This window comes from Macrosteles quadrilineatus, unplaced genomic scaffold, assembly GCF_028750875.1.
Source record: "Macrosteles quadrilineatus isolate MER2022 unplaced genomic scaffold, UCM_ALF_1.0 Scaffold_2__2_contigs__length_208266976, whole genome shotgun sequence".
NCBI classification, from domain to species: domain Eukaryota; kingdom Metazoa; phylum Arthropoda; class Insecta; order Hemiptera; family Cicadellidae; genus Macrosteles; species Macrosteles quadrilineatus.
Genome location: NW_026542595.1, coordinates 96,432,824 through 96,504,912, shown reverse-complemented (window position 1 = coordinate 96,504,912; position 72,089 = coordinate 96,432,824). Strand labels below are relative to the sequence as shown.

The 72,089-nt window shown below is 34.4% G+C and overlaps 1 protein-coding gene across 1 annotated transcript; it reads right to left on the bottom strand.

Moving 5' to 3' along the window:
- Positions 1-12,444: 12,444 nt before the first annotated feature.
- On the bottom strand, positions 12,445-38,083 carry LOC128984646 (uncharacterized protein K02A2.6-like). The gene is made up of 5 exons (XM_054403980.1): positions 38,056-38,083; positions 36,242-36,321; positions 33,239-33,949; positions 31,735-32,083; positions 12,445-12,614 (listed from the first exon to the last, which is right to left on the bottom strand). Exons 1-5 carry the CDS (start codon positions 38,081-38,083, stop codon positions 12,445-12,447), a joined length of 1,338 nt encoding a protein of 445 aa, XP_054259955.1.
- Between the last annotated feature and the right edge of the window lie 34,006 nt (positions 38,084-72,089).

The following is a 72,089-nucleotide window of genomic DNA, read 5'->3' as shown; positions in this document are numbered from 1 at the left end:
TCATTTAGAAATTGAACTAACCACTTGGATTTAATGACTGAACAATGTGCTGCCTGAGATGGATATGGCGAGGTGGTCCGAACGATGACACACTCCTGAGCTGGCCTCTAAGATCTTCAGACACTCCACCTGTGACTTTTTCTTGCAATACAAAGATAAGGTGTACACGCCACCATTACCAAATAGCATACCAGAGACCTGGCGACGGGTTAGCAATGCTATAGAAACAGTGGATCAACACTCTTATCAAAGTATGGCAATAGCATAACTACAGTATTGACATCTGTCGTATCGCAAGTGGTTCCCATATCGAAGATTTATAGTTCTGTGTACCTAGGGACGAAATCTTTTGATTTTTCACGAGCTATACCATTTTATTTCTTAGAAAAAAAAATTTTTATGTACGCCTAAAATTATAAACATAATTTGTAATGACCCTGTATTATAAAATTATTTAGCCTAGATTTAGCCGTAGTGATACAAAAGTTAACACTATTTAAAACAATTAATTATATCACCATGTATATAATTCATTACTAATTTTATTTATTATCTTATCAACATTATTCTCCAAATCCTTGGCTGATTAAAATTGCAATGTGTGTGTGTGGTCAAGTTGAAAAATAAACATTTTCCAAACTATAACAATGAAATCGTGAGGTTGCATATTCAAAGAAGAAAGGGTCAATAACGAAAGTGTTTCCATTAAATTATTTTAAAAAAGTGCTGCTGATATTTTACAATGAAAAATCGAAGCAAGGAAGGGTATTAAAAACTATTGAAGATTAGTGAGATCGTAATAAAATAAAATTAGACTGTAATTCGTCCATATAGCAATCAGCTATTAAAAATTAATACCTTTTGTATAGATATAATCAATTGATAGCTACAATTTGATTTTTATTTGTTCTTTCCAATTACGTTTTCAAGATCTCAACAACTTCTAAGTGAAAAGTACAGCGGAAATCGAGCTGCAAAAAGCTTTTATAGGAAATCCGTCCAACTGCCCAACTCCAATCAAAGACGACAGTCGAGCATTTATTTCTCGACTTGTCAATTAATAATTTTCTCCAATGAGAAAGAAAGTGTTCGAAACCTTAACAGTTGCTAGAGTTGATATTTGTTTGAACATAAAAAATGGCACATACAGTACTGGGAATTTAAATTAATAAACATTACAACTACCAAGTGGGGTTTAAGACATTATTTAACATTTACATAATAATCCTAACTGTAATAAACTCTTCTCAATTTTTCTTTGGATAAGGTAAAAGCCCCTGCTTTCATATTTTATTGCTTATTTTACTATTCCATAATAATATCAGTTACGTATGAAGGCATAAGGTACAGTCAAAAAAGCGCAAAGGAAGAAATGTGAAAAGCACGATTTAATGGAAGAGGTTTAAATCTGATAAAATAAAAATTATGTTTACCTTTCAGCTATGTGATTATATCTTGACACCCTTGGTTTTAACGCATACGTAATCCGATTTAACAAAAGTTATAGGTTTTACATGCGATTAGAAATGTCAGTCATTGGGAACTCAATCCACGAATTGTTATAGATTGTTGACACCATTAAACTATAAGAGTTTAATATAAAGTAGACATCAACAGGATGTAAACATATATTTTTCCTTAGCTCTGTCTTTGATCCATATATTCACATATGATTCGCCCTAAAACCAGAGGCGAAGTGGATGTGATTTTATTACTTAAATTTTTTATTGGTTTTTTTATTCTTATCTTACCACTCTTGACCGAAACAAGTTTCCAACCCAGCTTATCCTAGAAGGTACTTTCAATCTTAGAGTTAAGTAAATCCATCTCAATGTAGAGTTTCTAAGGTCCAACTTTTACATTACAGCAAGGCAAGAGTAGTGGCGCGCTACAAGGAACCTATTTATTGGAAATCTTTTCAACTGTCCGACAACACTTAAACTGGTCTGGCTATTTGAACTGTTTTCATTTTCACTTAACTGTAATCGATTAACTTTATCGAAAGGATTTTAATTTTTGTTCGATTATAAAGTTATTTATTGCGCTGGACAAATGTACGGAATACGTACGGATAGCTGTTTTCTATTTTAGAAACCATATTTATTGAGTAGGCAATGATCATTTTATAATTATTTCTTTTTTCATTAATGAAGATGTGAATTTCAGACGGTAGTATGTTAGAAGGTCTTGATTACATTTACGATTCTGGATTGATTTTTAATTCATAGAATACATTTTTATTCATACTTTGTAATTGGCTAATAATAACATATAAGACTTTGTACCCATGTTATCGTCAATAACCTTTTTGTAGCTGCAGTTGATAAAAAATCTAATACAGGTAATTTGTATAGCAATCTATGTATTTTTAATGGTGTTTGAAAGTGTTTTGTTTGTATCGTCTGAAATATTTTCAAACATATTAACGTACATAATAAATATATTGAATTTAGCTAAATAACTTATCTAATAAATTTAATGTTTAATTCAATCCGAGAAAAGCTCGTTCTACTCGTACAGTCAATTTCTACCTAAGTGTTTAAGGTTTCAAAATAAAGTTCAAGAAGCAGTATAGTGTCTAAACTCTTAATAATAGAAGGTATATGATAGATGTTTCCGTAGTGAAAGCAAAGCTAATATGAAGATATCATCAAGGCTATTTAATATCATTCAAGCTAAACTAGGTATAAATACAGTATAAATTACGGATAATTGATTTCGTTAACTATCATTTTGTTGGTGAAAGTTGTATAATGTCCATATTTGCTATGGAAATTTAGCCGCAACTAACTCGTTTAGAATATGACCAATCGGAGAGGGATTAGCTGAAGCTTATATTCTACTAGATAATACAGTCGGTTTGTCCATTCGAAAATAAATTCCTAGGTTTGCAGAGAGTATCTATATCAAACTATATCAGAAAGACACCATTGGTGTCAGACAATCTCATTTCTCCAGACACAGAAAATTTCACTTTATTCAACTTACGGCTGGCTGTACCATATGAGGTAAAGCAAAATTGGAAGCACATTTGCAGAAATAACGCCTTTCATATAGATCGGAAATTATGATGAAAAACTAGTTCAATACTTCAAAATAAAGCATGTGTGGGACTGAATACGTTAAATAAATTTTTGGATGGACAAATTAAAGAAATGTTGCTTATGACATTATCCCTACTAAATTAAATATAGTAATTATAAATAGTGTATCATAATTCATCAAACATTGTTTCTTGATAATATAACTAGGCCAAATTTAAAACTCTCTTTGAAAATGTAAAACTGTTTAGGATAATCGTAAAAATATATACCTAATTAAAAATATCAACAAATGCCATGTTTTCTATTTTAAACTGTATAGTTTTGAACAAGAGAGTTACAATGATCTGACAAATCTATTTACTTGTCTTGAACTTCAACAAAAAAATTGTATTGGATTTATTATTTACAATGATTTAATTTCAACATCACGAAATGAAATAACAGAAACAATCGCTATTCACGGTTTGGAAATTGGTGCAACAACGAAGGGAAGAATATATCACAAATCCGTCAGCAATATAATGGGAATGTGGGCAATATAGAACGTGCTTGGGCTGAGACCTCCCTACCTCCACTATGTGAGTGTTGGTGTGTTTGTTTCTGTGAGGCGATTTTGTAACTCAACTAGTTGCTTTACCCGTGCTTGTCAACGAGAAGATGTCGCAAAAGTTGATCAAAATGGTCCATTTGACAACAGTTACACATCCAATATAAATGGGTTGCTCATAGATGCTCAAGTACTAATACCTTTTTAATATTTTAAATAGTATATTTCATGACAAGAGTAAAAAGTTAGTAATTACATATTTCAGACTATGTTTGAAGTGTGAGATTCATAGAGCACTTTAAATGGTCGAGAATATGTATATACCCACTTTCACTCGTGTTTGTAACGTTACTTTTCGCTAAACCACAAAGACTAATTATTTTATTGATTAAAACTTAAAACAGACATAGGTTTTCCCTTTATTACAGTTAGGAACATCACAAAACTCATAGCATTTCTTAATATTTACTTTAGTTGTACAAATTTGGTTGTTTAAAGTTAAAACTGTTGACAAACATACATCTTTGTTTATGTCGGCAAAAGACAAAAAAGATAGTAAACATTGCCTTCGCATAGTAAACATTCTTTTTGCGTAGTAAACAATGTAGTGATGAATTTACGCAGATGATGATTGTGTAACGAATACAGGTCATTTCACAGTAGTGTAGGGCACGAATACTAGAAAAGACCTGGTATGGATCATAAACATAAACAAATTACTTTTTTACCCGAAAGTAAACAAAACCATATGTTAGTTTATGCTATGTGTATAGAGGTTTTGTTTACTTTCAGGCTATAAACGTCATTTGGTTATGTGGTGTAGAGAAAATGTTATTATGTTGTCCTAATTTATTGGATTTTTAGAGAATGACGGCTGAAGGACAGCTGATCTAAGTAAAAAATCCAAATAGATAATCTATTCCACGTTTTCACAAAGTCTTTTTCAATATACAGATTTGTCTAAAACGTAAGTGAGAAGAAATCTATTGATTTATATTTTCTTAAACCTTAAGTCGATAGGCAGACCATTCAACTTTCAGTAATGTAGCTATAAAAAAAAAATTCATACATGAACATGATAATATGTATCGTAAAAAAATTATGATTAACTAGTGTCATAGTTGTAATTTATAGTTAATTACATGACAATTTCTTACCTAATACATACATTTCTTAGATTTTGTTTATTAGTAACATTATTCAAGACTTCAGTAGTTTATTAAAATTCGTTCATTATTGAAATTACACAGTATTTAAAAGAGAATCTCAACATATTACTTAATAAGGACAACATTTTATAATTATAAACTATGAAATTACCGAAAAATAATTGTAAACGGACGGTTTATAACTTAACGACAATAATTATAGTCTGTGCATCAAAATTTGACATAAATGAAAAGAGAAATGCAAAATTATGAGTCAGTGTTAAATTTTTTGCACACAAATAATACTTGCCCTTAGAATGAATATACATTTTTTAATTTATTACTCTACCCAAATAAAGCCTCAGTTATAAAAATTAATTCAGTTTCTAACAATTCAACCAAGACTTAATTAAGTAACTCCAACCTTAAAGAAAAACTGATTAAAAATCACAATGATAAAACCAGTAAACACAAACAACTGAAAACTATATCCGAACGAAGATTAAATTATAAACATAAAAAAGCTTGAGGGTTGGGTAAGATGTAAATTAAATCAGGGTATGTCAGTGATGGCCTTAGTTAATTAGGTGGAAATGAAACTCGTAGAATGTTTCGGTCTTAAACTGTGTTTAATTGGCCAGATTATAATATTTAATTAACAACTTACTCGATACGTAATGTTCAGAATTTTATACTAGAATAATAACACGTTTTTAATGATTACCCCTATCTCTAGTTTTAGTGATTAACCCACTAGAGTCAACTTAGTGGTCGAATTATGTCAATGGGAAGTTTTATTCGTCGTATATTTAGTATTGACAAAATCCCTCCGGTCAGTAACCAGATTGTTTATCCATACCAAATCTACTGACAACATTAACTTTCTTTGAGTTTTAAATGAGTTACAGTGGAGTTGAATTCATACACTGTTATCTTCCCGACTAATAGGTATAAGAAGAATATTTAAAAAAAAAAATAATGTCATAGTTATAAATTTAGTTATATTTTATGTTTGTTTTTAGCATCTTAATTGTTTTTTATATCTCTCTAAAGCGAAATATTTAGTGAAATGAATTTCATTTGTAATATATTATTACTTATTTTACTATTTTACGTCTTGAATTATATTTTTAAGATTTGTTCCATAACGAAATATATGGCTAGGAAGGAAAACAACAAATTTGGTTTCCACGAGGACTATCCCAGAACCACGGTGATTCCTCGATATGCAGACGTATCCACTACAGGCCTAGATCATGAAAATGTTTTTACAGTGAGGCAAGACAGACGATCAAGGCAGACAAACAATCATAATATAACAATTCTTTTGTTAAAATGACAACTGTTATCCATACTTTACATTTAGCAAAGACTACTACATTTCGTAGTTTTTGTGTTCGCCGACGTGTTTGATTTAAATCGTAATCTGTAAAAAATTGGCGATAGAATCATAGAATATAAGGTCGTCTCGAAAACTACTTCATCCAAGTGTAAATAATCAGGCGCTCAGTGAAGAATCAATCCATTGGGAAAGCAGGATATCAAAAAGAGTAGTAAGGGAAGGATATAAAGGAGGAATCAGATAAATCAGAGAAGGACAGTCCAATTTGGTGGAGAATACCCCCCCCCCCAGAGTGACCCCTTCCCCTCAAAGATCGGACCTGGCGAGCCTAATGGTAAGCCCACCTTACGCGGGAATATACTGTAACTCGTGGTTTGATATTTCGATCATTATTAAAAATCAAAGAGGTATTGGTAGGCCTATTTTCTAAGGGCTAATGACATTGCGTCCCCATAGTATACAACATTTCCTTTCACATACTTTCTTACGTTGATTACATTAGGTTTAAAATCATCCGTAAACTAAAAAGAACCATTGTAAAAGTTGATTCATTGTTATATATTTTACATTTTTTAAGGAAATTATGATATCTGTTAAGTTTTGAGAGCTTTATGTAAAATTTATATTAATACATAGTTGATATTAACATATGTGTTCTACCCAAATATTTCATTATTAGATACTAGCTGTTACCCACGGGTTTCACTCCGTTTGACTTCATAAGTATTAATAAAACTATTGATTGGTTAAGTTAAGCTGAATAAAAACCAAACAGAATACAATAATACAAACAAATAATCACCCCTGATTTCAATACGGTAATAAATGGAAAGAATATCAAACAAATAAGTACACCTGAGGTATTTTTAACATTAGGTATACGGAAAGTTCCCTTTAGAAAGGAATAACGACCTTAAAGGACAATTTATGAAATAATGGATAGCAAGGTTTCTCGTCATGACGAACATTTTAACTATATTTTTTATGATGGTGTGACTTGTAGTTTTCTCAAAAGTTCATGGGTACTTTGAGGTTTCGTTTCTTGATAAAAATTAATTGAGAAATTCAAAGTACTTTAATTTGTTTGTTGAAACCCTCTTATGATGAACCATTCTAATTAAGAAAACTAGGACTGTATTTAGACCAACCTATCACTGCACAATAAATTGTTTTTCATTTCTTGCAAACACGTTATTGTTTTCGTTCAGCAAATGCTGCAAAAGCAATGCAATCTTCAAAACATTTCACACAGCCCGGATTCCATGTAATTATGATGATACAGTGAAAAGAAGGAAAACTTTTGAAAGTTTAATGGAGAAAGTTTGTTATTAGCAAAGGAGTTTAAGAGGTTTCAACATAATTGGTTTTTGCACCATTTGTAATTCCGGAGGAGTTTATAAACAAGTGTAAGTGATCTAGAAAGTTGTAATTGGAAACACACAGGAGTTGAATCCACTACGTCGTGCGCTATATACTGCATAAATGCTACAGCACAGCTTGGTAAACGTTTAAAGTGATTGGGTGTATACAAGTGTTCAAGTTGAATAAATTGACGTGTTTTAGTTGTTTGCTCAAATGTGTTTTTCTAATCATCTCGTTATCTAGACGTTCTTTTAAAAACTTCCTCATGATAAATAATATATTCGCTGCGCAAAAACTTCTAATCAACTTGTTATAAGATGCACTGCAGATGTGTATTAAGATAGTAATCTTTATGTTATTCAATATTTTCAAGCTAACATAGTTTGTAAACATATTTCTAAACAATATGTAACACTCATACCGCAGGAATTTGTCTAGACAGTTTTTATTTGTACAACACAAAATCATTAGGTTATAAATGTTTTTACATACGTTACTGAATGTTGTACATTGTAAAAAAGTCAGGCTATAAAATTAAAATTGTATCCTTAACTATAAGGCAGTGTGACACTTCTCACCACATGCTTTCTATAATTAAAAGTTTACCACCTTAGATTATTCAATAAATTCATTTAATGGTAAACAGTATCTACAAATTAATTATACTAACGATGTTTAACCGTATTTAACCACCGTATATAGCATTTTCGGCAAAACTCACATAGCTTTCTTAAAAAGTAAATCCCTCTACCCAGACTTGGGGTTGTTTGGTTATTAAAATTTAAATTTTAACGAATTAACGCACTGGTAAATCCTATAGTTTCGTATTTCAGTTACTATTAACAATACAAATAAAAGATGATCTAACCTTATTGTGTCTGCAGCTAATCACGATCACTGGTACTGAACACCCCGAGATAAGAGATCGCAGTGATAACACTGTTAGCAGACGACAGACTGGCGGCAACGCGCGCGGAACTCACTTGATAACAACTGTTGGTTGGCGGGAAACGAGCGACTTAGGCGCGAACGTAGTCACCACCCGGTACTAACGCCACCCCTCGTTACTCGCCATTATTACCACCTGATTTATAGGGTTAAATTGCACTCATTATTTCAACAGTGAAGAATTGTTTGGTTTATTACTAGGTTCTTAATTTGCCCTGCAAAGACCACTTTGTCATTTTGTTTTCTAATTTGCTGTGTTGGCAATTCTGAAGTGGAAGATTAATTGGACGTGGTTCGCAGTTTTATCGTAAGGCTGGATGTGTTGAAAGTCCTGTAGTACTAAACTTTCGTTAATTTTATAGAGAAATCGTTTGTTTTTACATCAAAGTGGTCGTCACAAGCTAAATTTATTTCGAATGACTAACTTTTATAGACAACATTTGCTTTATCTTAATTTAAAATTCGTCTTGCCTCGATTGTTAACTTTTATGGAATCCGGCCAAGATATGATTTTAATTATTAAAGAAATTATACTTATCTGAAATTTAAAAATGTTCCGATGGATGCTCTTAAATAAGATTCTTGCTTGTTATATGTTTTATAATAAATTATGTAACCTATTTTTTATGAAGTATTATAAACATCTGAACATAAAACCAGTTGTAATAACTCAACTTTATTTACAGATTTTATGTACAATAGGTATCTACTAGGTTTTTTTTTACTTTATGCACTAGTTGAACCTGCTGATCGTCAGTGTTAAACGTAGCCAGCCAAATGCAGGTTTAAACTCTGTTTTTAAAATCGTCGACCACCCGATGAATTTCTGCACCTTCAAGCAATCGAATACCATCTCTTATTCTTTGGACTATGTTTTCTCTTGTATTTGGGCGTTCCTGGTAAACCATATCTTTCAATATTCCCCATAATAATAGTAATTGAGGACCGTCAAAACCGGCGATCGTGGTGGAAAGTTGACAGGCCCAACTTTATTTATTTTAACTTATTTTAACTTTATTTTATTTATGTTACATCCCTATCCACCTGTTGTAGAGCACTCGGTGCAGTGTTTCTCGACTTATAACAGCTGTGTGGACTGAAACCACATATTGAGGCACAGATCAAGAGAGACATCTTCTAATAAAATCGGAAAGTCTATCTCCAAGAGTTCTACATACCGATTTCCCCAACAAATGTGGCCTATGATTTGTCGTGGACAATGCCATACCATAGGTTTATTTTCTAAATCTATATGTGATCTATAGGTCTCAACCAGTGTGGGGTTTGCTGTGACCAGAAGCGACGGATCCATGAGTTTACTGATCCATCACTCTTAAATGTGCATTCGTCCGACCACAGTACTCTTTTGTGGAACAGATCTGGCTGACGTCGGAACCAGTTGCAGGACGCAAGACTTTGCACGGCGTCATTGTTGTCTATTTATTCGACGAAAATCATTATGTAGGGATGGAACCTATTTTGATGATGTTAACTTGTTTTTAATAATGTTACATATCGTTGCACTACTTACCCCAGATTTTTGTTCACACCGTCTTACGGATAACGGGGCTGAATAAGTACGGTGCTATAATATCTGCAGCCTTCTCATCTCTATCTCGTCGATGAATTTTCTTACCCTTGTGGTGAGGTTGAACAGTTCCTTCTCTCTGGATTCTTCTTGAGAGTTTGCAAATAAATGTCGAATATGGAGGAACCGATCAGGAAAACGTTGTCGCCACGGTACCTTTAAATGACCCAGCTCTAAACAGAGCACCACAACCCTAACCACCATAATACCAGCACCATAACAGCACCATAACAGAGGCCTTTTCATAACCCTTCTCATTAGTGTAACCGAAAACAAGACTGTCATACAAAACTATAAAAATTAACTGAAAAAGAATTACCACAAGAAATTAGATTAACGAAAAAATAAATAATAGCGCCAAGGGAATAGAATTTTTGTCTATGATAGAACACAATGTTTTCAAAAATCAAAACATAAAAAAATAATTCAATAATTCATAGAACGTCTGAACATTGCTACTATTTTACATTGTAACAGCTGTTACTCAATTACTAGTGTTAACAAAAGCAGCATATTCTATTTATCATATTTCTTTATGTAATCTTTGTTTTTTTTTCTTCTCTCTATTATGGTTTCAACTAACTTTGGCAGTTGAATGACCTATAATTGACTTTAATAATTGACTTTGATAAGAGGTAGAAAACAAGTTTTTTTTATGTTTAAGACAAAAGCTATGTATTTTTTAAGTAGAATCCGATTTTGTGATCAAAATTGGTAGTTTACATTTAAAAAAGTCAATTTTCGGTCTGAAAAAGCCACTTCCGGTGTAATTTAGGTTTTGAAATTATCACAGTTTGGTAGACCGTGCCCAATTTATCTAGTTCTGTATTTTTTTTTTTTTTTTTTTTTAAGAAAAGGTTTCCTTAGTTTTTAAAGGGGTGTACAGGTGGGTTTGGGCACACTGTAAAGTTCAAAATGTTCGTAATGCGAAATGTTGTAACATCCAAAATTACAAACGTACTCGTATTATTGAATACGCATATCCTAATTTCTACTATCAATCACTCGATTATACTTTATAATGAATACTTTATGATTAAATATTTCGATATTTGATAAAGCCTGGTGAAAATTGATAGTTTTCAATATTTCTTTCGTCTGTATGTCTTTCGTCGTCTGATAGTTTTTGGACTATAAATCACTTGCATACTAAGATCTATGAACTGAATTGTTGTTGTCAACATTGCTTAAATATTTATAATTTAATCATTATCTTTCTTTTAATTTTAAAACTTAATACTGTATTACATATTTATTCAAGTTATCGAGGTTCAAAAAATATAATACATTTGTTTTCATCCCGCCCGTTCCCAAGATTTAGTTTTTAAATCCTCTAAAATATATGAGACAGTCGATTCTTTGCTCGGGGTCCCATTATGAACATGTTCTAACACATTGTAACAAGATTACGCCAAACTTTCTCGTGATTGGATCCAAAGCCGGTCTCGGAAATGGAATTTGATTGCAATCTGTGAAGTCGTCGACAGCTGATATAGCTGGATTTATTAAACCCTTGAGCTGTGGTTATTGTTTCTGACTAGACTAACTTTCAGTTTACGTTACATTGTGCTGGAAACATGTTTATCGATTTCGTATGTATTTGCGGGAGGGCGTAATAGATATGTCTGGTAAAAATACTGTTCCAATATCTGAATCAGATTTTTTTTAAGGGGAGCGATATTAGTGCAAAATCAATCTGCGGTTGGCTTTTCAAGATTGAAGAAAGATTATCTTTAAAAAAATCTTAGGTCGGTTATATCTGACAGCCAAAAGTACTTTTGGTATAAGTTACCAGTTGTGTAGAACTGTTACCACAAAAAATATTTTAATTTTGATCAGTTTTAAATTTGATGAAAATGCTTTCAAACATCAGTAACTAATTTGATCCCATAAAATTAGATTTAATCAGATTTAAATCATATTATTTAATTTTTACCTAACTGTACGTTTTATCACTTATTGGTGTTTGAATAATGTAATTGCTCATCAATTAGGTTAATTTTTGTGGTTTCATCTTAGATAAAAGTAAAGGTTTTGAATTTGATAAGGGATGTAAGCATTCTAAGAAAACCCTCAAATGAAAGAACTGAACTGATAGGCCTATTGATTTTGTTACAGATTCCAATTAATTTTTAAGTAATTAAGATTTTTTTATGTAGGCTATTTTGTTTGTCTACTAAGTAAAAAGCAATTATTTAATGTTTTTAACCACAAGTGTTCAATTTTGTAAACATGTTTAACATTTCCTCGATTCTCGAGGAAGTTTTTCCAGACATGATAATATTCATTTGCAGCTTCCACAGAAAGCAAGCCTGGAACAGATGGCTTTTAAGAACAAGCAATGCCTCAGTACCAAGAAAGGAAGCACTGGCTATGCTCCGAAAAATAGCTTATGCCCCTAACAAAGAAGAAACTCTGGCAGCTGGGGAAGAATTAAAAACTAAGCAGAAGACGGTGCGACAGATTCACCCTGGTACGTGAGGAACTCCGTCATCAGGGACTCTGCGGCCGTACCAACTCTCCGAGACTTCATCGACGGCCTTCGAGCAAGACTTGAAGAGACGGCGGATGTTTCTCCGTGGGAGCACATCAGGGACCTGGTTGCTGAGGATGTTCCCCAGTTCCGCCCCCAGATCTACAAGTGAACACTACGTTGACGTCTACAGGTAGCTGAGCTACCAGGGCTTGGACCCACAGCTGGCAAGAAGTATATGCTCCTAGTGAGCAGGAGCTTCAGGAGATGTGGCACTAGACGCCACAGTCAAACAGACTTGGACTTGGACTCAATTTGAAATAAAAGAGGCCATCTCTGAAGGCCTAGGTAAAATAAAAGATTGGAATCCTGATATAATACCAAAGTATGCCAGTTCAAAGACGACGCTCTAGAACCAATAAAACTAAAGAAACGCCTCAGTTGAAAAGGACCACAAAATACTTTGTTCGGGACAGAGAAGGAGGAAAGATATAAAACCTGTTCTGCTAATTTAGCATTTGGAGGCGGTAAAAAAGCAAACGATTAAAGTTACAATTGTACTTAATATTTTAAAGTTCCAAACTCATCATCTAAGGCCAAACTGAAACTAGGCCCGCCCTTTGGGCTAGGGAGGGCAACTTACGATTCGTGTGGGAAGATCAACCGATGAACACCAAAAGCCTTAAGCCAAAAACAGATGCATAAACATGAACGAGAACCAAAGAGCACTCGACATACACCTCTAACCATGGGTTGAACATGACATAAAATAATGGCTTTTTAGTGTTCGCATCATTCTAGTTCAAATGAACCCCGTTCCACCCACAGCTAAAAGAGATAGTTCCCAAAGTGCCTTAAACGAGTCAGGATAGCACCTTTAGCGAATATATAAGGATGTAATCAACATAGAGACTAAACCTTTCGACAGTTTTTGACCGTAAAATAATGTGTGCAGTTATAAGGGCAACAAGTATGTGTCTGTCCCAGAAAAAATATATGACTTATACTGTATATGTTACTTGTCCCGTACGAGATAAAAATGGCGGTCAGCAAAGGATTTTCAAGATTAAGTTGGGAATAAAAAATTGTTTAGTGTAAAAAATATTTGTTGAATTCTGTTTGTACTATAGTCTTTTTAATTCATATTGGTTTAATTAATAATAAAAAAAAATATCTGAATATACAAGGTTATTGCAAATTATGTTACTGGTTTTGATTATAAGTATTACTGGGCTAATTTGTTTTAAGACTATTTTAGTTGATACCATTGAAAAGAAAAACTTATTTATTTGTTTGAGTGCATATCAGCTCTTTGTCTAGTCAATTGCTGTAAGTGTTGTGTAATGGATGAATTTGAAAACAGGAAAGTTTTTTTGTGTTGGGTTACCATGTTAACAAATCTGTTATTGTGAAACGACACTTTAGAGCAAGGTTCAATGAACATTCACCAAGTTATGTGAACATACATTATGCCAGAACATGGGGCTCAGAGAACCCTCACGCATACAATGAGCACGTGCCTGAAAGTTACTGTGTGTTGTCGCGTACAACAAAGTGTACGGACCTTTTTTCTTCATTAAAAAAACGGCAAATGGGTTAATTTTTTTGGACATGGTGACAAAATGGCTTCTTCCTCAATTAGAACAAGGTTTTGCAAATTTCATTTAGAAATTGAACTAACCACTTGGATTTAATGACTGAACAATGTGCTGCCTGAGATGGATATGGCGAGGTGGTCCGAACGATGACACACTCCTGAGCTGGCCTCTAAGATCTTCAGACACTCCACCTGTGACTTTTTCTTGCAATACAAAGATAAGGTGTACACGCCACCATTACCAAATAGCATACCAGAGACCTGGCGACGGGTTAGCAATGCTATAGAAACAGTGGATCAACACTCTTATCAAAGTATGGCAATAGCATAACTACAGTATTGACATCTGTCGTATCGCAAGTGGTTCCCATATCGAAGATTTATAGTTCTGTGTACCTAGGGACGAAATCTTTTGATTTTTCACGAGCTATACCATTTTATTTCTTAGAAAAAAAAATTTTTATGTACGCCTAAAATTATAAACATAATTTGTAATGACCCTGTATTATAAAATTATTTAGCCTAGATTTAGCCGTAGTGATACAAAAGTTAACACTATTTAAAACAATTAATTATATCACCATGTATATAATTCATTACTAATTTTATTTATTATCTTATCAACATTATTCTCCAAATCCTTGGCTGATTAAAATTGCAATGTGTGTGTGTGGTCAAGTTGAAAAATAAACATTTTCCAAACTATAACAATGAAATCGTGAGGTTGCATATTCAAAGAAGAAAGGGTCAATAACGAAAGTGTTTCCATTAAATTATTTTAAAAAAGTGCTGCTGATATTTTACAATGAAAAATCGAAGCAAGGAAGGGTATTAAAAACTATTGAAGATTAGTGAGATCGTAATAAAATAAAATTAGACTGTAATTCGTCCATATAGCAATCAGCTATTAAAAATTAATACCTTTTGTATAGATATAATCAATTGATAGCTACAATGTTGTCAACGGGCGATGTGGCAACGTCGCACTAGCCTTGTCTTGTGATTGGCTGCCACCAACTGCAAACTTACGTGGTCCCGACTCTAGTTGAGTTTTTACTCTACCTGTAAATATGCCCTTAAACTTTTGTTGTTGTTGTGAATACAAATGTTAATTACCAACTGGTAGGAGTGTGATAACTCAATTTGAAATAAAAGAGGCCATCTCTGAAGGCCTAGGTAAAATAAAAGATTGGAATCCTGATATAATACCAAAGTATGCCAGTTCAAAGACGACGCTCTAGAACCAATAAAACTAAAGAAACGCCTCAGTTGAAAAGGACCACAAAATACTTTGTTCGGGACAGAGAAAGGCCTAGGTAAAATAAAAGATTGGAATCCTGATATAATACCAAAGTATGCCAGTTCAAAGACGACGCTCTAGAACCAATAAAACTAAAGAAACGCCTCAGTTGAAAAGGACCACAAAATACTTTGTTCGGGACAGAGAAGGAGGAAAGATGTAAGTATGTATGACTAGTTTTATGGGAATCCTGAATGTGTCCCGTTTTCGAATAATAGGCTAACCAAAAACTATCAAAGATAAGGAGAGATTAGGGAGAAACGTGGAGGATTTCGTATGTCTAAAAAGTATGATGACCAAAATAAGTGTGTAATGAAGTTCATTAACAAACAAAAACAAAGATTGGAATCTTGATATAATACATCTATACATTTATATCTTGATATAATATATAAAGTATGCCATGGTAGATTTTTCCACAGAGGAAGTTTTTTCCAGTATTCATTTGCAGCTTCCAAAGGGAGCAAGCCTGGAACAGATGGCTTTTAAGAACCACTCTTTTAAGAAATGCCTCAATGCCAAGAAAGGAAGCAGTGCCTGGCTATGCTCCGAAAATAGCTTATGCCCATAACAAAGAAGAAGCTCTGTTAGCTGCGGAAGAATTAAGAACTAAAGATTATGTTTACCAACACAACACTCAAAAGATATTTTGAGGGTGAATGGCTTAAAGAAATAAAAAGATGGGCCACTACCTTTCAACCCAATGACTTCCACATAAATATCAACAACGGCGTGGAGAGAATGAACAAAGATATCAAATATGGATATTTAGAAGGCTGTTCACTTCCTCAAGTTGTGAGGAATGTTGTGGAAGAATTCCTTACACATAGGTACAGTATTTCTTAAAAAGAAAATCTAAATGTTTCTTAAATACACCAACAATATGATGCCATAACCCCGCACGAGGGGCCGAAATGGTTAGTTAAGCTTGTGTTGACTAAAGCTGAATCTATTCCCAGCAATGTTGCCGATAACATTTGCCAAACAGGAACCTCTTTATTTTGTGTTTCTTCATAATCTGAAGGAATAGACTACAATGTTAATGTAAAATTTCTTGTGCACAGCAAAACTCTTTTATTTATCAACCGATTTTGATGATTGATGTGTCAAATTAAAGGGAATTATCTGCAGAAGTCATGGAATAATGTTTGTCACGCTCAGTTCAATGTGCTTCGCCCCACTGGACTTTAAAGTTTCCATGTATTTTTAAATATAAGTGAAAATTTAGTTAAGTTTATCAAACATATGATTCATTTCCTTTAAAAAACATCTGTCTTCAAAAAAATAACCTCTTTCCCTTATGTCATTTTAATATTTACTTTTTCTGTTTATATATCAATTTACTTTCAAATACAATTATGACTGATGAAATGGATAGATCACCTTTATGGGCAATGTTTAAAAAAATTCTCTTGCTAAAAACATGAGAGCTAATCCAAGCGAATCAACATTTGCTGAATATCTTTTACGAATAGGGAATGGCCATGAGAGCTATCATAATGATCTTGGTGATTCATTGATACGTCTTCCACCACAATGAATGAAAATATCATTGACAAAATCTTCAGTGAAGGATTCTCTGAAGATGATTTAAAAAGACAAAAATCATACAATACTATCACCAAAGAATGAACATTGTGACAAAATATATAATAAAATAGTTGAGCAACCAAATAATGACAGTCGAGTTTATTACTCAGTTGACACCTTGATTCAAGAAGAGGGAGACCAGTTACAATTACCTGATGAATTTCTTCACACTTTAGCACCAAGAGGTTTACCCTCACAAATTATGCCTTTAAAAAGGTGTAATTGTAATTTTACTAGGGAATTTAAATCCACAAAAATGACTGGTTAATGGAACCAGATTAATGGTAAAGAGATTAATAACATTGTTCTTGATTGTTAGAAAAAGCAATTTTTACCTTAAAAACTTTTTCATGAGATTTAAAAAATAACCTTTTTTCCTTATGTCATTTTAATATTTACTTTTTCTGTTTATTTATCAATTTACTTTCAAATACAATTATGACTGATGAAATGGATAGATCACCTTTATGGGCAATGTTTAAAAAATTTCCCTTGCTAAAAACATGAGAGCTAATCCAAGCGATCAACATTTGCTGAATATCTTTTACGAATAGGGAATGGTCATGAGAGCTATCATAATGATCTTGGTGATTCATTGATACGTCTTCCACCACAATGTATTGTGAATGAAAATATCATTGACAAAATCTTCAGTGAATGATTCTCTGAAGATGATTTAAAAAGACAAAAATCATACAATACTATCACCAAAGAATGAACATTGTGACAAAATATATAATAAAATAGTTGAGCAACCAAATAATGACAGTCGAGTTTATTACTCAGTTGACACTTTGATTCAAGAAGAGGGAGACCAGTTACAATTACCTGATGAATTTCTTCACACTTTAGCACCAAGAGGTTTACCCTCACAAATTATGCCTTTAAAAAGGTGTAATTGTAATTTTACTAGGGGATTTAAATCCACAAAAAGGACTGGTTAATGGAACCAGATTAAAGGTAAAGAGATTAATAACATTGTTCTTGATTGTTAGAAAAAGCAATTTTTACCTTAAAAACTTTTTCATGAGATTTAAGTCCTAAATCTTGAAATTATTACTGAATGTTCGGCTGGAAAACGAGTGTTACTGCCCCAATTAAGTTTAGAACCATCGGAAGGCAATTTTTCCCTAAAATTCAAACGTCGACAGTTCCCATGTCGAGTCACTTCTGCCATGACCATAACAAAAAGTCAAGGACTGACACTTGAATAAGTTGGTCTTTATATGCCAGAGCCCTGCTTTCAGCATGGGGCATTGTACGTAGCAATGTCAGATGCCGCACTTTTGATGATCTAAAAATAATGGTTAAAGAACAACGAAACCAAAGACATCTGGCTAAAGACGTTAGAGTGTTAACAAAAAATATAGGCTAGTATGGGAAGAGTTTCTCTTTTAAAATTTTAAAAGTAAGATGAAAATTTTAACTGGTCTGTCAGTCAGTATTCTGTAAGCCTACTCTGTTAGAACCTTTATTAAAACGGTATAGAGCTTAACATTTTTATTCATTGTAATTAAAATCTTAGCTCTTGAAAGTTTTTTTCCTTTTTTTTTCGTAGTGATAAGTTAAAAGGTTATTTAAATTTGTTTAATGATATTGAAATATAGTTAAGATTATTAACTGTAAACAACTAGTTTATTATTAATTACTTTACATAACACAACCAACATAAACTTTAAATGGTCGGTATACTTAGGTTTTTTACTGAGTTTAAATTAATCGACGCAATCTCTTATTCCATATTGGTTAGTTGAAGTACCATAAAAAATAATAGCATAACCTGATAAGCTATTAAAACACAAAAATAATTTCATGTGCATCAAGCATTGAAATAATGGAGCTTTGACTAAAACATTTGATTTAAACAGCTTATTGTATTGTTGCAACGTGGAATGGGAAACCAAAAAGGTACAAGTATAAACAAAGGGGTAGCAGATTTTTATCCCCCTGGGCAAAAGTGACGTCACAAACCAGGGGGTAAAATTCCGGGCGCGAACTTTTGAGCCAGACATCAGCTCGATGGATTAAACGTGGAATTAAACATATATTTTCACGATTGTGAATTTAATCAGAACACATCAAATTATAAAAACCTAGAGTGTACGGCCCGGATTTTTACCCCCGAAATTTTACCTCCGGATTTTTACCCCCGGATTTTTACCCACCGGATTTTTACCCCCGGAATTTTACCCCCTGGCCAGATATATAAATTAATGAGAATGATTAATTATCTTCATTCTGTTTAAATTTAACAGTAAACATTTTATTATTAAGTAGCTTATCTTAATTTATTTGTAACATCAACTAATCGAACAGGTATTTGATATTAATTTTGAGATTCGAGTATCAGGATTCGATCATTGAAACCAACTGTTGTATATGACGTATAAACAAACATCAGAATGATAATTGATTTATTTGTAACATCAACTAATCGAACAGGTATTTGATATTAATTTTGAGATTCGAGTATCAGGATTCGATCATTGAAACCAACTGTTGTATATGACGTATAAACAAACATCAGAATGATAATTGATTAGAAAGATTTCTCTAACGATTTATTATACAACCGTAGTAAAACAATGTTTTTCGTTTGTATTGTAACAATAACAAAATATGCCTTATTGTTTCTTTAGGAAGAAATGTTCACCCAATTATCATTTAAATGAGCTACTCAGTTTATTTTACATACTTATTAACCAACAGTTGGCCCCAAACAAATCCCGGACATCAAAATTAAACAGTTAATTATGTTGACTTAGTTGCGATTACAAAATAAATAAATAAAGATATGCTACTAAATAATGAAATGTTTACAATTAATTAAAAACAGAAATAAGAAAATCAATAATTCAATTTCTAAAATCGGCCAGGGGGTAAAATTCCGGAGGGTAAAATTCCGGGGGTAAAAATCTTTCGGAGCCCGTACATCTTTAGTTGTCTAAACGCTAGTTATATGGACAAAGGGTAAAATTCCGGTTTTTATCGCTAATCTAATTAAGTTTTAATCACGCTCTGACTATTTTCATTAGACTTCCAAATCCGCGGAGGTAAAATTGGCCGCGAACAAATTTTTGGCCAATCAGGTTACTAATAGTGACGTCAGCTGTGCCCAGGGGGATAAAATTCCGGCGACCCTAAACAAACAGTCCATTGCTTATTGCCTTGTGGTGTTGAATAGTGACTGAAGTCTTTCCAGTGTAAAGTTGCACAATTATTAACAGTTTAGGAGTCTTTTAATAGTTTAGTAATTTTGTTAAGTATATTAGTCTTTTAATCGATAATAGTTATTTATGGATTAAAAGTTGTTTTAAGTTTGATAGTATCTTAATAGTTCAAGAGTACCTACAATACTTAATTTAGTATATTTTAGTAGTTCATAAGTTTTATTTTTATTTTTATGAGTTATTGAATATTATACGGTATGATTTTGAAATACGGCACGATCCCTGGAAGATAAGGTAGACATATTTTTTTTGCATCTCGGGAAAATTTTCATGAAACAGAACGTTGTTTCAACGAACAACATCCGGGTAGTGTGCAGGAAAAATACTTGAGATAACTCATTCCAGATTTAGGACAACTGGTAATGTCGTTAAGATCAAAATCCCAGGAAGACCAAAAGTGGATAAGGACATAGAGCTCGAAATAGTATCCGAGTTTGTAGAATATCCACAGTTTTCTACTTGATCTGTAGCTAGGGCAGTTGGTGTTTCCAGAGGAAAGTTGTGACAACGTTAAAGTCAAATAAGTCTAATCCGTACAAAATATATCTACATCAAGAATTGAATGAAGACAACCCGGACAGAAGACCCCAGTTTTTTTAATCCATGGAAGCCTAAGTCCGAACGCACTAAACATACATTTGTTTTTCAGATTAAAGCTGTTTTCACGTGAATGGGTTTGTGAATATACACAACTGTAGGTATTGGCATGTAAACAACCCCCACATACTTTAGGAAACATATACTTATACCCCCAAACGTTAAATTTGGAAATCACATTGTTTGGCCTTGATTTTTAGGAACAGTTTATCTGATGGATTCTATCTACAGATATTAGAGAAAATATAATTCCATAAATTAGGGAAATTGCGGAAAACCATAAAGATGAACTCGAATGGAAGTATGGTAAGTTTTAAAGCCCATGTAAAATTTCATCTGTGTCCTGGCAGCCAATAGCCACTATTTTAGTCAGTATTAGTTATTGTTTTAGCTTAATGCATTATGTGATTATATGTCTTTGCATTATACGGGAAATAATGGCTCTGTTTCAATTTAATTTCAGGGTTTCATCAAGATTGAGCTTTGCCCCCATTTCCTGAAGCAAGTACGAGCGTGCGTTGAAAAGAACTTTCCGGGAATGTGGGTTGGGAGGCGAGGTACGATAGAGTGGCCTGCTAGAACAATTTACATATTGGCTAACATCATCCATTAAAATTTAAATAAAACTGGTCCAAGAATTTAACCCTGTGGGACTCCTTGTTTAATATCTACAACCCTTGAGCGTTTACCATTGCCCACCTCAAAAACCTTATCAATTGATTAAAAAGCTTGATTAAAAACTTGTGTAGAGTATATTGAATTAAGTATGTTTTCGTTATCGTTTTAGCATACTAAGCACCAGCCACTATGCAATACTTTGGTATTCTGTAACTGAAGTACCAAGTGAGAGTTTTCTTTTCCAGTATCCCATATTTTGGATATTCAGTATTGTGTCTAATAGTTAGTACTTTACTAGTCGGAATATGGGACAAGTGACATACGATATTTTGCGTCAAAATCTAAGCTAACCTTACAATATCAAAATACCCCCGCCGCAGCAAACCTGCCGACTAATCGAATTCCCACTTGTCTGAATTGGTTTTCAATCAAATCTATTTAAATAACAACTATTTAACTATTTAACGAGTACCTTGGTTTGCCGCTACAAGGAAACTAATAAAGTGCGTTTTTTTTTTTAATACCAATAACTTAGAATAAAAATAAAATAAATAAATCATCCAAGTTTCACCAAAATATATAAACTATTAAACTACAAAATTTTACAATATTCTCCATAAGAATAACATATTAATTTTAAATTAAATTTTTTTTTAATTTCAAGACATATTTTATTTAGTTAAAAGATTTTAAGTTTTTAATGGTAAACCTAAACGTTTGAGTTAGATTGTAGATGAATTCGTCATAGTATACATATTGTATTTTTATGTTGTTGCATATTAATTGAAGTTCACATTGTTTAATAGCATTCCCATCTGTCAAGCTCGGTCCCTATGTTGCTCGTTTAGCTCCTGTGTGACAAAGACAAGTCAATCCTAGCGAAGCATGTTTATTCTTATTGTGAAGCTCAGTTGTTTGACACTGCGAATAACAGATTGCGCCAGTGTTCCCTTCTATTCCATTTCCCGCTCAATTTGAATGGATTCAAGGTGTCACATAAATATCAGACTCTATTCTAAGGCGATGTGACTTCCATCCACCATCAATGTTCCAAGTCTGTTAAAACATGATCTGGTTCAATAAATACGGTTCACAAATCGTTTATAATCAGTAAAAGAGTTAACATTGTTCATAGACAGTCAACACATTTTTTGGGATTTAAAAAATTCAACGAAACATTTTTTTTTCTACGGAAAGTAAATAAAAGAAACGTCTCATAACACTTAAAACATTTATTTACGCTTATACTGTTACTCAAAAGACGGTAAATATACAAAAAATATGGTAAGTGGTGATCGATTTCGATTGGACACTCCAATCATCATCAGACCTAATAAACGAATTTTTTGTGTGTGTAAAGTAAAATGAGATAGGCCTAAAGATTTATACATATATGATATTTATTATTTGAGAGTATTTTTATTTGCCCATAAAAAGTGTGACAACATATTCTTAATATTTGTGATTTTGGATAATTATGTAATTTTGAATTTATTCTTTGTACAGTATTATTTAAAAGGATGTTTTATTGGATATTGGAGACTAATATATTTATTACAGACCGATTTCACCACACACTTAAGCAGCCGTTAAAACTTGCTCTAACTGCAGTTATCCCGTAACGGATGAAATCGTATTTCACCCCTCGCCGTTAGAGCTAGTTTAGACTAACTCTTCGTTAGAGCATTACCTGCCTGATAACGACCAATTAACTGTAAACTTTCATTAAGTAAATATTAGCTTATTATTTTTAGCCCTGCTGTAAAGAGCGTCTTTTCTTTTGCATTTGTGTTTTTAACAAATTTTTTGTCCACCAGCATTATTAAATTCCTTTTTCATTGTTCGTAAAAGTAAGCTCCCTTTTCCTTTTCACGGTTTTGGGTATTGGTTTTGGGGCACCCTACTCTCAAACAGTTTTTTTTGCGATTGGTCAGACATAAGGTAATAATAACAAAACCATACAATAATCGCTATAGTTATCTGTTGCTAAACGAAAATTACAAAACTGTTGACTATTACAATATTTTATACAAAACTACACTATATTCCAATCCGAGAATAACACTTCTACCTATTTCCTCATAAATACAAATTTATTTTCTAAGTTATGTATACTTGAACCCATATAGCGTGGTGTCATAACAGTTCACTGCCACCTCTATTTACTCTAAACTCTCATTTTAAAAACCAACAGTAATTTTGCCGTTTTTCGTTCGAAAAATAAGATTTCCTAGCTAATTGTGGTTTAAAATAACAGTTTGTTTTTATTGAAGATTATTTTACACCACCTTTAGCGTGAATTTGGTGAAATCGGTATTAAATAGTGTGAAATACGATAAATTAATGTTCTAGATATATTTGAAATTTAAATGTAGATAAAGTAAACCTTACTTTGAACACAAGTTGTATTGAATATTAAAAACTGTTACACAAATTAAGAATTACAAATAACATTGTGGTTAGTAACATGTATAGTCAACAATATTAGTGGAAAATTTTATATACAAACGAAAGGAAAAAATAGATATTTTAAACAAATAGTATATATATATATTTAAGGTTGCTCTATACTGTGTTGCCAAATTTATCTCACGTTTTCCACCAGCTTACCTAGATACCTTCAAATACTATACTAATGTTGCAAAATATGATCACTGGCATGATAAAATTCAACAACTTCTTTTCATTTACTTATCCTAGTGTCTTTTATAAAAAATGCAAATGCACGTACTTTTTACCAGGTGTCTTTGACAATTAATACAACAACTGTTTTGTATCCAATAGTCAATGCTGGTGTTTAAAATGTAATACAATCGTGCGCTGTAATAATTTACAGAGTTTACTTACTAATGGAAATTAGTAATAACATTAAACTTATTTCGATCAGATGGTCGGTCGTTAGTTCGACGACTGCAATACCGTTTCAGTGATTTCACGTGTTCTTGTCCAGCACCACCAATATTTATCAGTATAACTCATTTTATAACATTGCCAGCTCACATTTACGTGACACGTTCAACACACGTTTCCCAAGCCCACGAGGACAAACAAGGGTAAAAATAAGCCACAACACTCTTGAAAATAATTACAATTAAAGAATCACTGCAGTATTACCATGTTTTAACAGCATGTATGATGGTACTTTTTTCAGGTAAAAGAACGGATTTAAATTAATTGTTCGAAAATATTTTGATGGAAACAAAGAATCACATCGCTACATGGCTGTTAAAATAAATTTATCTTTAAATTAACGCTCTGTCAATTTATTTTAACGTTTTATTAAGAAAAGCCAACATACTTAATATAAACGATCTAACCATTCTATCCATTCTCTGTACCAGGTGTTTGCTCCCGCTCAGACTATTGCAAAAATTACTTTTCCTAGTCTATCATTTGCATTACCAGCTAGGCCCATTATATTCAACGTAAATTTGTATACACAACATACTAATGACAAGTTATCTTAGCGTATATTAGAGAATAAGACATGAAAAAGAGACTAAAGAAATCGTTTATTCCAAAAATAGGGTTGGACAACACCCTCCACGACCAGTCATATGTATCCAAAAGGTGTATCTTAGTTTTAAGGGGGAAGAAGGTTACAGATTCCATTAAAGACCTCTAGAAAAATACTAAGCCGATGAAAGATAAGACGCAGCTTTAGTATATCGCATGGACGGAAGAGGAGTTATGTATGAATATGGAAGGCGTTGCATTTTTCAAAAGGTCCATAAAGAACATTTCCAACAGCTGGAGTCGTAGTCAAATACAAAATGCACGCTTCCCAGTAGCCCGGTGCTTAGATCACAATTCTCCAGCAGTTATTGAGAGATAGAGCACGTCTGGGACCTGCAGAATGGATAAATCGCAGATGGCGTTACAAGATCTTTCGGTACTTTATGTGTTTCAGTAGTGGAGACTAAACTAGTAAATTTGTTACGAAAAAACCATTCCAATTCACATGTAGAAACGCTAACCAAGAGCTATGACACGGGTCCAGAACCTTAGGCCTATATAAAAAAAAATCTCAAACTGATGTATTTTCTTACAAAGTCCAATGTAAAAAATATATTATGAAGGTATTTTTTTTAAATATTTGTTGAAACTAGAATAACAGTAATTATTTATGACAGATCTATCTTAATTTAATTGAGGAGGAGAGCCCAACGAAACAAAAAAGTAAGTCGACAGCATGAGATTGTGCGTAGAATTTGCTGCATAAAAAGTAATAGAATGAAAATTACCTTAAAATTGCAAATATAGAGTGTCCTTTGTTTATTTATGTATTTACATCTTGTCGATATGTTATTTAATACTAAATTTTAAGGCTTTCGAAAACTACGTATTTATCTTCAGGCTGTATTGAAAACTAATACAACAACTAAAAATATACTTAACAATAAATAAATGTTAAATTAAATTAAACAGATCACTCAAATGATAATGGAAAAATATATTAAAAACGATATTATAAAAAAATTATCTTTTGGATTTTGGATATTTAAAATGATTAAATTATTTCAAGTAATTCAGAGTTAATAACTGGGCGTCTTCATTATTTAGGAAGTAATTTTTGTCTCTTTTGTCTATAAGATTTCCACAGGCTGAAGATAAAAACATAGTTTTGAAAAGCGCTAGTGAAAAAAAAAATACTATATGTATATGACCTTTTATACCCTAAAGTTTAGTATGAAATTACATTAATTTGCCAACATCTCCAATATAAGTTATCTTGTCGATGGTTAAAGTGAAAATTGTGAATTTTCTCATTTAATTTAGTGAAGAGGTATATTATTAATAGTTTTAACTTTTTGGAATCGGTCTTTAATTTTACTGACAGATATACGAATATTCGACCCTAAGACCCGCACAGGAAAACTGTTACTTTTTGCTCAAAATTAGCACTAAAAACACGTTAATAATGGATAACCACAAGTCAAGAATGCGAACGTGTTTTTAGTCATAATGATTACCACAAAATAAAGGTTTTATGGAACACAAAAAAAAAAAAAAAAACATTGAATAACAAATGTTGTATACATTAATCCCCATATTTTGGAAACGCACATAAAAAATACATCGTGGTCTCTTTTCACTTTGTTTTAAATACCTGAAAACAAATGAAAACTGGAAATACCCCAGCCGCAGCAAACCTGCAGACTAAGCGAATTTCCATTTGACTGATTGGATTTACACTAAAATGTCTACTTAAAAATATAACATTTATTCCCTATTTAAATAGAATTAGTTTAACAAGTACTTAGGTTTGCTGCATCAGGGAGGGTAAAACAGTTTTTTTTTGTAAAATGTTAATAGTTAGTAAGAAATCAAAACATTTTCCAAATTTGATCAAAATATGTTCATAAACAAGCAAACTACAACAGTTTACTTATTCTCCATAAGAATAACATGGGAATTTTAAATTTACAAGTTTTTGGAATTTTCTCCGTAACCATTAGGCGCATAATAACGCTTCAATATACTAAATTATTTGTTTTTTTTAAGCTCTACAAAATGGTTTGAAAAGAAATTGCTAAATTTGATGTTTTTTGGGTCAAAAATGGGAAAAACCTATTTTTTCCCCATAAAACCCCCCGTAAACCCTCGTTCCAATGGTCCGATCATGCTGGATCGCGAACTCGTCGTTCGAATAAACGTAGGTTTACACGTTTGTACCAAATTTCATCAAAATCGGATCATTTTTGCTCGAGTTATTGTGCTAACGGACACACACATATACAGGGTGAGTCTTCTAAGCTGTCCTAAACCGATTAAAGACGAACGGCTTGACATACAGAGATGAAACAAAACTTTTCCCCACTAATTCATACCCAAGAAACAACGTAAAAATATTTTTACCATTTTTAAAATACGGGGTGTTCAAGAAACTGAGAGTCATGGATTCGAATCTCAGAGTTTTCAAATGTAAACATATGTCATGTTATGTATCATTTTAAAGCTCTATACTAGACAAACAATTTAGTGAAAACAGAACTCATTTATCTTTGTCCGTTTCAAAATGGCGGCCGTTTTTATAGAAAGTGTTGATACTTACAGAATACCCTGTATCTTGACAACCACTAAACTTATTTTCGTTCTGTTTGAAAATTCTTAATCCTCGTAGGTTCAGATTTAATTTGATATACGACAAGTCAACATTTTAAAAACTAAATATTTTTTCTATGATTTTAATTTTTTTTTTAGTTGGTAGCCTTGTAAATGAAAATTGTTAAATGGCAACATATGTAAAATTGTGTATCATTTTTAAGGTCTTGTAAAAACAAACAACTTTTAAATTTAAACCTACCGCCTATCTTTACACCCTGTATTTTAAAAATGGTAAAAATATTTTTACGTTGTTACTTGGGTATGAATTAGTGGGGAAAAGTTTTTTTTCATAGCTGTATGTCAAGCCGTTCGTCTGTAATCTGTTTAGGACAGCTTAGAAGATTCACCCTGTATATATATATAAATATATAAACATATAAATATATACAGGGTGCCCATAAAACGTTTCAGGACTTTGGGAAATGAATCCCCAAACTAAAAGGAAGACAAAAGTTTGTAGGAAGGTATGTCCGAAAATGCATATTTAACCAGATATCCGCCATTTTGTTTTTTATACAAAAATATTTTTATCTGTGAAGTTTTTTATTCGATGATTATGAAATTGGGTAAACATGATAACATACACAATAACTTTAATAGAAAAAATAACAAAGTTGATCCGATCGTAAATTTCAAAATGGCGGCCATTTAATTTTTTTAAACTTAAATAACTCAAAAACGGCTAATTTTATGAAAAATGTCAAGAATAATTTTTTTAGCATTTTTAATTCCCTATCAAAAAATACCAAGATCAAAAAGATCGGACAAAAGATAACTGAGATACAACGTTTTTTGTGTAAAAATAAGGCAAAAATTAAGGGTTCCCCGCCTAACTTTGCCTTATTTTTAAATAAAAAACGTTATATTTCAGCTATCTTTTGTCCGATCTTCTTGATCTTGGTATTGTTTGATAGGGAATTAAAAATGCTAAAAAGAAGTATCCTTGACATTTTTTCATAAAATTAGCCGTTTTTGAGTTATTTAAGTTTAAAAAAAAGATATGGCCGCCATTTTGAAATTTACGATATGATCAACTTTGTTATTTTTTCTATTATAGGTATTGTGTATGTTAACATGTTTACCAAATTTCATAATCATCGAATAAAAAACTTCACAGATAAAAATATTTTTGTATAAAAAACAAAATGGCGGATATCTGGGTAAATATGCATTTTCGGACATACCTTCCCATAAACTTTTTTCTTCCTTTTAGTATGGGGATTCATTTCCCAAAGTCCTGAAACGTTTTTTATGGACACCCTGTATACAGGGTGATTGGTGTGCCAGCCGTTTTATTCGAAAACTATAAGAGATATCAAAAAAAGTTAAACGGTAAGTGCCTTGGATTTTTCATTTAAAAAATTGTAGTCAAGTCCAAAAAATTATTTTAGCTGCCATTTTTCCAATATGGCCGCCAACTTAGATTTTTCTTATGGAACACCCTGTATTTTATGATGTATTCTGGTAGAAAATGTAATTTTAAGACGATTTTATTCTTGTGATTTTTTTCATAAACCTAACCGTTTTAAAAGATAATAATGGTTAAAGTTTTGAAATTTCTGCATGAGAAAGAGTTTCGATAAAGGCCTAAGCAAGCATGCCAGCTGTTTTATTCGAAAACCATTCAAAATTTCACAACTTAAACTATTATTATCTTTGAAACGGTTAGGTTTATGAAAAAAATCACAAGAATAAAATCGTCTTAAAATTACATTTTCTATTAGAATACATCATAAAATACAGGGTGTTCCATAAGAAAAATCTAAGTTGGCGGCCATATTGGAAAAATGGCAGCTAAAATATTTTTTTTGACTTGACTACAATTTTTTAAATGAAAAATCCAAGGCACTTACCATTTAACTTTTTTTGATATCTCTTATAGTTTTCGAATAAAACGGCTGGCACACTTATATCAATCACCCTGTATATATATATGAATTTGAACGGATGGCGTTTTTGGCCTCTAGGGACCTCAAAACGAAAAAAAAACGGTTCCGCGTCCAGGTCTTACCATGAGTACTACGGTAATAGCTTATTCCCTATATGGGAAATTCGCTAAAAGGCATAATTTATCACACAGCAATTGGGAAAAAGAACTTATTAAATCAAAAGTTTTCACTTTCAAACATACGACAAACAAAAACCAGTTTATTGACAAACGGGTTTCAAATATTTATCAAAGTAAGAAAATTAATTAAATAATTGATATAGATTTGATTGGTTAAAAGGACTATTAACATCAAGGGGCATACTCATAAGCTCTTTATTTTATTCGTTTGACCCCATCAGTAAAACAGTGATGTTTATTTGATTGTTAACATTATTTTCTTTCACATCAAAGTCGTTTTGTAACCAAAAGTAACCTGAATAATATTAACTAGTGGCTTGAAGGGACATAAGTCCCTGAAAAGCTCAAATGTAAAACAAACTATTGTAATACAGTATAAACAAACTTAAATAAATCTAATACATATATCAGATATATATCCCAGTACAACATATCTTTTGTGTAAAAAATAGTTTGTTGTTTGTCTTTGTTTGCTTTTGTTGATGTTATTTTTAATAAATAATTTAAATTACTCCAAAGGTTTAACTCTGCTAAAGGCAGCAAACATGTTTGTGAATAAATATTAGTTTACTAAGGTAGCTTTGGTCTTTTGATAATAAAAAGGCTTTCCTGATTAAAATATTGGAAATTGTCTTCGTCATATATGAAAACGCAAATAAAGGTGTGTTGAGATAAGCTTAGTTCTTAGTTAAAACCGCTAAATTAGCACCCCGACCCAGTTATTATTTCTAAGTGCATGCTCCTTTTGTAAACACTACAATAAATCTCAAATTAAAAATGTTAGTAAGTTTACAAAAAAGTGTAGGATAAATCTTTAACAAATGTTTTGAAATCAAAACAAAACAGAACTTTTCAACAATCTTGAATAGATTATTATTTAGTCAATGTGGTTATTTCATGTTGAACATTCCCTCAACACAACAATAACCGTTAAGATAAAAGAAAAAAACTTCATAATTTTTTTCAGCCATTCTAAGTTTAATTCCTTTGATTTGAGCCATCTCCTATGATTCTACTACTTATCATACGCTTAACTAATTTACTTAAAAATACACAAGTTTGCCAATTGCACAGTAAAATAATTGATTTCGACATTCTAAGACGTAAATAAAAAGTATTTATTATTATAGGTAGGCCTAAGGTTATCCCTGGTTTTATATAGTATACAGTACATTGCAGAATTGACTGGCAAATGAGTAATCCAAATGTAATATTGCTTACTGGTTTGATTATTATGTGCTCGCTGGGATTGATGATCAATCACGATAAGCTGTATTGAAGTGAACAAAAATCAGCAGTAAATTGCTTTTAATGAATTTCTTATGCAGAACATTTTACGTTATATCCAATTTTGTGTTAAAATTTAGGGGATTTCACTATTTTTCCCGCCGTCACAGGATCGAGACCTTTAATTTGAGCCCTCTCTCGTCGTTCTACGACTTCCCAGTCGCCCACAATTTTGACTTGAGAATCGGCTTACGTAATTAATATATAGATAGATGTTAAAATTTCGTCATGGTGTATTATACACTTACACATCGTGAAATAAGCCTATCTATTAATTAAATATTATTGGTTATTATTAAAGACAAAAATCGAGGAAATGTGTTTTTTTGTTGTATAAGCTCTTTATTTTATTCGTTTGACCCCATCAGTAAAACAGTGATGTTTATTTGATTGTTAACATTATTTTCTTTCACATCAAAGTCGTTTTATAACTAAAAGTAACATGAATAATATTAATAAATACTTAAACACTTGTAACTTGCATAACTATTTATTCATAACTGAATAGTAAATATTATGAAATGAAATTGTAAATAATTAACACATGGATTAATATAAAAAGTACAGAAGCAAAATATATAACAGTGGTCTCCCCCTAACAATGGCCTCCCCTTAAATTTTCGTACGCAACATTTGATCAATGTGGCGTCTCCAAATTTGTCCATCGTCCATCTTGATAAAATAGTGAATGTGACCGTCTCTACTTTGGACACTTCCGTAACCCCATTTAAATTTCCCGGAATAGTTCCGTACTTGTACTCGTTCGCCTGGTTTGAAGTATCTCACTATTCCTTTGGGTTGTTTTGTTTCTTCCTTTGTCTTAGGTAAGAGTAAACTTAAGTATGTGCGGATCCTTCTATTGAACATCGAGAAGTATGAGCTGTTACCAGTTGAATTCGGAGCTTGACGTAGTTTCATCAGCAGTTGGTGAAGCTTTTCTTCCAGTGTACCAGGTTCGTCTGACATGCAGTTGATAAGTTTCTTTATCGTTTGTACGAAGCGTTCGACTTGGCCGTTCGAAGAAGGATGGTAAGGAGCTGTCATTTTGTGCAAAGTTCCACATTTCTTCAAAAAGTTACTAAATTCAGAAGAGGTGAACTGACGACCATTATCAGAGACTATAACACTGGGTAGTCCAAAGGTGGTGAATATTTTACGCAGCTCTCTGATTGTCCATGAAGATGTAATATTCTTCGTAGGTATGACTTCAACCCACTTGCTGAATGCGTCTACTACCTACAGAAAGTAATTTCCGTTGGTTGGCCCAGCAAAATCTATGTGGACCCACTCCCAAGGTTCACTTGCTGGCTCCCAGGGATGGTTAATTTCTTTCTTCCGTAAATTTTGTTCTTCCCTGCACTGTCTGCATTTTGAAATGTTATCTTCTATATCTTTGTCCAAACCTTTCCAGTAGCAAAAGCTTCGTACTAAGGCTTTGGTTTTACCATTCCTAGATGACCAAAATGTAGTTCTTCGAGGACATGTTTTTGTAAAGATCTGGGAATCATCACTCTCCAACCTTTCATGATACAACCATCATGTAGACACAGCTCACCGTTATGATAACCATGGTGCTCCAGCGATTTTCCAGTTTCCAAAGCTATTAGCAAGTGTTGCATGTTTTCATCCTTTTTCGTTTCTTGAGCAATTAGGTTATGGTTTAGGTTGATTGTTGCAATTTGGTTCATATAGAAAACATCAGTCTGGTCCATGCTGGTATTTGAATGTTTTTCAATAGGGAATCTTGAAAGGAAGTCCGCATTTCCATGATCATTTGTTCGTCTAAACTCTATTTTGTAGTCAAAACCTGATAAGAAGTGTGAATAGTTAAAAAGTCGTGTAGCTGACATAGAAGGTAGGTTTTTATCAGGATTGAATATTGTAACTATAGTTCGGCCGCTTAGAAAACGACCTGCGCGCTAATGCTAAACCAATGCTGGAGGAGGTCGCTTTCTAAGCGGCCGACCTATAACGGCTTGTGATCCGTTACAAGGATGAATTTACGTCCATAGCAATATTGGAAGAACTTTTTTAGTCCCCAATAAATTCCAGTGGCCTCTTTGTCAATTTGGCTATATTTCTCTTCCGGTCTTGTCAGTGTTCTTGAAGCGAAGGCTATAGGTCTTTCACTTCCATCTGGAAATCTATGTGACAGTACTGCTCCAAGTCCCACCGGAGATGCGTCTGTTGCCAATACCAAAGGGAAGACTGGATCAAAATGAGTAAGGACAATTTCATTTGTAATTATCTCCTTGACTTTCTGAAAGCTTTGTTCACATTGATCTGTCCACTTGTATTTCTTCTCCTTTTTCAGTAGTCCATGTAACGGATTGAGAATAGTTGCCAGGTTCTCGATAAATCTGTTATAATGGTTGTTCGCAGTTCACTAACATTCCGGGGTCTTCTTGCTTGTCTGATAGCCTTAACTTTATCTTCTGATTTGTGGATTCCATGAGCATCTATAGTGTGACCTAAGTACTCAATTTGTTTGTGTAGAAACTTGCATTTATCTCTGTTCAACCTTAGTCCGTTCATTTTTATTCTTTGAAGTACCATTTCCAACCGAGTGAGCAACTCTTCTTCTGATTTTCCTTGGATAATTATTTCATCGAAGAAGCATTGAGTGCCTTCTATACCTGATAAGACCTTGTACATGATTCTTTGCCAAATTCCAGGAGCTACTTTAACGCCAAACATGAGTCGATTAACTCTGAACTGTCCCTTATGTGTACTTAAGGTTTGGATGTCAGCACTTGCTTCATCCATTTGTAGGTGTAAGTAAGCCTTCTTTAAGTCCAAAGTACAGAAAATTTTGCCACCGCTCATATTTGCGAAGATATCTTCAATTCTCGGTATCGGATAGTGTTCGTCTTGAATTTGTCTGTTCACCGTAACCTTATAATCGGCACATATTCTAATTTCACCATTGGGTTTCATTACTGGTACTATGGGTGTTCCCCATTCAGAATTGTCCGTCTTTGTTATTATTCCTGCAGTTTCTAAGCGCTCTAGTTCTGTTTCTACCTTTTGTTTCAAGGAATAAGGTATTGGCCTTGCTAAATTTTTGTTAGAACGAGACTTTCTGTCGACAGAGATTAGAACCTGAAACAATCATTGAAGGAGAGTAACGAAGAAATCGAACAACTAAAAAAAAATGGATTCGTTATTACTTGAGTGCAGACAAAAGTCAGCATCTCTTCAAGAATACAAAAAAGTACAGAAGCAAAACAAATATTAATGTTAAAATTTCGTCATGGTGTATTATACACTTACATATCGTAAAATAAGCCTATCCATTATAAGAAATATTATTGGTTATTATTAAAGACAAAAATCGAGGAAATGCGTTTTTTTGTTGTTTAACTAGTAGGATAGTATTTATTATTTTCTTTGGATTTATAATATACAGCACCTGTCCAAGTATACAATACCTGGATGGGGGAAGGGGACCTTTTTGGTATGCTTATAGCGCTCTAACGGATAGATATCAGGAGCAAAATAGGCTATATGCGCATTGTACTCTTGTGTGTGAATGACGCCGTAGTTAATGGATGGTTGTTGTACCGGCGTCATACTGCCCAACTACATGAACTGTCTAGGTACACATTACTACAATTTCAAACATACACAGCAGCTCTGTACAGTAAGTACTGGAACTGAGCAGTCTAAGAAAATAGGAAGGCCCAAACACGAAGAGACTACTAACACTAGAAGAGCTGAGCTATGATAATGTTGGGCATTGGCCAGAGATGTCTGACAACAGGGCAAGATGTACCAAGCGCTCAAAAATTGGGGAAATACGCTGCATAAAGTGTCAAATACATCTGTGCATTACAAAAGACAATAAGTGTTTCTTAGAGTTTCACAATACCACAATACTGAATAATGAGGGCAAGTGGTGTCCTGTGAGACTAGCCTAAATTTTTTTTACGCCAGTGGCATTTTACAAGAAAGTTACGAGAGATGTGTTGAATGCTTAAGCCCCTGTCACACGGAGCTGGTTCCAGCAGCTGGTTCTCGCTGCGAGATCCAGCAGCTTTAGTTGCTAGTTCTCCAGCGCGCTAGAAGTCCTGTCAGACGAAGCTGGAGAACTAGCGCTACAACTTACAAGTTTGGTTATGTAATTGGAATTGACTGTGTAGTTAACAAAAATAATAATTGATGTTTTGTCTATGATCAGCTATCATAAAATTAAAAAGTGCAAGGAAAAAATATACTTTTAATATACAGGGTGTTGAAAATGTCTGGAACCAACATTATATCTGGTGAGTGGTTAAAGAAAAACCACTGATATTTTGGGTACGGATATACTATGGTTTTACTTATCATTTAGTGCCTTATGAAAATTTTTACCACTTATAGGGAACGTCCTGTGGAGGATGCAGTAAAAAGTTTTAATGGAAGCCTATGGTAAATGATACATCATTTTAAAGGCCATTTTTTTCTGAGTAAGGAGCCACAAGTTTCATCTCAAAAGGACCACCCTAGCAAAAATGGCGACTGTTTGAAATTTAAAAAAATCACATAGGGAACAGAATTTTTAAATTTCAAACAGTCGCCATTATTGCTAGGGTGGTCCTTTTGAGATGAAACTTGTGGCTCCTTACTCAGAAAAAAATGGCCTTTAAAATTATGTATCATTTACCATAGGCTTCCATTAAAACTTTTTACTGCATCCTCCACAGGACGTTCCCTATAAGTGGTTTTTTTTTAATTTCAAACAGTCGCCATTTTTGCTAGGGTGGTCCTTTTGAGAAGAAACTTGTGGCTCCTTACTCAGAAAAAAATGGCCTTTAAAATGATGTATCATTTACCATAGGCTTCCATTAAAACTTTTTACTGCATCCTCCACAGGACGTTCCCTATAAGTGGTAAAAATTATCATAAGGCACCAAAAGATAGGTAAAACCATAGTATATCCGTACACAAAATATCAGTTGTTTTTCTTTAACCACTCACCAGATATAATGTTGGTTCCAGACATTTTCAACACCCTGTATAGGCCTAAACACTATTATTTTGTATCCACTACGGGCATGTAAATTAACTAATTAAAATCGAATAAGTTGTGGTAGGCGTATAACAAAAGGACTATCTTTCAAGAACACATTCATTTAATTAGTATATGTGAGATGTAGCAATCGTAACAACGAGAAAATTACGGCAATTTCTAAACATGAAAGTTTAAATTTATTCTTTATTAGTTTAAATGTGTTTAATTAATATATATATTCATTTTCTTATTGCGAGAACTAGCACGATACTGTCAGACAGAGCTGGAATGATGCTAGAGACTATACAGCTGGGTGGTCACATGACCTGCAAGTGGCTCTTCAAGCGCTTGTAATATTAAACCGTTTAAAACCTCCAGCGGCTGGAGATACCAGCTCATACGAGTGTTAGGCTACTAGCGGCTGCAGAGTCAGTCACACGATGCTGGTTTTCCGCTGGTTCTAGCTGCAAGTTACTAGCGGCTAGAAAACCAGCTCCGTGTGACAGGGGCTTTAGTGGATGTGCCGGGGATTGAACCCGTCCCTCCCGCACCGAAGTCCGAGACGCTAACCACTAGGCTAGCGACAAAACCAAATTAACATTTTATTTAAAATTTGATTTTATAGACATGTGTGTATTCTTTTATTAAATCTTTCAAACAATTTTATGTGTTTTTATTGTTTGTATGCCACTCTAATATTAGAAAACAGTTTTATTCAATTTCAAATAACATATACGATATTGTTGATTATCGTATACTATGGGAAATACTTGCAAATTGTCAAAAATATTAAACTGTTGACTATAATGCACAGTGGGAACGATTAAGTATTTTGTTAATTTTTATAAATTTAACAACGTTCTTACAATGCCCATAGTATACCATAATCAACAGAAAAAAAGTTTGTAATTTTTTTTGTGAAATTTGGTAAAATGAGCTCTTTTGGCCTGAATTTAATAAATATAAAAAAATATACCCCAAAATATTTTTTCCCTTAAAAAAATTTGGGAAAGAAAGGGTTAATGATGTTAGATATTGGTTGTGTTAAATTTTGAATAATGATGGTATCATACTTCTTAAGTATGAAAAGTTATTTTAGATGAAACGGAATAGTAGGCTAATATAAATTTCGATGTCTCTAACCAATTTATAGTTCAAATATTAAAATATCTTCTTGGACTGATCTTCCCCTTTGCCAAAAAAAATCCCTGAGTGAGATTGTGTATTTAACAATGGTAATCTTCAAAGATCTTCAATTTCACTTGCACACATGGTAGACAGGTATATAGATCACTCTTAATCATTGAATTTAGGTTTGTGGTATAATATGTTAAATAATATTATGTGAAATTTAATTTAATGACTTGTAACTCTTTTACACATAACAGTTATTAACTAAATTAATATTGATATGAAATAATACAATTGTAAATTTGGTGGGGTGTTGTACAAATAGGAAAGTAAATTTGCCACCGATCACTGAGCCTCCAAAACCTCTTCAAACCTACTTGGATAGAGAATCTCGGGAGACTAAACATTTTCTCCAGCATATTCGAAAATATAACACGAGCTTTCAAATGACATCTTTTGGGGCGACTATTTATCGTAAAGAGCGAATTATCATTCAAAATGATAGTTGGCGCAGCAACGCGCGCCGGATAACTGCTAGTATTTTCTGAACAACAGATAAATCAATAAGATTTGGTACATTAACAAAACACATCAAAGTCTAATTTTTGAAGTAACTATCAGTTTTCTGTCATAACATGGGAACGTCTCACAAGAAGTCAGAAAGAAATCTCAAATAGTAGCATAGGTTGATTAATTATAAATAAAGACATTTAGTAGCAGAGTATAATGCTTCAAATTTAAACAGAAGCAGTTAACAGATTCATTTAATTTGCAATGCTACCTCCTCAGAAGGGCAGCCGCTAGTAATCGGAAGAAAATCTTAAACGTAAGCGTAGGTCGATATGCGCATGAAATTAAAGATCTTTTTTAGCAGATTAATGCCGCAAATTCAAGCTCAAAAGAGCAAATTTTTACGACGAGTGCGGTCGTTCAAAGATTCAACATGGCAGATTCAAAATATCTTTGAACGGCTACTATTTTTGACTCGGTTGACCGTTTGAGTTCGGTTCAAATTTGCAGCATTCTACAAATAAAGCTCTCTAATTCGATGTACATATCAACCTATAATTCTATTTCAGATTACCTTTTGACTTCTTGTGGGACGTCCCCATGATACGACAGAAAACCGACAGTTCCTTCAAAAAGTATATTTTTAGGTGCCGTTTTGATTTACCAAACCTTATTGATTTATCTATTATAGTTTAGAAAATATAAGCCCCGTGCGAGACTTAATATACACCATGTATGTAAAGATTCAATAGCAAGTATGTTCATTCATAAAATTATATTTTACAGAGCCGTTTACCAGTTTTAGAGTATATTATTGATCGAAGGGGCGTCGGGTTTTAACGTTATTACTATACTTTATATAAGGCTATTATTGTAAAGTTTTTAGTTTCTCAGTCGTCGCAGAGGTCCATTCATCACTGGTTATTGTTATTAAAGTTCCATAAACATTGTTTAAGGCTGTGAAAAATGAACTCCTGCTAAGAAACCTGGTCGTTAATGAACTAAGCCAAGATTAATGTTGAAAAAAATACAAATTACCTCTTTGCTTCATAAATTCCAATTTATTTCAAACTCATTAGTTACAATAAAGTTTCTTTATTGCGCTTTCAAAATTTATTGTGTCGTTGGATTATGGCCGTTGAAAACTAAACGTGTTGGATTTAATTTGCACACATAAGTTTTTTTTATTACAGCCTAGCAATTATGTAAAATGCGCAGTAGTGAGATATTGAAACTTCAATGATTCAATACTTTTTAATGGTCAAATACCTATATTGTAATATGAAAAAGTACACAAGATTTATTATATTGATTGTAGAAATGATATATTTAATTTAAGTAAACATTCGAAAAAGTATTTCGCTTTTGAAAACAGCGATGCCCATATTTTGAAAATTCTCTTTAGAAATGGTAATTTCACATTGTAAATATTTTGTTAAGTGACCGATAAAAGTTTTTTCGCCCAATGTTCTATGTTAGTAGGATGGATGGTTTATGAAAATGTGTATTATTTACCATTTACCATTAGTTTTCAAATTATTTTGAAAATTATTTAAAATACCATTTGAAATCATTTTATTCCCAAACTTCCTAAAAAAAGTACGATTTATTATATTAGTTATACATAAAGTAATCAAACTTAAAGAATTCAATAAATTGATAAAACGATTATGTGATACAAAGCTATGTCAAATTTTTGAAAGACAGGCTGGAAAGCATTAATGTAGCTTAATTTAGGAGCACTAAAATTTTAAAATTAACACATTTTGAACGTGACTAATTTTAATTGCTAGCTTTAAAAATATGAAAGTTAAAGTTAACTTCTATGCATGGTTATATTATGGCTAATTTGTAAAAGTAAAATCAAAACATTGATGATAAGAAAATGTGTTTTTTGGCACCCTTTTTAAGTAAGCATACTTTCCTCAGTAGTTAAAGCATTTCATCACCACTTCAGAGTATACACCAAAAAAAGACAGAACCTTGTCAAATGAAACTTCACGGTCGCCAGCATAATAAATAAGACGTAAAAAACAGTGACATTGAGAATACAGTAGCTTTTAAAAGTAACTGTACGAAAGATTAAAATTTTAAATTTTAAAATTGACAAGTGTAACTGGGAATAGTGTTTCAACTACGTAGCCTTTCGGCTGACAATTAAATCTGTTATACAAAGGAATCTTCAAATGCAATTTATATGCGAAGGTGAGATGTATTTTGTAGATCCAGGGTCAATCCCCCGAGTTGACCGTCGTCTTGGGGCAGATTACTGATACACATGGGTTAGCTTAGGGAAACATTAGGGATAAAAGTTTGGGCAGGAGAAAAATTGTTCGATTTACATATAAGGCCCAATATTTATCCCTGCGAAATAAAAAAAAATAACTTCGTGGATCTTCTTACTTTTGCGTCATATTGTTACTTTAAAAGGCTTTATTTGTCGATAGGTTAAAAATTGCAGCTTTGAGTAAGTTTGGAAAATTGTAATATAGGTCTATGCACATACCCATTTAACTTGTTGTTTTTTTTCTCAATAATAAGGCACACTAGCAGTCACTCCTGCTTCGCAACAGGAAGAGAACAATTAAGAGAATTATTATTATGTTCCATAGATCTAGGCTGATTAACTTTTAGTAATCCACTAAAAGTATTCTCTGGTTCCCCAAATCCGCGGACGTTACTTTTTCTATAATATTTTATCCTTTCAGCCGGTTTAGTTCATTCTCTAATTTATGCTTAATTAAGTAAGGTATTAGTCTTGGCTTTGTAAAATAGATGGCTTCTTCTCATGAATAAAATTTGCCAAAGATATGATCATTATTATTACTAATCATACATTTTATCAATGTTTTATTCGAACCAATGTTATGTAAAGTATGTGATATTAATTTAGATACATTTTGTAACGTATTGTAATCTAAGTAAATTTTAGTATTAATAATGTCAACAATTTTATAAATAAGCTACGAGTATTTATACCTTCTGCATCTAATGTTAAGGGATCTGATTCGTTTTTATCCAAAATCGTAACGTTATATATTCCATGATTAAAGCAAACTTCTACAATTTTGCTCCTTGCACTGGTTCGATGGGTTGAAACATGTATAAGTAGATACAATTAATTAATTATTACTGTAGATATAACGTAATTTTGAATAGATGATTGGTTAGTATAAATAAATAAAAAGTAATGATATAAAATATATACGACACAATATATGAAAATGTTTCTTTTTCACTTGAGACTCGTGAACAGGCTACATTTAGTTGCCCGTGACTAAACCCGCCTTTCTGCAGGTGTATACAACCTACAGACTTTATAGTTTGGCCTTGAGCTTTGTTGACGGTAGTATCAAATGCGAGATTTAAGGGTAACTGAATTATGTTAAAATTAAAGATTCGTTGGGATCATGAGTATTCGTGTGATTATAAGGTTTTCCTCTCAAGCGCAACCTGTCATAAGGCAGGCACTAACCAAATCACATTTCAGTATGTTTAACCAATCTGTTACCATAGCAAAGCCTTGTTGCATCCAAGCTACGCATCCGTGGCACAGTTGCACCAAATTTTTAATTTGGGTTTGTGAGATGGTTCTCCAGACTATTTTAAACCATTTAAAAAATCTGTAGAGTAGTTTGTAGAGTTTTCCTCATCCACAACTATATCAAACGAAAAAATAGAATATCTTCGAGAAGGAAATTTCCTTAGCAAAACGGTAGCGTCCCTCCCACTCTTCGATATTTGAAACACTGGCCTATCACGTGAGGCCGTGCTATAACAAACTGCTCTACAAAGTGCATGCCTGGAAACAAGTGACTGGTCATGTTGAATACCGACCAGGGGATTTTTTAATTGCTTTCTATAGTAACATGCAATAAAAGGATACAAGAAGCTATTATAAGCTAATGAATTATGGTTCAAAATCCGTTGTGCCCCCAAATCGTAGACCTTACCCATTGTACAATGTACAGGGCTCTGCGGAGTTGGGTTAGGCTATTTTGTATAGTTATCTGAATAATTATCATACTTTACCTAACTCCACAGAGCACTGCGGTCTTTAATGGTAGGTTTAGTTGGGGACACTTAAGGTTATTTGATCACGACGAGGATACTGATGTTATCATTGGAAGCCTATAAATTCAACAGGAATTGGCAATTTTTCAAACTTTTAAGTTGGGGGAAGTTAATAAACTAAAATTGAACGATGTACATTATTTGGATTTTAAAGTATTTTAACCGTCGCAAGAATATTGTTTACCAAAGGTTTTTATTTTTCAAAAGAATTCAGAAAGAGTCCGAGCCCTTTATACATTTTCTGACATACAGTACTTGAGAAAACTTGCGTCCTTTTGTGACTTTGGGGAGCAGGAGGATAGCTTAATAAGGGACAGCCTAGTTCTGTGCATTAGGGACGAAAACTTGCAGGAACGTTTGCTCAGGGTTCCGGACCTTAAACTTGATGAGGCAATTAAACATTGCCAACTCTCTGAAGCCAGTAGGGAGCAGTTTTCAGCTTTGTGCAGAAACCGTATTCTCTTTCAGACCGATGGGGATAGACTATTAGTACCCGTAGTAAAGCCTAAACAAGAATCAGATATTACTGGAACGCCTGGGACCCCTCCGGATTTGCAACCCGTGAGCAGTGACCAGCCACAAAACGGCCTTATACAAGGCCACCCCGGAGCGCCCACTGCTTTGCCTTCTGGCTCAGCAGCCTTGCCTCGCGCGACGGCCCGGACCCCGACCCTGCCCCCGCCCACGGGATAAGAGGAACAGCTGATGTCAAAAAATCACAATATTTCTCCAAGGAGTAGAATGAAAAGCTGGTATAGAGCAACTTCAAATGGATGGATTACAAGAAGCAATTTTGAAATCAGATATTATAAAATTAAGAAGATATCGCTCAGGGTTCGTTTACACCTTTCTGTGATGGATTGTTCTTCTTGTACTATGTTAACCTCCTAAGTAAACTTTCTAACCTTAGTACCGATATGTTTAGCGATGTAAATGGATTTACCAATATTTGGCTTTACATAAATCTTACTGATCATGAAACCACAACATATAACATTTAATGAAATGGTGGAACAAATTGGCATTATCTCAAAACTCGTACATTGATGCCCTGAAAAGCTATTTATCAAGTGTTTGTCTCAAAGTTGATACAATCAGTTCATACAATGTAAATATTGCAAACATATTCATGGCCAAGACTTATGTTCAAATAATTGAAGAATAAGACCTAGCATCATATAAAATATACATTATATTCTCAAAACTGATTATGAAATGATATCACTGCTTGGAGAAATTGCTTCTGAATTTGGCCAATGTATTATAGTAATTTGAGGGAAAGGTTGGAAAGAATTTCCAATACATTTATTAACACAATCTCATGACATCTAACAGCATAACATTTTCTCTCATTACCTTTCAATTAATTAATCAAGCAGGAGCATGTTTTCAACAATAGGATTAATGAAAGAGTAATGATACTATAGACAAAATATCATTAACAAAATAAAGATAATAATTCCTCGAACATTTTCGTGGAAAACATCTTCAAAAAATATGCAAAACGATCTGAAGAATTTGAAAATATTTGGCTAGGCGATTTTGCTCAATGTTGGTGCGCAAAATACTTTTTAACTATATGATGGTGCCGTGGGCCAACCACTCGAACTGCTGGGCGGCATTGACATCAACATGGACGACACAGTGGCAGAACACGATGAACGGCCATGCGTCACCTGCAGCGTCAATGCACGGACCTATTTAATAGAGCCGTGTTTTCACTTGGTAGTTTGCGGGACATGCGTGGCCGTTCACAGAGTGACTACACCCGTGATGGACGGAGATCGGCTGCCGGTACGATGCCCGTTATGCCGGACCACCGAGAACTATTACAAGCGGATTTTCCTTTATTAACCAGTACTCAATATAAATTAGGCATTATATAGTTTTAAGATTAAATTTTTAATAAACCTAATTTTTCAGGAACGCAGAAGATGATTGTTTAGTTCTTTAAGACGACAAAACCGGAAACATAGTGTACAAAAAAGATCTTGTTAATCTGGACGTGAGAAAAACAATAACAACAAACAGCCGTGTAAAAACGTTGTATAAAAATAAGTGGTACAGTGGGACAGTTACAAAAATGTATGCAAATGGGTATGAGCAAGACACGGAAGATTCACAGACACCAAAAGAACAACATACGACTCCAGACGACACCGACTCTGGCCCAGATTATACCCAGTGCTGTGAAGTGGTTGGATGCAGGGAAGAGGTTTTTAGTGCATGTCCCAAGTGTCTTGCACTAATGTGCCACGACCACTTCATAGAGAGCAGTAATCTCGATTTCCAAAGAGGACATAAGAAAAAACAACACTCTTTAAAAAGGTCATGAAGAAAGTACAGGAAAAACAAGAAAATGAGAATCAACTCACAATTGAAGACGTGTCTACGTATTCCACAACTGTTGGGACACAAACAAAAGAAAAAGTGTTTGTTGAAGCATCCACCAAGACAAGAACCAACCAACGGAAGGACCTTATCCAACCAGACTTATCCAACCTAACTGAACCAACCAACGGAACTTATAGCACGAAGGGTGAAGAAGGTGGCACGAGGGTGGTGGACACCATATCTACCCCCTATTGAAGAAGAGTTGGCGGAGAAACCTAAAGGTGAAGACCCATCCTCTGGATTATTTAATTCAATGATTAATATGGGGCTAATTAATAATGATTTGTGGATGAATGTACCTTTGGAATTATGTCGGACGTAGTGAGCGGCAAGGAAGCGCCGCGGGGTCGAGTTGCGATGGTAGGTGGTAGAATGTCCTCAAGACGAAGGCACAACACTTGACACTATCTTCTTATGTTGATGGCTTGATCTTGATGTCGGAATAACGCACGTGTTAAGTTCATACAGTCCAAATGAGCGCTCACAAGAAGTTCCTACGCGACCGCGGTAGACCGGAAATCCTTCTTCAAGACGAGATAAACCTGTATTCAACAGTGAAAAATTTTCGGAAAAGAATCCGCACGTGTATATGAGCAAATGGTGGACATTTTGAAAATTTTTTGTGCTCGAAAATCCAGAAACTAGACCCTACATAATTATTTTTTAAATGTCCCTCCCTCTTTATTCGTTAAATTGTATTAAAACTAATTTTTTTTTTTTTTTACTGAGTCTGTAGTTTTGTCACAAAATTATAAAATAAGAAAATAGTTAATCAATTAAAGCTTATAATGCAACAATTAAAATCATATGGTTTTGTGAATAAAGTTTAAAACCCAGCTGATCGTGTCAGTTGATTAACAAACAGGTAAAAAGAAAATAACAGATATTAAATTTGGATCCCTCTTTAGATTAACAAAGTTCTGACCTTGGCGCAGTTTTGACCTAGTTTTTCGAAATATGAATGCAGTAATAACCTTATTGTTTACATCATTTTAAAGGTTATAAAATGAGAAAGTTTTTAAGCAATTTGACAAAACATTACATTAATGTTAATAGGTGAAACGGCACTTTGAAGCTGTAAAAAAAGTTATTTGCAAACTTCATTGTTTATGTTATGTGAGTTTTAAAGCGGGGTAAATAGGGTTGTATGTTAAAGTTGTTGCAATGATTCTATGGGAAATTTAACGTTCTTTTTATTTGTGTAAGGTATAATTCTGTAACTGTTTTGGTTTGGCTTCTATGATAGTTTTAGTGATGCTACTACAGGTAATTTAAAAAATACACAAAATCGGTCACTAAGCTTAACGGGTTGGATTAGAAAATTCTTTCTGGCATATTTTTGTTCCTTTTAGTGGGTAGAATAGTTGGTAAAAATAACGCACTTAGTAGAAACTCACCCTGTATATTACAACAAGATAATAAGGGCAACATATTTTTTTTGTCTTCAATCCTTGTTTTCTTGATAGCAAAACTTAGGTTAATTCATTCCGAGCGAAAAAAATTCTTTTTGAGCTAAACTAACAAGTTGCAATCAAGAAATCAAAGGATTGAAGAGTACAGTGCAGAAACAAAGGATAGGTACATTCTACAGACTACAAGTGTGCGTAACATCATTATTTAATATTATACAGTGTGTAAATTAAGTATGGAAACAAATCTGTATTTTTTAAACCAAAATAGATAGAAATATTGGGTTTGTGGCATTGACTGTTAACCAAGGTTCCGCAATTTTTTGCATCAGAAAAAATTTTTCACCCCCTCAGGGGGGGGTAGGGGTAGGGGGTAACTTAATTTTTTTAAATAGCAACCCCTATTGAGTGACCTCTCATTTTGAAGGGTTTGTCAAAAGAAATACAATGCCGTAAACCCGAGGTCGATATCTTACCCCTAACCAGAATGGCGGCCATTTTAAATTTCGAGATGGGCAAACGAAATCCAGTGTGGATACCCATAATTTACCTTTTAAATGGGTTACATTGGGTAAGCCGAACTCCAGATACCATTATTAGATTGAAAAGTGGATGTTTTTATCGTATTCAAAATTTTGCCCCAGCCCCCAAAATAGGGGATTTTGGGGGCAGCCCCAAATTTTTAAACGCAAACCCCTATTGAGTGACCCCTCGTTTTGAAGGGTTTGTCAAGACAAAAGCAGTGGCACAAATCTTAGGTCGATATGTCATGCCTAGACGAAATGGCAGGCATTCAAAAACTTGATTGGGTAAAAAAGCGCCCATTTCACCAATTAAAAATGTTGAATGCCTGTTATAAGCCCCTATTGAGTGATCAGTCATTTTATAGCTTTTGTACCGCTAAACCTGTCACAAACGAATTGTTTGAAGTACAGATAAGACAGGAAATAAATAATCTAGAGCACAAATAAAACACATCATAAATAATAACACATAATAAAACTAATTTAATACTGTAAAACACACACACAGACAAAAGGTATTACTATTAAAGTAATGTTTGCTGCTATTACCTGAATAATTCATAGATGTTGGAATTGATGGCCAAGAGCAACTTGACAAAGTCCTAAGCGATTGTAAAATTCGTTTAATACTCTGCCAATTGTTTGCTGATCAATTGCCCGTGCTTCCGCCAGAATCCTTTCTGAAAGCTCTTGTAAGTTTTCTGGTCGATTTACATACACTTTACTCTTAAGATATCCCCATAAAAAATAATCCAAAGGGGACAAATCGGGAGATCTTGCAGGCCATTCTATGGAACCCCTTCTACCTATCCACTGATCTGGAAAAGTCTGGTCCAAATAGTCCCTTACATTTACAGCGAAGTGGGGTGGAGCGCCATCTTGCTGAAACCAAATACTTTCATCCACGGCATGCTCTTCATCCTCAGGAGGAAACTCTCTTGAAATAGCGGGTACAATAGACTCGCGCAACAGGTCCAGATAACGATCACCATTTAAATTACCTTCAATTATAAAAGGTCCAATTACCCTAAATCCAACTATTCCTGCCCAAACGTTAATCTTCTGAGGGTTTTGTGTATGGCATTCTTGAGCCCAATGTGGATTTTCATCAGACCAGTACCTCGAGTTTTGTCTATTGACGTGTCCATTGAGGCTGAATGAGGCTTCATCAGAAAATACTATTTTTGTTTTAAATAACGGATCTTGGATACACCGCTGCATCATTTCTTCACAAAATTGAATTCGACGATCAAAATCATCCTCGTTCAATTCATGAATTAGCTGTACCTTATAAGGATGAAATTTTTCGGCTTTCAGAGCTTTATGAACCGAAGTGTGACTTAAACCTAGATTACTACCGAGCTGACGAGTAGATGTAATGGGATTTTCTTGAATACTCAAAAGCACATTCAGTGTCATGTCTTCTGTTACAACTGATTTACGTCGACCAGTTTTAGCTTTATTTGCTACATCCCCTGTTTCCAAGAACTTAGTACAGATCTTACTTACCGTAGATCGGTTTATTTGATGATCTGGGTACAGTTCATTAAATAACTCACAAGTTTCTTGATATGTACGTGACCTATCCCCATACCCAACAATGCGGAGAATGTCAATTTTTTTCTGTGTACTTAAAAGAACCATTGTCAAACAAAACTACAGAAGCACTTGAATACACCTCTCTCTACAAAATTAACTAAACCAGAATGAGTAGATGAAACATTATCGAAAGAATATCCTTTAGAAACCCAAACAGCTACTGATAAGAAAGGGTAAATGGGAAATCCCAAGTTAGAAACCGTTTTTAAACTACGTTGTGCATCTGCATTTCGAAGGAGCTGAGATAACCAAAGCTACTTAAATTATTTCTAAAATTTCAATTTACTATTTCATAATTTCCTCTCTTACTTAATTACTATAATAATTTTTATAAAATGTCTTTTTATAATTTTATTACATAATTATAAACATAATTAATTGACATTTGGTTCTTGACCACCATTTATTTTAGGATAAACGGATTTTTTATCATTCTGCACGGGGCTGGGGCAAAATTTTGAATACGATAAAAACATCCACTTTTCAATCTAATAATGGTATCTGGAGTTCGGCTTACCCAATGTAACCCATTTAAAAGGTAAATTATGGGTATCCACACTGGATTTCGTTTGCCCATCTCGAAATTTAAAATGGCCGCCATTCTGGTTAGGGGTAAGATATCGACCTCGGGTTTACGGCATTGTATTTCTTTTGACAAACCCTTCAAAATGAGAGGTCACTCAATAGGGGTTGCTATTTAAAAAAATTAAGTTACCCCCTACCCCTACCCCCCCTGAGGGGGTGAAACATTTTTTCTGATGCAAAAAATTCCGGAACCTTGGTTAACAGTCAATGCCACAAACCAAATATTTCTATCTATTTTGGTTTAAAAAATACAGATTTGTTTCCATACTTAATTTACACACTGTATATGGTAATCTATTATAAGATGATAAATTTATATAATTAAAATCCATTGATATATCTCGTCAACAGTTTTATTGACCAATAATTTATACATACCGTTACTTGATTAAGCTAAAAATGTATGTAAACAGTCACAACATGTTTCGCTGGAATGGCATTTTTAAGTTTGTATGAAGTAAATGTAGGATACTTTGACGTAATTTTCCTGACTGGCGACACGTGGGAAATTGCGCCACCGATCCGATAAACGGGATCCCAGGAATCGCACAAGTCTAGTCGCGGGGATTTTCCCAGGATTCGATAGTGATTTGGATAGCCTAAATTTGATAGCCCTGGCTCGAGACGAACGCTGCGAGTTACCAAACACCACACTTGAAATCACCAGTCTGGGGCTAGTGGGGAAATTAATAATTTTAACTTGACTGTGTGGGCAAATATATATTTGACACTCTACTCTACTAGCCAGCCTAACGAGACAACTAGTAAGCTAAGTCAAGTAGTCACCCCGCTTACCTACGGAGTTAAGTCGTCAGCCTGTAACAAACAAGGTTAGTACAAGATAGGCCTAGCCTAATTCCCACAGAGTCCGAATTTATATAAAAAAAAAAAAAACAAAAAAAAAAAAAAAAAACAAGTTGGCTTAAGTTGTCCAAGTGAGAAACAAAACGAGAAAACGGAAATAAAAAAAAACTGCTACTTGAGCTTAAGTGGATTCGCCACTGAAAAGGGTGATTTTTTTTTTTTTATGAGGAAAGTCGTCAAACTATTTTTTTTATAGTGGGGTATTGTTTAACAAAACAAATAAAAAAATTTTTTACTTCTAAATATAAATTATAGGTGGTAAAAAAATAAAATAGAGGTTTTTCGTGTAAATTTGTAAGGGATTTTTAAAGTCGATATTCTGAAGAGAGTTCTTTATGGATTTTGATAAATTTGGTGTTTTTTTAAGGACAGTTATATAAACTTAATATTTAGTTAGATTCTTAATAATATATTAGATACTTTTTTTGCTGTGACACATTAAATATAATTTTTCTTAAAAAAAAAATAATTGATTTAAAAAAACAAATTATTTTTCACTCCCTAATCAACTTAGATACCTAATTCTACCTAAATATTTTCTTAATACTGTCTAGAATAAGTAGTAAAAATTTCAACAATGTACCTTTAGTGGCTCTCAAGATATATCGCATTTTGTCTTGAAAAACGTTAAATTTCAATGTTGCGGAAAACCGCGTTTGAATAAGGTGTCCTATGATCTTGTAGCTATCGCAAAGAGCGAAACCCGTTGTTTATTACATATAATAACATTCAGACATAGATTATATCATACTGTTTGGATGTAATAGGGTCCAATGTACAAAGAAATGAAAAAATATTGTTTTGAATTTACATGGTTTTTACCTATTTTTAGTGGCAAATCCCCTTAAAACGAACTAAAACTTCTACCTACTCACGTGGGCAACTTAAGCTAACTTCTGCAATATTTATCAAGCAGAAACCGGTCTGCTGTCAAAGGGAATGCCAAATCCCACTTTGATGATATTTTCATCGATAATGAGAGCAATTGACCCAATTTCCACTGGTGTTGACGGAGATCTCCACTTAATGTAAAATGATAAAATAAAGATATAAAAAGTTAACCTTTTTTTAAATTCATGCATTATTAAATTCCTGAAGCTAGAACAATGATGGTTTGGCTGTTGCCAAGCATCAGCTAAACCTGACGTATCTTTTAAAAAGATACATCTCAGTGGAAAACCCAAATACATGTTTTACAGCATTTTTCTATTGTTTCTGTAACCCCAGGAAACTGAGGTATCAGAGAAACAGCCGATACTCAGAAAGCAGAAATATAAGAGGAGCAGAGTAAAAGGAGAAACAGAAGGTACTGTGGAGACAGAGGTAAAAGAGAAACAGCGGATACTCTGGAAACAGAGGATTCTCTGAATACAGAGGTAAAAGAGAAAAGGACAAAAGAGAAACAGAAGACACTCAGGAATCAGAGGTATCAGAGAAACAGAAGAATCTCCGTAAGCAGAGGTATCAGACGAAGGTATTACAACGGAAGAATATTATTTAACAAACTACCAACTGATATTCAAAACTCCAAATTAAAAGAATACAAAAGAAAATTCAAACAAATCCTTACTGAAAATCCAATCTACTCTATGGAAGACTTTAATGAAAAATGCATCAAAATTTAAAGAGTTTTATTTAGTCCTAACCTAATTGTACTGTCGATACAATTTATATTGTCGAGACAATCAAGTATTTATTTTTAATTATTTTTTATTTTACAAATATTGTAAATGATATTGTAGAAAATTTTAGAGAAAATTAGTAGAGCATTGTAATATTGTAGATATAAAGCCAGTTGAGCAGATTGATCACGTTAAATATTTTTTATCAACTAAGAACTTAAAACAAGTCAAATAAAGCTTGGTGCATCACTAAGGGAGAGGACGCCAGAACATTTATATTATTCGACATTAGAAGATCTTCTGAATGTGCGATCGTCTTCGGTACAGAAGAAGCGGTGAAGACGTTGAGTAGGGCTACACAGTTCTACACACAGCACTTCATCCAGCAACTATACGTTATAAGGGGCTTAAACGGTGACATTCCTATCACATTTGTGTACGCATTTATGACCCATAAATATACATATTTGTATGTGAAAGTGCTGGACAGTGTAGTAAGATATACGTCAGTAAACGGTGTATCACAAAATCCGTCATATATTATGACAGATTTTGAAGCCAGCGTCATTAATGCAGTCAGTTAAGTGTTTGGAAACGATGTAAAAGGAAAATGTTGTTTTTTCAATCTTTGTCAAAATTCTTGGACACATTTCGAAGGACTTAGGTCTTTCCTCAATATACAGATCACAACCCGCCATCAAACTCTACTGCGGCATGATGGATTCTCTGGTATTCCTGCCCGTGAAGGATGTCTCAGCGGGCATGTTCTACCTCTGGAGCACAGCACTGGTCGAGTTGGCTGATCTTCTCTACTTTGAGCAGACGTACGTTGGCGGTTCAGTGGGTAGTGTCGTCCAAGCCATCTTTCCCACGTCACTTTGGAGAATGCACAACATCGTTTTGGCGGGCCACGGCATCGTACAGGAGGTTCAAAGGCAGGTTTTTGGACCTAGATGCTGCTTCCGACAATCGACACGCAAGAAAGTCTTTAGAAGGCCAATGAACTGTAGCTCCGCAGATTCATCAGAGAGAAATGTCAGCAATACAAAGAGGGTCAAGTAAACATTGAGGAATTCCTAAAGTCTGTCGAGGGAAAATTTTGGTTTAAAATTTTTCAATACGAGAAACATGTAAATAGATGTAAAAATTTGTTTCTGTTAAGCTTATTTATAGTAATTTAATATCTTCTGACGAAGTAGTTTACCGTGCTTTGTTCTATGTTTCTTTTTTCTATTTGTGTTTTTTATTTAAAAAAAAGATTACATTCTTGCTTTGAGGATTTGTTGTGGGTTTTTTTTAGAGATATAGCCTCTGGATCGTTATTGAACATAATTAAATCTAAGGCTTACCTTATGATAAAATTTATTTTTATAGGCTAGCTAAACTTCTTTTTTACTTGAGATATTGTCGATTTGGTATGATTTGTACAAACATTAAATACATATAAATATTTACAAAGACATAAATGAAAACAACTTATATACAGACGACTTTAACAACTCTTTATCAGACGAAGATCGTGGTCATGTCTAAGTTGTTACAAATGATCACGGTTTGTAGACTATGTAACGAACCCATCAACTTTAAAGTTAAGAACCACATAGACCTGTTCTTTTCAGGAGATTTTAAAATCACCCATTGGCTTACTTTGAAAGATCTCCTACTACTCCAACTAGGTCTCAAGGAACTATATGACCTACATGACATAAATATGCGATTAGTATATGGTATGTGTACTATTGAGAGAGGCTAGAAGCCGGCAACAACGCTATGTGGCGTATTTAATATGCCTGCTTCTCCAACACAATTTTTGTGGTATACAGAACTGTTCGGTTCTTCTTTTGAAGACGTTGTTTTCAAAATTATGAGGGATGCAGTTCTTAAAATTATTTAAGAAGCAGTGACAGTGAATGAAAGTGTAATGGACTTGACTTTGTTCATTGACGGCACATGGCAGAAGAGGGAATATACTTCACAAAATGGAGTTGTCACTGCAACATCTGTCGATACAGGTAAAGTGATTGATGCTGAAATACTATCAAAATATTGCCGTTGTACAGACAGGTTTCATGGGCAACACAATGATAACTGCAGTACAAATTATCAAAGAGTGAGCGGATATGAGGTATGGAAGTAGCAAGAGCTCACACGATATTTCATCGATCCTTACCGACTTATGACGTACGCTATTTTGAATACCTAGGAAACAGCGATTCAAAAGATTTTGCCATCAGTTTCTTCAATTGCTAGGTGCATGGTACTGAAACACCTAGGCATTACTGTTGGAAAAAATTTTGTGAAGCAATGAAGAAGCTGGACATTACTCGTTTGCAAAAAGCTCAACGTATGGCTTCCGGAGTCACCAAAAAAATAGACAAGCACATTCAAATGCTAAGAGGAGATTAGAAGAACCACAAAGTGTTCTAAATACAATGATTATTTGCCATGTGGGTACTGAAAATGATTTTTCTAGAAAGAAAAAGTTTGGCGACACAGAATCATGCTCTGAAAATGATATTATCCTAGAGCCTTCAAGCAGAAAAGCAAAATTTCGAGCGCATTTTTAATGACTGCAAATGATGTTGGTTTTTTGAAACTATTCAACAAAGTTTTACTAAATAAGATGTTGGAGGGGCCTCAAAAAGCAATTATAAGAAACGACCAAACTTTGTGTATTCTAAAAAAAGGGAAAACTGATATTCAAACAAGGGAAAAATTATCATTGAGGGGGGGAAATCGGCAACACCCTCAAAAAGAGCGCTACAATCGTAAAAATAAAGCTATTATAGAAGGAAATGAGCAATTAAGAAGTCTAGAAGACTTCCTTATTTTATATGAGCAATAGTAGAAGTACGGAATTGCAATTGATGCACCGACACTTCTACACCAGCGACGTTGATAAGCCGGTTGAAATGTCTCTCCCAGAAGACATAATTAAACGTTACAAGTATATTTGAGAAAAGAAAAGGAATTCATTGCATCACGTTTTAGGGGTGTCCGTATATGAAGAGAAATTCAAACAATCCGAGGGGGGCGTAATGACTGTCTTCGGGATGTCCTTAGGGTTGACAGGGATTTGTGTGTTGGCCTTCACTAGGTCGATCACAGAAAACATTTGCTTCCTCTGAGAGAATGGGTGAGTTCATGGATGTGTCTGACAGAATATCTTTCAGGAATTGCCCTAGCGTTGAGAGCAAGATAGTCTCCGCAGGTTTTTGAACACATATCTTTGATCGGTTTAGTGACAGTATCGTGTATAGATAGGAGAGATCCGAGGCGCTATTGGACAAGGGCACAATTAGACAAAGCTTTTTTGGCCTAGAGGGAATTGTTTTGTCTTTCCAAATTCCTTACCTTGGCATCCCTTTTCAAGTCATATGTTACTTGGAAAAGTTTTTTCTGAGTACTTTGTCTTATAAAAAATGTATGAAACATAATATATTTGTGCATGAACACCAATTCAAAATCCCTTTTCACTTATATTTATATAAAACTGAAATCATTAGCTTAAAATAATTACTTGGACTTTAATTATATGCCATGTGATTGCTATGTTTATTAATTTGTTGTAAATAAACATCACTTCCACTATGGACTTTAGAAACCATACTGTGTAGTCATTTTACTCCTATTATTATAAAGGAAAATCAATTATAAACAAGTGGTTGGTTTTATCTAGACATGAAAGGGTAGTGTTACAGTTAGTTGAGTTTAGGTCACTTATGGTCACACCAATAAACGTTACGTTTGGAGTCATTGCTTTTTTATACAGGAATACAATGCAAAATGAGCATATTTTCTTTATTTATGTTCATAACCCAGCTAACAATACCCTATCTTAACTATTATGCATTTATAGACTAAGAGTCATCTGGCATATTGTCTGCGGTTGCTTTGCCGAATGAATCATGAGTATTTCAGCAATGGTTGACTAAGCTACATTTTATTGAATAAAAATATTTTTTGATAATTTCGTAGTTTTTGAGGTTACATGATTAAAACATACCTTGCCATAGATATTTATAAACTAAAAAGATATTTTTATGAGGTATAGGGTAAATTTAAATATGAAATTACATGCACTTAATTATCTAAAAACTACGATTTTAAAGCTTGGTCTGCCATTAAATAGCTACGTCCAACACGTACATTTGTCTGATAGTGGCTCACACTACTGCTGTTACAGTGAGACTCCCAAACCACTTACTACTAACAACAAGAGTACATTAGTAGCTCAAACATCGGTGGACCTTAGCAATGGTAAACCGATGGATAATTAGATCTACAACTGTCTGTTGTTGACTTAACTACAGTGACACTGAGACAAATCTATTTAAGTGCTGAATGAAAAATATTTTAAATATGTTTTGCCTAGGACCTCGTTAAAACAGAAAGAAATAGATGATAAACCTTTATTTGAAATTCTAAACAAAGATGTTTACAAATATTGTAAATGATTATATGTTAATTATATTACTTTTAACATGCTCCCGCACCAAAAAAAAATATCAGCTTATAGATGACTAGCAGACTATCCGTCCTTCGCACGGTGTTGGCATATAAGTACAAAATGCTTATTGCAGTTATACTCAAGCTTTGCGTTTGCAATGAGGGAGGACACAGATTGATAAAATTTGCATCTTTAAATGTACGGAACTATAGTATTAAACATCTACCGTAGCTATAATGTTCTACCACTTCACCTAAACAATGGGAAAAAATAAATTATAACAAATTCGCAAAATATCACAAATTATTCATGAAGTTAAAATCATTAACATAACTGTAAGTTGTTGCTGCTTAGTTCAAATTAGTGTTTTCATAAATGCAAAAAAGTGCTGCACCCTGTTGGTAAATCTGATAACTTTTTAATGTCTTTGCATATCATAAAACCAACTTTTTAGTTGAAACAGCTGAATAAATTATTTAATTCCCTCTTAATATGAATACTCTTAAGGTTAACATGAGGAACTACAGAGCCACTAGGGCAGAGCCCGGAAGGATTTTCAAGATAAGAATATGCCTATATGATAATCGGGAATGCCAAAGGCCACTTTGATGATAATTTCATCGAGAATGAGAACAATTGACCCAATTTCCACTGGTGTTGATGGAGATCTCCACTTAATGTAAAAAGATAAAATAAAGATATAAAAAGTTAACCTTTTTTTAAATTGATAAACAAAGAGCTGAAAATCTTCATGCGTAGGCTTTTGCAGCCGGTGTCATTGAAATCCATGGTGATGGTTTTCGGTCGCAGTTGTATTTCACTGCAAGACGTTTCGCCCTTACTATGAAGTGGCATCCTCAGTGGCTAGGCTAAGACTAAGTCAGAGAAGTTTTTAGGTATACTTATAGCTGGGGTGAGGTCATCGGCGCGCGCGTGGAATGCAGGAATGTATACTCCCCTTGCTCTGGCTGTTTCTAGTAAACAAGCGGACGTAATACGGGATTCCATGACTATGAAGCTTGTAGCTGTCATCTTTATTAAAATTATCTGGATCTTTGTTTAATTTCAATAGCTTCTCTGATTTTTCTATGGTAGAAAAAGGTTCTATAGCGAGTACTTTATCTTTGTCAAAATCTATAGCGTGTTTTGTTGAAAAGCCATGTTCTGCTACTGCCGATTTTTCAATATTTTCTGTTTTGTCTGGCGAATGTATTCTTTCAATCTAGTTGAAAACATACGTTTAGTAAGACAGGATTGTAGGCTAGCACAAGTAACAGCAACCGATAACCAAAAAGTCTGTGACAACAGAAGAGGATACGAGCTGCTCAACGAGGACTACCACGACATAAAAAAAAGAATGAGTAGACCACGTGGACTTCAAGCATGCCATCCGGCATTGTTCTTCTATGAAAATATAGATGAGACAGTGGATAAAGGGAAGGATATAATTTTACCTGAAGAAATTCATGCATTATTAAATTCCTGAAGCTAGATCAATGATGGTTTGGCTGTTGCCAAGCATCAGCTAAACCTGACGTATCTTTTAAAAAGATACATCTCAGTGGATAAACCAAATATATGTTTTACAGCATTTCTCTATTGTTTCTGTAACCCCAGGAAGCTGAGGTATCAGAGAAACAGCCGATACTCAGAAAGCAGAAATATAAGAGGAGCAGAGTAAAACGAGAAACAGAAGGTACTGTGGAGACAGAGGTAAAAGAGAAACAGCGGATTCTCTGGAAACAGAGGTAAAAGAGAAACAGAGGATACTCTGGAAACAGAGGATTCTCAAAGGATTCTCTGGAAACAGAGGCAAAAGAGAAAGGGCCAAAAGAGAAACAGAAGACACTCAGGAATCAGAGGTATCAGAGAAACAGAAGAATCTCCGTAAGCAGAGGTCAGACAAAATATACTTTACTTTCAAATGACTTGTCTCCGGAACAAAAATTTTAATGTTTATTCTATCCTACGACAGGGTTGAAAACAACTGACACAGATTTATTTCTTGCCTTGCAAGAAGATAACAAAAGTTCTAATTAAAAAGTTGTCACAATCGAAACAGAGCAGTTCAAAAATCTTTTGGGCGATCTTAAATTATCTGACGAGTATTCGGAATCGGATGAAGAGGAGTGGTACTTCCCTGACGTGACTCCAACATTGCCACCTATATCAAACTCTGCAATATTCATGGCTAACGATGAAGCAATGCACCCAGAGTATGGAATGAAAGCAGCGTTTAATGTTGATGATAAAAAACATGCTAGTTTTTACTGTCAAAGGCTAATATGCAAACTAACGAAGCATTTGAAAAGTCCACCCAGACATACACGAAGTAGTAGAAATAATGAATCTATTTAAAGTGGAAAATTCTGGACTAACAAGTTGAAGCACTTAAAGAGCGCACAACATTAAAGTATAATAAGAAAAATGCGGTGTTTTGCTTGTAACGAGAAGAACCAACAAGTATTCTAAATACAATGATTATTTGCCGTGTGCGTACTGTAAATATTTTTTTTATAAAAGACCATTTTGAAGAAACAACAAATCATGCTCTGAAAATTACAGTATCCTACAGTTTTCAATCGGAAAAACACAATTTCGAGCGCATTTTGACTCTCATTTACTAAATGGAATGCTGAAGGGACTGAAAAATCAATTATAAGAAACAACCAAACTTTGTGTATTCTAGGGAAAAAAATGAACAATAAAAACGGTTAAACTGTTTGACACATCTTATCGACCAAATTGCCTTCAACCCAAGATTATTGAGGCGATTGGTATAAGAACTCAAAACAACTGATCCAATTATAACAACAGTAGTACAATGTGTCATGAAAAGAAATTTCCAAAATGTTTCCACCTCATTAAAAATGTCACTAGACAAGGGAAAACCATCACTGGGGGAAAATTGGCTACACCCTCAAAAAGTGTGCCACAATCGTAAAAAAGCTATTGTAGAAGGGAATGAACATTTAAAAATGAGCAAGAGTGGAAGGACGGAATTGCAATTCCTGCAGCTACACCAGCGGCGATATGATGAGCCAGTTGAAATGCCTTTCCGGGATGACATAATTAAACTTAACAAGTATATCTTTCTTGGACCGATCATATAGTACATCTCTGTGCCAGAAAAAGATATTCCTTTTTCGTAGATCACTTTTACACAAAGCTTTTAAGGCAAAAATTTGATGTGGCTAGTAAACAACCCATTAAACGACCTAAATAATTTTCTAGAACTTCGTAGACCATTCAATATTAAGTAATGAGTATACATTTTTTTCTCTTTTAGCAATTCTCGTATACATATTTTTCTCTCTGTATTTATTTTTTTCATCTGTATTCATTCTTAATAAATAATGTGAACCAACATGATACCCTTTTGACTTATCCACATACTTAGTAATGTCTAACTGGAAATAAATATTTGATTATTCCTGTATTCATTCTTGATAAATGTTAACCAAAATGATACCCTTTTGACTTATCCACATACTTAATCTAATGTCTAACACATTAGTAATGTCCACAGTTAGTAATGTCTAACTGAAATAAACATTTGATTATTTCTGTATTCATTCTTGATAAATGTGAACTAAAATTATACCCTGTTGACTTATCCACATACAATGTTTTGTTTAACTGGAAAAAAAAACATTTGATTATTTCTGTATTCATTGTTGATAAATGTGAACCAAATGATACCCTTTTGACTTATCCACATACAATGTTTTGTCTAACTGGAAATAAACATTTGATTCTTTGAATACAAGACTGTTATATCGATCACTATAACTATTTAAAAACGTACTATGCATGAATGAGATGGTAAAATATTTGGGGTAAAACTTTCCAGGATGTTTCAAATAAACTCCTTATATAATGTCAAACTGCACATAGAATAATATTTAATTACCAATGACACACGATTCCGCATGTTTAGTCAAAGTACAATAGAGCAATTAACAGGACAATGCCGGCAGCTTTGTGTAGTGGACAGCGCCACATGATGACGTCTTCAGATTACGTCATCATGTATACGGGCGGCACGTCACATCCGCTTGTAGACTTCTTCGAACGATCCAGATAGTGTCATATTGCTTGATATTTGAATTGCTATCTCAGCATGTTACTTCAATTCTACTGTAGATGCATTTTGAGAAATGCAAAGAAAGGTTTCAACAAACACTAGAGATAAATAAATAAAATCTTTATTTGAAATAATGGAATCGTGAATAAACAAATACATCAGTTATTATTAACAGCGACCAAGATAGAGCTTGAGTTGCTTTTCCAGCGGAGGCTAGCTCAAGAGCTGAAGTACTTCCAGGTCTCATACTCAGGTAGAGGTAATAATCAGGTCCCATATTGGGTACTCAAAGACGATACTTTGATACCTCATTACCAAGATATGTCTGGGAACGAAGAATTAGCTACGGGGGGAGATAAGCAGAAATTATTAGATAAATGTGCAGAAGTAACCTAATCACCTGACGGAAGTTTTGTGATGTGTCTGATGATGCCAGCATAGCTTGCGAAAGGCCTCATAAAATTAAAAACTCTTAAAATATTGGTGAGTTTTTATTTTAAATTTATATTATTTCCAATATTACCAGTTCTTCTTGAAGAAATATATCAATTGCTTATGGAAAGGCCAATGTCATTTTTAGGTTACGATTTTTTACGTTACTGTAATTCGACACGTATTGCCCCTATTTAACCAAAATAATTGGCAAAAAAGAAAAACTGTACCCTATCCTCTAACTGGTGTAAAACGAAAAAAGATGTTGTGTGTAATCCATATTTAACCCACTAACTACCGTCAACTTCCACTAAAACTGGACACGGTTTATATACGATGAGCCATCCCACCAGCTAAGCCACACATAAGTAAGTTTAATATAAGTTTAAGTAAGTTTAATATGCATTGTACAAGTACATGATTTAAACCTACGTATGTAGAAAGACCTGTTTCTTTTTATACATTTCGGGAAATTCCAGGAAAGAGGAAATCTTGTTCATCTAACATTGAGTGATGAATACAAACAACGTGCAATTGAAATAATAGAATTTTAAAACAATAAATACTCCGTCTTAGAGGCATTTCTACCTACAGTAGGCCGTACTGTAGATCCAGTCAATCTCCCATCAATTAACATTCATCAAACGCTAAACGTTAACATAGACAAGTTGAAGATAAAACCGCAATTAAACGTGAAATGTTGTATGGCACAAACATATTCAATCTGAACAAAATCAACCTAGTTGTTGTGCTTTTCTTTTAATACAAACTCGTGAGAAATGAATTGGCCAGTAGCGATTTACATTACAATTTACAATTTCTCGTTTGGGCGTACAATACACAAGAACAAATTGTTGTTTGTCTGTGTGACGTTTAAGCTTCAATAGAATACCACTGTAAAAGCCAAGTATACAATATAAAAAAAGACCATGAGAAAAAAGGTAAAATATAAGATCCAAAACGGATTGTAAATATCTGACGGAGTTAGGGTGGACAAGTCATTTTTCCCATTTAAGCGCCTAGTGCAAGCCCTTGTATCTCGCACTGGGGAGAAATATCTGAATCTGACATAGGATTGCTTTTAAACCCTTAATACAAATAAATCATCAAATAAACATCCATTTCGTCTTGAGAACATTTCTCTGTTAAGCTTTCGCCATTTCTGTATCATTGTCCAGTTTTGTTCTATAAGAGTATACTCAAATAATAAAGGGGTCTATAGTTAAATGTGTCGTTGAATTTCTACGCCAGCATAATCATTAATGTACTTAACAGTAAATCCTGAAATTTACGCGGAAATCTATTTTAACAACATTAACACTTAATACTACTCATTTTTAACAAATTTTTAATTATTTATCAAAAATAAACAACTGTTTATTCGACTCATCTTGTCTTTTTTAATAATAATTTTTCTTATCTGAATTTAAAGAAATTCAAACCTATTAGATTAAATATGTTTGGTTTTTTCTATTGATATTTCTTAAACAAATATCTTAAGTTAGCGGAAGCATTTAAAAGAATTTTTATAATTAGAATATAATTATCGACATTTCAATAAAATTTTTTTAACAATATACTGACGGTTGATGAATTGTGTTTTATTTGTTATTTCCACAAAGTTTAAACCTCTCCTCAAGTTACAAGTGATTGTATAATAGTTGACGGTTTTGTCATAACGAATAAACTAACAGTAAAACAGGCTGCTAAGTACTCATTTAGTTTTAGACTATATTGTCTTCTAGTCTTTAAAAAAATGATTAACAATACAGTATTTAAAATATCTAATAACCAAGAAACTTCATTTTAGTTAACTTAAAACCTTTGAAGTTTATCGACCCATCTTTACTCATCAAAAGACATTAAAAATATATGAATATTGAAAAGTGATTAGAACAACTTATTACATAATTAACTCAATTACCGACCCATCTTTACTCATCAAAAGACATTAAAAATATATGAATATTGAAAAGTGATTTAAACAACTTATTACATAATTAACTCAATTACAACAGCACGGTAGATGAAAAATAAACCAAGTCCAAAATAATTCTTTTTTACATATTAACATGTACTAGGTGAACCCGTGCGAATTCGCACGAATAATAAATTAGGATATTATAGCAACGTCGTTAGAAGTTGCGTCTTTGTATCGACGTTGTCTTGAGCTTGATCGTTGGCTGCATGCATTCTAAGTTCTTTTTGCTGTTCAGTAGGACTATTTTGCAGGACGGAGCTCATCATGCTGAAAACTTACGCGTATAGATTGATATCAACAAAATGTTGAGTCAAAAAATGTATGAGCCTGCAAGAGCCATTAGCTTTGTTTAGCATTCTTTCTTGAACAGCGGTTTCGACGTCGTAGATATAAATTTGGGCTTATGTGGGATGCTCCTCTTCTGACGGTTGAAATTGAGGTGCAAATAGGTGCAAATTGTGTGATAAATTGTGCACCTTATACAGAAAGGCCCTCCACCATTATGTTCTTCAATTTCAGCTCGAGTGTTGACCATTGCTGACCATCTCTTTGTAGTTTCTGCTTTAAAATTTGTTCCATTAATTAGGCTCTGGATATAATAGCTTTCTCGGTAAGGTGGTAGATTCACTTTTCCTTTATGGCAGCATAATGAAAATCCACGAAAAGCCATAAAGCCGATGAAAAAGATTACTGACGCAACTTTCGCTGCAAAGGTGAACTTTCTCACAAAAAGGTCCACCTACAGTGGAACGCTTAAGTACCCAACTGATCCGTCTGACATCACCGTCTCTCTCTATCAAGTTGATAAGAACAAGTTTGACCCTAATCAACCTCCTGTATCCTACAAACTTTTCAACGCTTCTGACGATGTATACCCCGATGTCCACTGGTTCCAACCTTACTCAAGAAGTAGCAGTAGTATCAGCCATTCACTAATCCTTGGCCTCAAAATTGAAGCTGAAGAATTTGATTGTACAATCACCCCCGTTCCAAACCCTGCGTCCACTCTCATCGATGAGACCTCTTCCTACCACGTAGGATACGTCCCCATCACCAAAGGTTCAAATCCTTGCGACGCTTTATACCCAGTCGCTCATCCGTGCTAGAGAGCGAGTATCAGATGCTGAAACTCCTGCTACAGCTCTCATGCGCCGCGACTGCTCCCGCAACACGTTACCAACCTTTGCCAACCGCAACATTAATAATACTAATAATGGAACACTTGGATATGACTCAGAATCAGGCCACAATGATCAAAGCACAGGTACAACCTACTGCTAGTGGCGATCTGATGAAGCCTGCCCCTACCCTGACAATACTTTGTACTTATGGTCATCCTATCGTACAAACAATGGACACTATATTCCAGAACGAAGGGAAGTTAGTATGTACTACACTCTCCGTTCTCTCTAAGGATTCAATACTGTCCTGTCCCAGACAAGAAATCCGGCTCGAAGAACCAAGTTGAATGATACTTTGCGTACTTTCAGGTAAAAGAGCAGGTGACCAACTTTTAATTTGAAAAACGCAAGGTGAGAATTTTGATAACCGCACAGCGCACGACTACTACAGAATAACTTACTCGATCTGTTCTATTGATGACATTAGTCCCTCTCAACCTGCATATTTGTAAATATGAAATAAAAACCATAAAATAGCAATATAACAAAAGATGGTGGGAATGTCTAATTTCCAATTATTAAATGATGGATGTATGAGATAAGCTGAAGGCGAAGAGATGGGAAGACGGAACCGATGGTCCAGGATTTGTAGAGGGCCTCACAGCTAAAGGGGAATTAGGGCCTCGCTGGTTGGGGTGCAGAAGGCGCCTTCTAATGAAGAGATTTCCAGGGATGTTGATGATTAGATAAGGGGTGTTTTCTCATGTTGACATTGTATGAATAGAATAAAACATGTATCATTTAAACTTATATTATTTTCCTCTTGATGATTTATCACTCTTCATGTGATGATGGCGTCCTTTCCCCCTCTGCAGGTTAAACAATCTAATCAGATATAAGGCCAACGTGCATACAAATTTTATTTAAAAACTATAACCTTTATGAAATGTTGGTTAACCAAGAAAACCAACTAATATATATGATGTTTTATGTAGCAAGAAATATCGTGGACTAAAACCAACTATGAGAGTATCATTATACAATATAACTCTTAATACAGATGGAGTTATTAAGTGGGCTCATCATTTCATTTCAAAGAACTCAAAATTACAATTATGGCCAATTCAAGCACTTATCAATAAATTGCCTCCTCATATTCGGTCAATATTAGTTATTATTTTAGGACTGCGGATTGGCGCTGCTATGCCAAACATGACTACATTTTTGAGGCCATTTTGTGAGGAATTGGCATATGATTAGATTTTCTCCTGGAAGCACCCATTGACCAAGAAAGAGTTGCATTCAAACATTGCCCTTTCGTTCATTTCAGCTGATGCAGCAGCAAGGGCAATGACTCAAAATATTTCCCAATTCAAATTGAAAAGCCACATGAAAAGTAAAAAAACATCTAAAAGCCACAAAATCTAAATCACCATAACCAGCTTAAACTAGGTTCCATTCCCTGATTCTGATGAATTAATAGATCCTGATTCCAGCGTTTTACCTTTGGGACAAAGATGAATGAAAAAGTGTCTGCTAGATGAGAAACAGTGAAGATGGAAAATGTTGCAAATTTAACATCCGCTGGGAGGGGACATTTCATAACTGTGGTAGTTTGCATGAATGCAGGAGGTTCAAATGTACCTCCTTTGAGTGTATGGCCGAAAAATGCTAAGGATGAGCTAATGGATGGAACACCCGCTGGTTCTATTCCTACATATCACCCATCAGACTGGATACAGACCGAAATATTCACCATGTGGTTTAAATATTATGTCAAGCACACAAAGCCCTCGAGAGGAGACCCTATTCTTTTGTTATTGGGGGTCATAACAGCCATACAAGAAATATCGAACTTATGTTGATGATAGGCCAGAAGACTTCTCTTGGGAAATATTTAAACCATGTAAATGATGTTAGGCATCAATATAATCAAATTGCTGAAGTTAAAACAAATCTTTCTGAAAGTGAGATTTTAATCCACATGCATAGTAGAGAAGTCCAATCAGCCATGGACAAATATAATTAAATATAGACCGTCAGCCGTGCTGCGTTTACCATAGGTTCTGGCTCAAATACTAGAAAAATACCGGTATGGATCATAAACATAAACAAATGACGTGAGCCGTGACTACTTTCCACCTGCCAATGTCACGACTCATATTCAATGGTCAAGTTGTTTTTTTTTTGTGTTTCGCCATGGTACTGTTCAACGACCTCTGTGTGACTCTGTGCGTTACGCACTTTTCCTAACTCCCGCCGCCAAGAGGTCAGAGGTGCCGTGACGACGTTTGGGATAACTTCGTGGAATTAATTTTACATCTTTTCACATCATTTTCTGTGTGCCAAATATGCTAAGTTGCAAAACTAATAGTGAAATAAAAATTGTGCCACCATGAGCACTTTTGAAGGGAACAATAGAACCTCATTTTCTGAAGCCTGCAGTAAAAAGAAGGTAGGCTAATTTTATTGCTATTAAACATCGAATATTAATTTTAGTGTAATTAGTGTAATTAATGACTAAAATTTTACAAGTAATAACGAGTAGAATGTAAGGGCGTTTCTTTTAAGCCTAAATACTCTATGTGAAAAATATTTTCAACGGAGGACGAACAACTAATTGTTGAATATCTTCAACATGCAGCTAAATTGGATCATGACCTTCCATACAAAGAAGCAAGAAAGCTTGCTTACCAATATGCGGTAAAATTAAACAAAAACATCTCTGATTCCTGGAAACAGAATGAGGAAACTGGACTAGATTGGCTACTTGCATTTAGTTAGAGCTGGATAAGATTGATCTTAGAGAACCTGAGGCTACATCAATTAACAGAGCTATGGCTTTTAACAAACCAATTGTAATGGCTTATTATGATCAGCTTCAAAATTTGTATGAAAAATAAAAACTTTCTCCTCAAAACATTTACAATTTAGATAAAACAGGGCTTGCTACTGTAGAAGATCTAAAAAGTAATTGCTACTAAAGGTGCCAAACAAGTAGGTGAGATAACTTCAGCTGAACGTGGAGAGCTTGTGACTCTCAGTGAAATAATCATTGCAGTAGGTAAATGCCATCGCACCCCCCCCCCCCCCCTCCCCCCGTGCAGTCTACCAGTGCAGCAACATAAAATGGTTGAATAAACAACAAAAGCTGGTTTTCTTCGCGCGGATAATTTTCAAATCAAGAAAGCTGAAAAGGCCATCCTAGAACTTACCAAGAGGCCAGACAGAAAAGGAGGTACCTAAAAAGGAAAAAGAATGAGAAGGATGCAGAGAAAACAGAAGAATATGGTCCTGGAGAATTTTAATAAGGTAAAGTGTGACATTTTAGTGACGGTTTTGTAACTTCAACACGTCTTTTTGTATGAAACACATTATTAGCTCAAATAGGCTACACTTAAAATACAAGTGAACTTCATATTATCTCATGTTCTATGTATCCGATGTAAAAAAGTGTGAAAAATAAATTTATGTCAATATCTGTCTTTTTGAAAAAATCTACCTCTGAGGATAAATTTTGTATGGAAATAATCCATTTAGGCCACAAACTGTTTATGGTACTTGTGTGTTATATGAAGACCCCCTGCTGTGGTGGTTAGGCTTAGGTTAGGTTATCATAAATATGTTTATTGACCGTCCTTGTTTCATTACAAATAGAATGATACCAGATGAATCATACCTACACTTGGAAAATCCCCGAGTGCGTACAAATGTGACATCTCCGGTAAGTTCAACTCAATCGCTACTGACTTGGCTGCCTTCTGGGAGACAGAACACCATCACCGGTCATCATACTAATTATTTGAAACTTGGACATTAAAGTACGTTTTTTTAAATTAGGATCACCTATCCGCCGGAGCGCGCTTCGATAAGGATGGCTGATGCCATAAGATTCCAAAAAGGTAAAAGAAGTGTCACAGACTTTGAAAACAAGTTGAATTCCCGAAGAAAATCCCCGAGTGCGTACAAATGTGACATCTCCGGTAAGTTCAACTCAATCGCTACTGACTTGGCTGCCTTCTGGGAGACAGAACACCATCACCGGTCATCATACTTGTTCAGTAAACTTGAACCATTTCATATAATATAACACTCTATGTTTTCTTCAATGTACAATATCTTTTCCTTGCAACATGTGTTCCTAATCAAATTAAATTATTATATTGTTAACATATGTTGTATTCAAAAATGTAAATAAATCTGAGTTCTTGTTCTTTTGTAACCATTAAAAGTGTGTTCATTTTTTCTCCCTCTCATAATCTCAATTTAATATTTCCATTTCTCTATTATCCCTCTGGTCCTTCGAACTAATTATCATTAAACCCCTTTCTCATTTCTATTCCCATTTTTCGATAATTCCCTAATATTTAATTTCATTCTCCACAAATCATTCATTGGTCCTAATCGAGCCTGGATTTTGAATTTCAGTCTTTGGATTCCATTAATTCTCTCATTCAATCTCTTAATGTTTCTCTCCACTCTCATAGTGTCACAAACTTTATCTAATTCTTAGTAAAGTTTCACTCCCTCTGTTTTGTCCAACATGGCTACCAGATCAATTTCACTCTCAAACTTTAACAAATCAACACTTCTCATCCAAAATTCTTTTGAAAAGATTCTCAAATCTGTACAAGAGCTTGAAACACTTCCCCCTTCAATCTTGTCAGTGATACAAATCAGAACTTTAAACAACTTCTCGAACCAGTTAGAAAAGAAACATGAAGCCTATGAAAATTGTCTGGAAAGAGCCTTGGAACATATATCAGAAGAATTAGATTTGGATGCAGTAAGTGTCACTGAAGACAAACTACGACTGCTATTCGTCGAAGCTAAGTCTCGTATTGAAGCCCTTCTCCAACAGCAGCCACAAGATGTTCCAGAAGAAAATAAAGATTCAACAAGAATTAGTGACATCTCAGCTTCATCATCTGCTCACGTAAGACTCCCAAAACTAGACCTCATCACGTTTGTTGGTTCTCCTCTACAGTGGGTAAGTTTCATCAACTTATTTGACACAAGCATCCACCTGAATGAAAGCATTTCAAACGTCACTAAATTTCAATATCTTCTCAGCGTGCTCAAAAATGAACCACTAAATCTCGTAAAAGCTTTCAGTATCACTTCAGCCAATTACTCAATTGCCTATCAGCTCCTCAGAGACAGATACCACAACACCCGAAGGCTAACTACCCTTCATCTAAACAAACTGATCGACCTACCGAACATTTCCTCTACCTCAAACAAATGTCTCAGAACGTTCCTCAACTTGTTCTATGAACACACAGAAGCACTTAAAGCTCTTGACTGTGACATTACTTCTAACTCTAACCCTCTTTTGTCCACCATACTCTTACGAAAACTAGACAATGACCTTCTAAAACAACTAGAGGCTTTTAGAATTAATCTAAAATGCGAAACACATTCTCTACCAGAAGTAGTCGAAATAGTCAAGTTTCTTAATCAAGAGTGTAACCAAATGGAAGACGCTGTGTTACATACCAAGTTTGCTCAAAGTACGAACAACCACAATTCAAATTTTAAACCCAAATCTTTCTCATCTAAGCCCTCTTTCATTCAAGCTCAGAAAGTTACAATGGTCTCCACTCCAACTCCATCAAATCAAGACAACTCAAAAAATTCTTTCTCATTTCCCTGCTTTGTCTGCTCATCAACTGGCCACAAGGTTTATGCTTGTCCTAGCTTTCTCTCTCTTTCTTCAAATGAACGTTTTAAAAATGTAAAGGACAACAACCGATGTGTCTCTTGCCTCGGAAAACATGATGTTAAAGCATGTAAGTCCAAAGCATCTTGCTTCAAATGCCACAAACGTCATCACACGTTACTTCATTTTGAACTTGACAAGACATCTCAAGGTTCTACATTATCACAACCATCAACCACTCATGTTTCGAATGAAAAACCTACCGTATCCCTTTGCTCACAGGAAGCCAGTCCTGCTAATCAAATCCCTAAAACTGTAATTTTAGGCACAACACTGGTTAAAGTTACTGCTCAAAATAATGTTTCTCATGTGTTCAGAGCATTGATTGATAGTGGCAGCATGTGTGATTTTATTAGTGAAAAGGCTGCTCAACTACTGAATGCACCTCGTTTCAAATCCAACTTACAAGTAGTTGGTCTTTCTCAATCTCCAACTCATCACAAAGGGTATTGTGAACCTCACTGTTAACACACTGGCAGGAAAATTAATTGCATCCAACCATGAAGTGCACATACTTGATAAAATATCTGTCAATCTCCCTAGATCTCAAATATCACAAAGAGTTCTATTGAAAGTAAAACCTTACCCCCTTGCTGATCCCAGCTTCCACTTATCAGGGCCCATTGACATGCTGATCGGAGCTTCTCTCTTCCCTCTTCTTTTAACGAATGAAAACTATTCTCTCGGCCCTAACATGCCTAACATGATGGGAACTCACTTTGGCTTTGTTGTTATGGGGAATGCACCTTGTTCAACCGATTCCCAGCCTGCCAACACTCCATCCATCTCTCTGCTCTCAACGGTTGACAGCGAATTGCATAACTCTCTACAGAAATTCTGGAAACTAGAGGAATTATCTGTACCCTCAAAGATATCGGTTGAAGAGCAACAGTGTGAAGATCTGTTTATAGCTACCCACTCTAGGGACGAAAATGGCCGTTACTTAGTTCAGCTACCATTTAAAGAAAATCATCCACCTTTAGGATCTTCCAAACTCATCGCAGAACGACGTTTTGCACTCTCTCCTGATTTGTATAAAGCTTACTCTGACAATATAAATGAACACATCTCTCAAGGTCATATGGTAAAACTACCTCATCTAGATATCAACTCTCCTCGCTATTTCTTGCCACACCATGCAGTTGTGAAACCATCCAGCACCTCAACTAAACTCCGAATCGTTTATGATGCAAGCTGCAAAACCAGCTCGGGAATTTCCCTCAATGATTCTCTCATGACCGGCCCTAAATTACAGACCAACATTTGTGATATATTGCTACATTTCAGAACACACAATATCGTTTTCACTTGCGATATTCGCCAAATGTATCTTCAAATCATAATCAAACCTTCCGATCAACTGTTCCAACTCGTCTTGTGGCGTGACAATTCCTCTGAAGATATATCCACATACAAACTCACTCGAGTGACTTTTGGAGTAAATAGCTAACCCTACTTAGCGATTCGTACCCTCCACCAGTTAGCTGAAGACGAAGGTAAAGACTTCCCTGAAGCAGGAAATGTCTTGCGCACTCAGACTTACGTAGACGACATTGTAACTGGAGCAGACACGGTAGATGAAGCAAAGAACCTTCAAAATCAACTCATTCAACTACTCAACCGTGGCCACTTTGAACATCGAAAATGGACTTCAAATTCTCCCGAGCTTCTTCAGTCTCTTCCAGACACTCATAACGACTCTCCAGTCTTTCTTGAAAATACACCTGATCCCCATTTCTCAATTCTTGGCCTACACTGGTCTCCAGACTCGGACAATTTTTCATTTCATCTCAACCTACCGCCAAAAACACTAACTAAACGTCACGTTCCCAGTCTAGTCGCTAAAATATACGATCCTTGTGGATTTCTTAGCCCATGTACTATGACAGCAAAATGTTTTATTCAACTTCTCTGGACGACCGGTCTACAATGGGATGAACCTCTCACTCCAGAACTTAGTACAATTTGGAGTAACTTTATCTCAGCGATACCAGCACTTGCAGACATTCAGATTCCTAGAGCATTGAAAATCTCTCCAAATTCTAGTGTTGAACTTCACGGCTTCTCAGACGCCTCTGAACGTGGGTTTTCAGCTGTTGTCTATGTACGATATTCCCAACCCAATGGAGAAGTGACTACACGTATGGTTTTATCCAAAACTAGAGTCGCCCCACTCAAGAAGGTGACTCTTCCACGATTAGAACTCTGCGCTGCCCACTTATTAGCTCAACTCGTAAACTTCTGTTGTTCTTCATTCAAACCCTTAATTTCACTCAACCAATGTTATTTGTGGTGTGATTCTTCAGTAACCTTGACATGGCTTCAAACTCCATCTTACAGGCTGAAAACATTCGTGGCTAACAGAGTTGCCCAAACACAAGAACTTGTCCCCTATCACTGTTGGCGTTACATCCCTAGCAAGGAAAACCCTGCTGATTGTGCTTCAAGAGGCATTCTAGCCACTGAGCTTGTGTCTCACCCCCTTTGGTGGTCAGGGCCTTCTTGGCTTTCTCTCCTCCCTTCAAACTGGCCTGATGTAACTTTTTCACCTGCAGATATCTCAACATTAGATGAAGTAAAACACACTCCTCTAACCGTACTTGTGTCAACTACCACTGAATCTACGCTGACCAATCTTCTTATTAAATATTCTTCATGGGAACGACTACTTAGGATTTTTGCTTACGTCCTTCGTTTCATACACAACTGTAAAGGTTCTGAAAAACGCCAAGGTTTCATCTCAACACAGGAACTGAAAGACACAAAAAATCACATTTTTAAACTTGTACAAAAAGAAGTATTCACAGAAGAAATCAACTGCCTCAAAAGGAAATCATTTTGCTCCACTCGCTTACAACGTCTTTCACCTTTCATTGACTCATTTGGATTATTGCGTGTTAGAGGACGTCTTTCTCAGACATCACTTCCTGAAGATGCTCGACATCCCATTATTCTGCCAAAAAAGCATCATGTGGTAAATCTCCTCATTGACCACTACCATATCTACAATCTTCATTCAGGCCCTCAGCTTACTCAAGCATTACTTTACAAACATGTTTGGATACTGTCAGCCCGTTGTGCCATACATTCTCGTATCCATAAATGTGTCAGATGTTTCAAAGTCAAACCTAGAAATGTGTGTCCTCTCATGGCTGATCTCCCTCAGTCTCGTGTAACTCCTGCTCGACCTTTCCTCCACACCGGCATAGATTATGCAGGGCCTTTTACTGTTAAAATCTTCAACCTCAAGGCAGTGAGACACATAAAGTCATACTTTTGTACTTTCATCTGCCTCGTCACGAAAGCTGTACATTTGGAAGTAGTAACAGACCTAACGACTGAATCTTTCATTGCTGCAATGACTCGATTTGTATCTCGCAGAGGACATTCTTCCGACATTTAGTCGGATTGTGGGTCCAACTTCATTGGTGCTGACTCTACCCTACGCAAGATTGTTGAAAAATCTCTTTATTGTCAAGACTCCAAACGGAAGATTCAACGATTCTCTTCACTTAAAGGCATCAATTTTCATTTTAATCCACCAGCCGCTCCGCATCAAGGAGGATTGTGGGAATCGTCTGTAAAGAATGTGAAACATCATCTCCGTCGAGTAATGGGAAACTTAGTCTTAACACTCATTGAATTCATCACATTGTTGACCCAAATCGAAGCAATGCTCAATTCCTGACCACTGACACCTCTTTCAAATGATCCTTCGGATCTCGCAGCACTGACTCCCGGACA

Bases quoted from the DNA above. Each gene is read 5' to 3' on its own strand.
- LOC128984646 (XM_054403980.1), bottom strand. From the start codon at position 38,083: ATGGGGACGTCCCACAAGAAGTCAAAAG. The intron at 36,322-38,055 runs GTAATCTGAAAT...CTGGTTTTCTAG, and splicing joins GTCCCACAAGAAGTCAAAAG to CCGCTAGTAACTTGCAGCTA. The intron at 12,615-31,734 runs GTAACAGCTCAT...GTTCACTTGTAG, and splicing joins TCAAGCTCCGAATTCAACTG to ATCTGGGGGCGGAACTGGGG.